This window comes from Protobothrops mucrosquamatus, unplaced genomic scaffold (assembly GCF_001527695.2).
Source record: "Protobothrops mucrosquamatus isolate PMUCROS unplaced genomic scaffold, P.Mucros_1.0 scaffold1440, whole genome shotgun sequence".
Taxonomy (NCBI): domain Eukaryota; kingdom Metazoa; phylum Chordata; class Lepidosauria; order Squamata; family Viperidae; genus Protobothrops; species Protobothrops mucrosquamatus.
Genome location: NW_015387622.1, coordinates 231208 through 297691, shown reverse-complemented (window position 1 = coordinate 297691; position 66484 = coordinate 231208). Strand labels below are relative to the sequence as shown.

At 41.0% G+C, this 66484-nt stretch overlaps 6 protein-coding genes across 6 annotated transcripts in view; 4 read left to right on the top strand and 2 right to left on the bottom strand.

Annotated features, from left to right (window-relative positions):
* LOC107292849 (zinc finger protein 850-like) overlaps window positions 1-12998 on the top strand; it is a 75498-nt gene extending 62500 nt beyond the window's left edge. The window contains exon 4 of the mRNA XM_029285234.1: window positions 12279-12998. Coding sequence (XP_029141067.1) covers window positions 12279-12998 — 720 coding nt within the window. The remainder of the gene's footprint in view (window positions 1-12278) is intronic.
* On the bottom strand, window positions 1614-6113 carry LOC107292857 (zinc finger protein 501-like). Its single transcript, XM_015821984.1, has 2 exons — window positions 5807-6113; window positions 1614-2951 (listed from the first exon to the last, which is right to left on the bottom strand). Exon 2 carries the CDS (start codon window positions 2941-2943, stop codon window positions 1789-1791), a length of 1155 nt encoding a protein of 384 aa, XP_015677470.1. The 5' UTR covers window positions 2944-2951; window positions 5807-6113; the 3' UTR covers window positions 1614-1788.
* Window positions 12999-19180: 6182 nt separating the features above from the next.
* On the top strand, window positions 19181-20089 carry LOC107292845 (zinc finger protein 239-like). The gene has a single exon (XM_015821972.1). The coding sequence runs from the start codon at window positions 19181-19183 to the stop codon at window positions 20087-20089; it is 909 nt and encodes a 302-aa protein (XP_015677458.1).
* Window positions 20090-30693: 10604 nt separating this feature from the next.
* Window positions 30694-31725, top strand: LOC107292844 (zinc finger protein 239-like). Its single transcript, XM_015821971.1, has 3 exons — window positions 30694-30756; window positions 30985-31429; window positions 31532-31725. Exons 1-3 carry the CDS (start codon window positions 30694-30696, stop codon window positions 31723-31725), a joined length of 702 nt encoding a protein of 233 aa, XP_015677457.1.
* A 7972-nt stretch (window positions 31726-39697) lies between these two features.
* Window positions 39698-41760, bottom strand: LOC114922963. Its single transcript, XM_029285232.1, has 2 exons — window positions 40974-41760; window positions 39698-40209 (listed from the first exon to the last, which is right to left on the bottom strand). Exons 1-2 carry the CDS (start codon window positions 41620-41622, stop codon window positions 39698-39700), a joined length of 1161 nt encoding a protein of 386 aa, XP_029141065.1. The 5' UTR covers window positions 41623-41760.
* A 3229-nt stretch (window positions 41761-44989) lies between these two features.
* On the top strand, window positions 44990-62259 carry HDAC11 (histone deacetylase 11). The gene is made up of 10 exons (XM_015821987.1): window positions 44990-45081; window positions 46979-47127; window positions 49500-49600; window positions 52091-52207; window positions 54569-54611; window positions 55399-55475; window positions 56831-56893; window positions 57936-58032; window positions 59230-59408; window positions 60338-62259. Coding segments are annotated over exons 1-10 (1065 nt in total). The 5' UTR covers window positions 44990-45079; the 3' UTR covers window positions 60575-62259.
* Window positions 62260-66484: the final 4225 nt, after the last annotated feature.

Genomic DNA, 66484 nt, shown 5'->3' with positions numbered 1-66484 from the left:
CCCTTCCAAAAATAGCACCACTTTTCCAGAAAAACATGTACCCTTATTCATTCACCTAGGTTCACACAGTTCATTTAACCATAATGTATAAAAATTGTGGTGGCACAATGGTTAGAATGCAGTATTGCAGGCTCACTCTGCCCACAGTCAGAAGTTCAATCCTGACTGGCTTAAGGTTGACTCAACCTTCCATTCTTCCGAGGTCAGCAAAACGAGGATTCAAATTATTGGGGGCAATAGGCTGACTCTGTAAACCAATCAGAGAATGCTGAAAAGCACCATGGGGCAGTATGTAAGTCTAATTGCTATTGTTATTGCTAGTAAACAGGCCACCATTGTCTGGGTTCACACACCACACTAAGCTAAAAGCAAACAAATGTGAAGACTTGGTGTAATGTATGAACCACATTACAGATAATCCTTGACTTACAACCATTTGTTTAGTGATCAAAGTTAATAGCAGCACTGAAAAAAACTGATTTACGACCAGTTTTCACACTTAAACCATTGCCACATCCCCATGGTCACATGATCAAAATTCAGATACTTGGCAAGTGACAAGTTCACCGTTCCAGGATCATGTGATCACCATTTGAACCTTTCCAGCCAGCTTCCAACTTCGGCGGCCCATGAACTCAATGAAATTAAAGAAAGCTAGGCCTTATTAGGGATTTAGTTGGGGGTCAATTCTTTTTATTTTGCACATCTTCATCTTCCTTGCGGATTAAATAAAAACTGTTAAGGTTCACACGTTGGCCTACACTTTTGGTAGCCAAGTAAAACACTAACTTTATTTATCATATTCTTCCTTTCTGTTTATTCAATACTCAAGCGGGTTACAGCATAGGAGCTACAGTAGAACTGAATCAGACATTTTAAGTTTTAATAGTATTTTGAACTATGCCTCACGATTGACTGGCATTTATCCTAAACAACTGGAATCCCCCAGATGTGTGACTTTGAAAAAGCCCCTCTCCCGTTGTTACCGTTATCTTTCCGCAATTTTCGTATGTTTGGCTGCCACAATATGTTAAAAATTAGGATTTTGCAATAGCAAGTAAGCAAGTAAAAGTATGCAAATATATTTTTTTGTGTTACATTATTCTGGGGAGATGCAAGAAAAGATGCAAGTTTCCTTGCTGCAGAATTTGAACTTAATACATTTTCTTCTTACAAGAGAAAAAATTTAAAAATCAGGGTCCTTTTAATAATGAAATCCTTTCATACAAGACATGGAATACAGGTAGTCCTTGACTTACAACCATTCATTTACTGCCCAAAGTTACAACAGCACTGAAAAAAGTGACTTATGACTATTTTTTACACTATCAACTGTTGCAACTTTCTCGTGGTCACATGATCAAAATTGGATGCTTGGCCACTGGCATGTATTTACGACGGTCGCAAGGTCCTGGGGTCATGTGATCACCTTCGGCGACCTTCTGACAAGCAAAGACAATGGGGAAGCCAGATTCATTTAACAACCAGGTTACCAACTTAACAATTGCAGTGATTCACTAAGAATTGCGGCAAGACAGGTCATAAAATGGGACAAAATTCACTTAACAACTGTCTTGCTTAGCAATGGAAATTTTGGGCTCAATGGTGGTCGTAAGCCGAGGACTACGTCTACATTCTTTGCTATCTTATGTCTGTTTTTACCTTGGCTTTCCTTACTGCAAACATTTGGACTTTCTAGCAAGATTTCCAGAATAAGCCCTATATTTATCTTTTTTTTTTTTTTTAAGCATCTTGAGTAGCTACTCAGGATCCCATCCACTACATTTCCTACTGAGAATAGTTTAAGGATGTCTCTCTTTCGTGGATTTTCCGATGCTTGGTAAGATTTGAACTTACACTAAAATTTCTACCACACTCTGGGCACGTGTAAGGTTTCTCTCCCGAGTGTACTCTGTGATGAGTGATCAGGTGTGAATTGTTACGGAAAGTCTTCCCGCACTCAAGACACGTGTAAGGCTTCTCTCCCGTGTGAAGTCTCTGATGACCCACCAGAACTGAACTGTAAGAAAAGCTCTTCCCACATTCGGGGCATTTGTAGGGTTTTTCTCCTGTGTGGATCCTCTGATGCGTCACCAGATGGGAGTTTGTATTGAATTTCTTGCCGCAGGCGTTGCACTGATAGGGTTTTTCCCCAGTGTGGATTCTCTGGTGTATGATGAGGTCTGCGCTGCGGCAGAAGTTTTTGCCACACTCCAGACACAGGTAGGGCTTCTCGGTCATATGGATTCTCTGATGACTCAGAAGGCCGGACTTCACGCTAAAAGTTTCAGGGCAGTCGGAGCACTTGTAGGGTTTTTCCCCAGTGTGAGTCCGGAGGTGCATGACCAGGGTTGAGCGTCTTCCGAAGCTCTTCCAGCAGTCCTGGCACTTGAAAGGTTTCTCGCCGGTGTGGGTCCTCTGGTGAGTCACCAGGGTTGAACTCCGACTGAAGCTGTTCCCACAGTCAAAGCATTTGTAGGGCCGTTCTCCTGTGTGAGTCCTCTGGTGCATGATCAGGTTCGAGCTACGGCTGAAGGTTTTCCCACAGTCGGAACATTTGAAAGGGGGTTCCTGAGAGTGAGTCCTCTGGTGCCTGTTGAAGTTCAAGATCTGATTAAAGCTCCTCCCACAGTGAGGACAATAGTAGGGCTTTTCTCTGGTGTGGCTCTTCTGATGGGCAATGAGGTGGGTGCTCTGGACGAATCCTTTCCCACACTTGGTGCAGGTGAAGGGCCTGTCTCCCGAGTGGAGTTTCTGGTGTCGGACAAGATCTGAGCGGCGGCAAAAATTCTTTCCACAGATGGAACAGTTGTGTTTCTTCTGGACCGCATGCTCCTCAGATGTGTTCTGCACTTCTCTAAAGTCCTTCAAGTGGGGATTGTGCTGCTGTATCTTCTCCTCTTCTTCCTGTTTAAAGGTCTTCTTGATCTCCTGGGTCAACATTTTAACAGCTGAAGATAAAATAGATGAAAGATGTTATTCTGTGCTAGGAACCACCACAGTGTGATCTCTCCAATCCCACATTTCCTGATTTCAAAGGATCTTGAACATATTTATGCTTTTACAACTCTGGAGACTTGTTCTTATCAGGCACATACACTGTTTAGGTGACATGGGATGCGGCCAAAGTAGCAAATGACAATTATTCTCTAATTTAACGTACATGAAAGTCAAGGTGGATTTCAGCTGTTGGAAATACAAGAGAGCAGAAATCTGTAAGACTTAGAAGAAGGGGCCCATAGGAACTGGTTTATAGATTGGGAATATAACCATAATGGAGTCTGTACATTACAGTTGTAAATCATAACAGTTGTAAAATGGAACGGTCATGAGACTGACCAAATTTTATACTGTTTTTTGTGGCAGTTTTTAAGCGAACTCATTGTTCACTAGGGCTCACTTTTGCCAAAATTGAAGCAAGCATCAATTTTCAGCAAAACCATCATAAAACATGGTCACATGACCACAGGACGCTGCAAATATCCACAGATAGAGCCAGGTTGCCAAGCACCCAATATGCAGTTATGACTGTGCCAGGGAGGCAATCATTTGAACTTAAGTCCCCTTTTTCAGATAGGTAATCATTTTGAAGGGTTGCTATGTGACTGGTCATAACTTGAGGACTACCTGTACTAAGGTATCAGCTATGACAGGAATACTTCTATTCATCCTATAGGTAGTGCTATAATTGCATTTATCTTGGCTAGATTATTGTAATTATTGTTTTGGGCCATCCTGGAAAACACTCAGAAAGTTTTATTAAAGTCTTGAATAGGATAAAATATTGGTTTCATGTAACTGTTTTACTATAACAGTTTTAATGACCGCCAGTTTGTCTGAGAGTGTTGTCAAGCTACAGCAGGGGTGTCAAACTCGCAACGTCACATGACATGTCGTGATGTATCACGACTTTTTTTCCATTGCCGGCCATGGGGTGGGCTCGGTTTTGGCATGATGCATACGGGCTGCGGGCCGGCAGTTTGACACCCCTGAGCTACAGGAAGTGGTATTAATACCCACATGAATCTGGCTGTCTTTAAGACCATCCATTGTGTCCTAATGTCAAAAGGGGCTTTCTCTATGACAGCAATCAATCTGCAGAATTCACTGTCTCAAGACATCACATGATTTCTTCTCTGCTTGCATGTCACCAGCAACCCAAAATGGTTTATTTAAATAACTTGAATACCTTAGGCTTTTGTTGACACTTTACTGCCTGTTGGCCAATTTAATTTACTGCCTGTTGGTCTTGTCTATTTGTATGTTTTGATGCTCCTGTTGTTGTCATGAAAGGCTACAGAATGTGCAACAGGCTTTCATCCACAGTTGATATCAACTCTGGCATAATGCTGTAGAACTTTTGTCACTATTGCATTCATGTGGCTTAACTGATGGCTGGACTGAGCCCATCTCCAGGTTTCCAACCTACACATGAAACAGCTGACATTATCTTGCTAATGATACCTGCTTAATTGAAACATATCTAGGCTGTGGACCAGGCCCAATGAAATGGTTTAGAAATTTTATATCCCTTTCTTCCAAATAAGAAACTGGTGGGTCATTATAATAAATTAATTTAGCACTGGGGCTTTTTATGAAACTCTGGCCTCAACACTGGGCAGTATATTACTTAAACCCTTTAGTCAACTGGACCTATTTTCATCTAATCACACTAAACCAAAATGGGGTTGGAAGATATCTTGTACCCAAGCCTCTCATAATCTCTGACACTCTTTTCTGCGCTCTTTCCAATTCCTCAATTTCTTTGTGATTGTAGTTACCAGAACTAGATACAGTATTCTAGTCTAACCAATGTAGAATAGATCAGAGCTAACCTTTCCCTTGATCTCAACACTGTATCTCGCTTGCTGCAGTCTAATACTGCATCAGCTCTTTTGGCAGCTGCATCATCTTGTTGGCTATGTCTAATCTGTGATCAATGCCCAGATCCTTCTCTTAAGTACTACTGCCAAGCCAGGTACCACTTATCTTGTACTTGGGGATCTGGTTTTTCCTACCTAATGCAAAACTCTACATTTCTTCCCACTTAAAACTGTTCATGTTTCTCAGATGCTATTGAACGCTCAGTCTGTCTTTTCCGGTATTAACTATCCTTTGCAGCTTTGTGTCATCTGCAAATGGGATGAGCATCTAAATGATTTATGAAATGTGGATGAGCTCCAGGCATGCAGCCTGAGGTATTCTACCATTGACTTCTTTGTGACATAGCACAACTGTGGCAATCCAACCCCTGCACTTTTTCAATCGTGATTTATATTTTATTTAATTTATATCCCACTTTTATTATTTTCAGCATACTTAATACTCCTTCCTCCTCCTCTTTTCCCCACAACAATCCTGTGAGGTGAGTTGGGCTGAGAGTGTGAACGATCCAAGGTCAGCCGGGCTTTCATGCCTAAAATCAGGCTCCCAATTCCTAGCTTGGTGCCTTAACCTCTAGAGTAGACCAAACTGGCTCTGGTCTCAAACTCAAACATTGTCCAACAAATCACGGCTTAGGGAGATCAACCTCCTGAAGAGGGCAGAGGGTCAGACTCGATTTAGAGAGGGCTGTAAAGCACTAAGAAGGGATATGTAAGTCTAAGTGCTATTGCTATCTTTAAAATCCCTCCCAATCTTTACATTCAATGATTCTCGGAAACGCGCAACCCCAGAATGTTGATTGCCTCTCTCTATCCAGCCCAGATCAGATTGGGAAAGCGGTCTATGTTTATTTATAATTCTCCCTCGGCTTTCTCCCCATTTCCTGATAAAAACTCCATTTTCTGCCCAGCTGATTCCTTACCTCTTGATCGTTTTGGGTGTTCGACAGCCGCAGTCCGTCTACACAACGGCGCAGGAAGAATTTAATGGCTGCCGCGGCCCGTGCCCAGTTTTTTCACTCCGGTCGGGGGAGGCGACGCCGCGGGACTCCGAACCGGCCTGCTCGGCTGGGGCGTAGGACTGCAGCAGTTGCCGCGTACCTCCCTCCGAGGTTTCCGTGCAGCGTTCCCAAATTCTTGCCCGAAAAGCTCAGCTCAGCCGCCGATCCTTTGGGAACACAGCGAAGGAAGGGGCGCCTGGACTCCGTTCGCCTCCTTCTCGGTAGAAGCCGAGCCCTCTGCTGGCCGCTGGCCGTCTGCACAACTTGACACTCACGGCTGAGCTTCCAGATCCAGGGGGCGAGTCCGTTCCGCTAATGCAGTGTTTCTCAACCTTGACAATTTTAAGGCATGTGGACTTCAACTCCCAGAATTCCACAGCCAGCATTGCTGGCTGTGGAATTCTGGGAGTTGAAGTCCACATGCCTTAAAATTGTCAAGGTTGAGAAACACTGCGCTAATGGAAAGGCAGGCCCGATTAATTGTCGGACGGATGCAGAAAGACGCCTGCCCTAATGCGGCACGGAGCGTGTGAAGCGCAGCTCGACGCTTGTATGATCTGCAGCGACAAGACTTCAAACGCCCAACCTCATTCCCACCATCTAAAATCGCAAGGTCTTTTGATGCCCGAAGTTTGATTATTTTTTATTTTTCGGGAGTTGTTTTACACTTCTCAATCGTACCTGCAGACTTTTGATCATCCAAGTACTAATCAGATTTGACCATAATCAAACCTTATCAAGAGCAGCCAAAATTGACCAAAGGCTAACAAGCCGTTTCAGCTTGTAGGAATACAATCCTTAACCTCCCAGAAAGTTTCCATGAGACCAGGTGTACTTTTGACCCTGTATACCATACTGCACCAGTTACCTATCTCCAAAAGAGTCTTAAACTAGAAATTTCTTCTTTTCCAACAGAATAAGCAATGCTTCTTTCTTTTCAATAGTTTTATTTTTAAATCCTAACTTTCTAGCAAAAGATTTTCTAGGTCTTTTATAATTTGGTTCAAAACTATAGAGCATTATTAAATCTGTATTAATTAAAAGACACCAATACAGAAAAATGCAAGAGCCCTGTCAGACCAGAAACTAACATCCAAAGGGTGTTCTTTCCCATCCTAGCCAAAAAAAATGTTTCTGTGAAGCTCAGTGTGCTTTTGCATACTCATCTCCTCTACAACTGATATTCAAATAGCCCTTTCTTCCACAAACTTGTCTAATTCCCAGCTAAAGCTGTATGAATGAGGGACTGTATCACCACATGCCTTTGTTATGTTTTGTGAGAAATATTTCTCTTTGCCTGCATTGTCATGCGAGGTTAAATGTCTTCAAGTTATACATTTGTACAGGGAAAAAGAAAAAATGATGTGTTTGCTTTCTCCAACCCATGGATCATTGGGCATGCATTCACATTTGTTTTGTTTTTTTCAAACTGAAAACTTTGGCTGCCTTTTTTTGCACTAAGGACCCCTTTCAAGATTTAACAGTAGCGTGTTATGGATCTGTATAACTGTGTTAAGAATTTGGTGGCATAGTTTCATTTTTCAAATCCTTTCCTAAGGAAGTTTAGCGGAATTCATCTTTTGCACACCATCAATGTTGCAGTTACATCTTAAATGGACTCCAGAAGATGGTAAGGGACAGGAAGACCTGGAGGAACGTTGTCCATGGGGTCGCGATGGGTCAGACACAACTTCGCAACTAACAACAAAAGAATCTTTTTCCTGCCCAATCATGGACATCCTAGAGCTATCGCTGTTTAAGTGAAGTTTGGGATTTGGGGACAAGGATATGTTGCTCTATATTAATATCCTTAATCACCGTAAATTGCAATTGCCAGTTACTCTCCATCACAGATTAGTAAGACTCGTTTGAACCTTTTCGCGATTCCTATTAGTTACACTTAGTTAAGAAATGGGCCCTCAAACAAATTTTCAGCTACTCTTAAAGAGTTTCTGATTTTATCCGCAAACTTTTCCGCTGTCAATCCTAAAAATAGCGCTGTTTGGGGAACCGTGCTGGTGCCAAGGTGCCCATTAGCACGGAAGCTTTTAGCCCTTCATAGAGATTCGCATTAAGCCTCTCTCGTCCCTTGCTTTCCATCGGGACAGGATCCGTTGAAGCCAGCAGAGAGCAGTGTGAGGCCGCACAGAGGAGCAAAACCTATTCCGCTTCCGGAGAATTTGCACGGGCGGCGTTTCTTCGCGCGCCTTCCGCGGGGAAGGGAATTCTCGCGCGAGGCTCGCCGCCCTTCTTCTGACGTCACACTGCTTGCAGCTGGTAAGAATAGATCGAAATAGATCGAATAGGGCGAAAGGAGATTCGCTTGAGGGCAGCCGCGATCCCAAACACGAGGCTTTCTAGGAACAAGGAGGCGCTGAGGGACGTGTGGGTCAGTGCAAGCGAGCCCGTTGGCGGACAAATGGGGAGGTTGGAAGAAACAGAGCGGCTTGAAATAACTTTCCACCCATCCTGCATCCCGAGGAACAGTTTCCTCCAGACTGATGCCGTCAAAATGCACTGGATTTATATTGTTTAATCACCCAGCTGGGGAAATCTGCCTTAGATGTTACAAAAAAAATCCTTTAGCGATCTGGAGATAGGGCCCTCCAGTCAGTGCGCTCTGCCTGAAAGCTAAATTATACTGTTAAGTGTTTTAGGGACGAGGTGATAGAGCAATGTGTAACGCGGTGAAGTAAAAGATCTGGCGAATGCATTTGCCCGATTTGTTAAACTTTATTGTATGAACCACGGTTACTTCACAGTTAGGTGTTAGTGGCACCCAGCTGACTGGGGCTGATGTCTGAATGGGTAGGGAACTCTTAGGGAATTCCCAGACTAGTTGGCTAGATGTGAAAGTTGGAAAACGAAGAAAGTGAAGTTCACTGTCACAGCATTGTCAAGACAGTTGTGTGGAAGAGATCACCAGGGGTCAGGTTTGATTGGAGGAGATTTATTGTACCAACCCAATCCATTTGTTTAATTCATTTTGTATTTTGTAAACCCAGAAAATGGGTTAATTCAATAACCAAGTTAGTAAGTTGTGTCAACATAGCCACTAAGTCCCATGCATGCTGTTGATGCCACATTCGGATGACTTGGCAGAATGGGGTTAAGCCCAACTGGGAAGCTTTATCCTAGGTCTAGGAAAAGGAGTAAATATGTACAACTCTGCTCATAAGGCAGCCCGCTTTTGAAGTTGGTAGAGCCTCAATGAGTCCTCGACTTATGACTATTCATTTAATGATAGTTTGAAATTACAATGGCACCAAAAAAGTGACTTACAATCAGTCTTCACACTCACAGTGTATGACAGGTTGTAGTGCCCTGGGGTCATGCAATTGCCATTTCTGACCCTCCCAGCCAGCTTCCAACAAGCAAAATCAATGCGGGAGGCTGAAGCCACTTAACGACGATGTGATTCACTTAACAACTGCAGTAATTCATTTAACAGTGGCAAAAAGGGTCATAAAATAAGGTGTGACTTGTTTAACAACTGTCTTGCCTAGCAATAGAAATGCTGATTTCAATTACAGATAGTCCTTGACTCACAACAGTTCGTTTAGTGAATGTTCAAAGTTACAATGGCACAGAAAAAAGCGACTTATGACTATTTTTCACACTTGTGGCAGCATCTCCATAGTCCAGGGGTCTTCAAACTTGACCCTTTTATGACTTGTGGACTTCAACTCCCAGAATTCCTCACCCAGGCACGCTGGCTGCATCTCCATAGTCCAGGGGTCTTCAAACTTGGCCCTTTTATGACTTGTGGACTTCAACTCCCAGAATTCCTCACCCAGGCACGCTGGCTGAGGAATTCTGGGAGTTGAAGTCCACAAGTCATAAAAGGGCCAAGGTTGAAGACCCCTGCCATAGTCCCTTGATTTACGTTTGGATGCTTGACAACTGATTCATATTTATGACGGTTGTAGTGTCCTGGGTCATGCGATCACCTTTTGCGATCTTCTGACAAGCAAAGTCAATGGGGAAGCCAGATTCACTTAACAGCCGTGTTACTAATTTAACAACTTCAGTGATTCTCTTAACAAATGTGGCAAGAAAAGTCATAAAATGGGGCAAAACTCACTTAACAAATTTCTCACTTAACAACATAAATTTTGGGCTCAGTTGTGATCATAAGTTGAGGACTACTTTAATAATCAATAGAGGACAACTGTAAGGGTATCCTTAGCAGAGGGGCTTGCTTTTCCCTCCACACAGAATTAGGGGTAGAGAAGATTGATCCACCAAAAAGCATACAGACAAAAGTTAATACATGCATATTTACATATATGGGCTGCACTTATACAAACATAAAAGAGATGACAAGTCCCACAAAAGATATGGGGTTGATTAATTTGTTATAACGTGGATGTTAGAATGATTCTAACTTCCTTTAAATTCTTTGTTGGAATGCTTGCCCGTGATTAAAAAAAAAAACCCTAAATTATCCCCACATTTCTCTACTGTGCTTGCTTTATACTAGGACAGAAATCTTACTCTGAAGAGTCTTCAGAAATTGTGATTCTCCCACTATTTATTCTGCATTCAGAATTGCAGGACAGAATTCTATAAACCAGTCCCACGTACTTTTCACAACCGGCATGTAAGGTAGGTAGGTCTCTAATTAGGACTACCAATACAATTATGCATTAGTTAATACAGTATTCTTTATTACAACCATGATATGCCCCCATATGCATTAAAAACATTTCTTCCAATTCCCCTAGAAAATTGTCATTCTAGATGATTCTACAAAAACACCTGCTAAATAGGATGATGAGCATATTTTATATTCAGAAGCTTATTATTATTATTATTATTATTATTATTATTATTATTATTATTATTATTATTATTATTATTATTATTATTATTATTATTATTTGCAAGATCCCAAGAATGAGGGAGACTAGATCTCACGGTGATTTCCCCTTTTCTTTTTTTTTCCACTTCAAATCTCTTTTTCAGATGGCCAAAAGCCTTAGAGATCCATCTGAAAAACAATTCTATTTTTGTACGGTCACAAGTGGTGGGGCTGAGGAGACTCATATGTGTTACAGCTGGAGTTGAAGCAGATAATTTTGCACCGTAACTCTAGCATCAAGTCTCTGCTCTGGAGGATCCATGGATCTAGAAACAAATGTTAGGAAATATATAGTGGCACATCTGGGAGACTTTGTTTCTGTAGGATTGTCACCAATCGAATTTAGCTCTATGGAGGGTAGACAGTGTTGAGATGTAGGTCAGGGGTTCTCCCTCTGGTTGTTTGCTTTTCATTTAGTATAAGATTTTGTTTTTGATCACTTTAAATCTACTCTTAATTCTAGGCAGTTGAGTGAGAGAAAGGTGACAGAACTATGCTAGTAATAGGTTTATAGCAGGGGTGTCAAACTGCCGGCCCACGGGCCGGACGCGTCATCGCAAAACCGTGCCCACCCCATTGCCGGCAATGGCAAAAAAGTTCCGATACGTAGCACGACGTCACATGACATCGCGAGTTTGACATGTCTGGTTTATAGAAAAAAAATGGAGAGGTTAAAGAGAGAGTAATGTTAAGATGTGACCTGGATGTTGAACAGTAAAATCCAAGATTGGTATCTGGAAATTAAATTTCCTGAAATATATCCCTATAGTCATTAGAAGTTAAGCTTGCTTCAAAGAAAATGTTAATCTATATCTCTACACCGGCTTATTCACAATTGGGTAGAGCAGAGGTAATCGTAGCCTAATACAAACTATATATTTTGGACGTAATTCCCTCAGTCCCTTGTTCTTGACCTTGCTGGATGAAGCTGACAGGACTAAATCTGATTGCCTGAATATGGGAACTAAGGGAATGTGGCAATGTATTTCAAACTAAATTGACTTTCTGAATCTTTGCCAATAAAGTCCTTTATCTGAATTCTCTATCTTGGCAGGAGATCACAGAGGAAGGCATATTTTCATCTTCTGCCTTTCTGGCAATGTCTAAAGGAGCGAGAGAAGATTTAATGACCTTGAATGAAAGCTAATCAAAGAAAGAAATACTTTGGTCATTCTAGCCAAAAACATCATCTTATTATTCTTTGGAAAACAAAGCCATATTTTACTGATCCTTTTTTTTTTAATTTCACGCAACCCTTCTGCAAACACTTAATTTTTGTTCCACTTTTTTTAAAAAAAAAATCCAATGTAGAGGGGAGTGGCTTTTTAGCCATTTTTGGTACTTAGAATTACTTAACGATTGGTGAAGAAATTCACAAGGGATCCCCCAATGGGAGAAAAACGCTTGAGGTGCCCCAATCTTGGGGAAAACCTTTTGGGCAAGTCAGATCATTCTGAACCTCAGCAAGTCAGCACCACAGATAAGCTGTATAAATGCCTGGAATGTGGGAAATGTTTCACTCACAGTAAGAACTTCAGCACCCATCAAAGGATCCACACCGGCGAAAAACCTTACAAATGCCCTGAATGCGGCAAAAGGTACGGGGCCAGCTCAACTCTGAGTAGACATCGGAAAATCCACATGGAAGAAAAGCCTTACAAATGCCCAGACTGCGACAAAAGTTTCAGTTACAAAGCAGATCTCATCAAGCATCACCGTGTTCACACGGGGGAGAAACCTTATGTGTGTGCCGAGTGTGGGAAAAGTTTTAGTCAAAGCTCCAATTTTGTTACTCACCAGAGAAGCCACACGGGGGAGAAACCTTATGAATGTCCTGACTGCGGAAAAAGTTTTACTGTGAGCTCGAGCCTTATCGAGCACCAGCGGGTCCACACAGCTGAAAAGCCCTTCTTGTGCCTGGAGTGTGGGAAAAGTTTTAATCGCAGCTCCCATCTCAGTGTGCACCAGAGGATTCACACAGGGGAAAGGCCTTTTCAGTGCCCCGATTGTGGGAAAGGCTTCACCATTCTCTCCACTCTCAGTAAACACCAGAGAATCCACACAGGAGAGAAACCTTATAAATGCCCCAAATGTGAGCGGAGTTTTCGGGTGAGCTCCATCCTGACTCAACATATTAGGACCCACACGGGAGAGAAGCCGTATGTTTGCTCCGAGTGTGGGAGGAGCTTCAGTCAAAAATCGCCTCTTATTGCTCACCAGAAGCTTCACGGTCGTCAGAAAACCCGATAGGTGAGGGTGAGTCAAGGACTGGACCAGGTTTTGAGTGACCGTGCTACAGAAAAGGAAGGCTGGGAGAGCTGACCAGTTTTATGGAATGAAATTGGTAACTTAAGCCACTGTAGGCCTTAAGGTTTCCATTTTGCCTCTTCATCTCCCGAACCCCCAGAGCATTCAGAACAGAGGAAGGTAGGATTGGCCCCATCTCATCACAAAAATAGTTCTCGTGGTCTGATGTAGCCCATGGCTGTACTTTTTGCCTGCAACCCAGTAACCTGCGGGCCAAATTAATCCTTAAAGACAGGGGTAGTCAACCTTGACTCTTTTATGACTCGTGGACTTCAATTCCCAGAATTCCTTAGCCAGCTTAGCTGGCTCAGGAATTCTGGGAATTGAAGTCCACGAGTCATAAAAGAGCCAAGGTTGACTACCCCGGCTTAAAGACAAGAGTGAGAAGGATTGAAGGCAACAAAATTGCTCATCCAACTCCTACTGGGCTCTAACCTTCATGGGGCGGGGGGAGGGGAGAGGGAGAAGGAGAGAAAAGAAGTTGTGGTTCTTAAATTTCCTTAACTTTCCCTTTGGTGATGGCCTCTTGCCGAACCCATGGGAGACAGGGGATGGATGTTAACTCTGCAGCCAGTGTGCATCTCCCTTGTGTTTCTGAGAATGGAAGATCCTCCACCATCTCCAGACATGTATAGAGCTACAGAGGCCCCAAAGGTTTCTCCAGAGGGTGGAAAGTATCGCCTGGCATTAGATTTCCTCCTCTGAAGGTCAACGTACTTTTCTGCTCTTGGAGGTGGTCAGAATTACAACTGGGCCACCTGGAATCCTCTCTCATTGAACTCCAGAACTTCAAGCTAAGGAATGGTTGATTGTGGTAATAACAGTTTGGGAAATGGAAAATTGTAATCTGCTTTTCTTTTTGTCCTACAGAGAAGTGTTGCTTGGCTAAAAATGGCGTCCTTTCTTATTGTTTTAAAGCACATTTACGATCCAGCTGCTGTGTTCTTGACTGAGTCCTTGGGATATTAGAAATCCAAATCCATTATGCCATGACAACCCGTGATGAGTAGGATAGGAAGTAGGAAAAATACACTGTACATAGATTCTGATACTAATAAACATTTTTTTTTTTTTAAAGTTGTCTTCTAGACCAGACATGTCAAACACAAGGCCCGGGGGCCGGATGCACCCCGCGAAGTGATTTCATGTGGCCCGCGAAGCCATCCTGGAAACAGTGAGGGAACGGTCCCCGCTGCCTTGGCCTTGGCCCAGGCCAGCCAGGAGCCAATGTACAATTTTGTGGTGGCCATCTTGGCACTTGCCCCAGTCCCACCCCCTTCTGTCAGAGACCCTCAGATCTATCCCACTCCTGCCCAGGCCCCCACAGGCACCCTTGATGCGAATGATGTAGAATTGGCCACGCCCACCCAGTAGGCCACACCCACCCCATCCACGCCCACCCAGTAGGCTGCACCCACTCTGGCCACACCCACCCGGCTCCCCAAGGACAATCGCAATGCTGATGCGGCCCTCAGTGAAATTGAGTTTGACACCCCTGTTCTAGACCAACTCAGAAATTAATTAGTGCCTTTACTGGATAGTTTGTCTAGCAAGATCTATCCCTTTCTCCTTCTCCTCATTCCCGCTTCCGTTTGTCTCCTCCTTTCCTAATTCTCTTTCATTGGACAGCAAGTAGTTCTTGCCATACTGTGTTGGATCCTACTCTAAGATTTTCCAGCTTGGTACTCTCAGGTATTTTAGGATACAACTCCCATCATGCAAGGTTGGGAAGGCAGAATGGGAGTCATAATACAATTTATTTGAAAGAGATCAGGCAAGGAAAAATTTAAATTTAAATGGGTTCACAGATCATTTCTACATCAAACAGGTGTGGCCAATTAAGCATGTGTGAATATATATGTACATATAGAAGTACAGGTCCTTTACAAAGTCTTTGGAAAAGCATTCACGGAGATAGAACACATTTTAAACAGATTTATTTATAACTGATGAAAGTATCACAGTTTTCAAGAATGTAGAATGAAAATGTCCCAAGTATATAAATTAGTACAAAATTTGTCAGATTCCAAAGTGGTAATTGTGTTGTCATAAAGAGAAGATTACATGGCATACAATTGCTCTTAAAGAGCAACACATCAAAACTAGCATAGGCTTCTGTGGAATACAATTCACTTTGTAGGATAATTACAGAAAGGTAAACAGTAGAATCCAAATACTTCGGATTGCCTTCACTTCCAGTCTTTAATCTGTCTTTATGTGGATTTGACTTCCAGCTTGTCAATATGAAGGTGCGCTTGCTATGCCCTGATGTTCTCTGGAATAAGAGAAAATAGTTAAATACGATCATACAGTTGAGCATTTATCAGCCCTTACTGAGCTGTCTAGTCCTGCCAAAAGCATGTGAATTATTTCAGCCACATATAGGCCTCAGCTTATGACTGGTTGCTTATCAACTGAAGTTATGACCAGCCCAGAAAAGGGGACTTATGATCCAGTTTCAAAGTTATGACAGTTGTTCCTGTGAAAACTTGATGAGGGTAGAGGGGGCTGAATATGGGAAGAGTTGGGGAAGAGGAGAAGGGCAACATTCAGCCCCATTGATGTCTCTTTTGTTTTTGCTCATGAAGCACAATCAAGGACAGGTTGGCTGTTGTGAAATAAGGCCGCTGCCGCCCTGCGTGGTCCTAACTTGGATATTATTGGACATCAGAGAGCCTCTCCCATACTCAGTGTGTTTCCTGGACATTACAGTTCCTTATCAGAAAAATATAGGGTGATCATAGAGGTTCTATATAACTATTCCACCCTCCAAATTTGATCTCTTACATTTGTAATCCTGTTTCCTCACCAATACTTTAATTTTTTTCCTCGACATTTAAATTCACTCTTTTTGGGGAGGTGGGGAAAATAATATAATTAGTATTAACATGATTACTGTAATGACTATGAAACACCATTAATTCATTTTAGGCCCATATTAATATTTCTTTTTAACTTCATTTTTAAACTTTGTATATTGTATTGATTGTTTTGTTTTAAACTGGCTGTAAGCCACCCTGAGTCCACCAGGAGAAGGGCGGGGTATAAATGTAATAAATAAATAAAAATAAATAAATAAATAGTCTTTGTATGATGATAGTGGATATTTATATTGCGCTGAAAACTTCAGTGGACTATAAAAATCCAAAATTAAAAGTACAGAGTCATCTTATAAGGGGGATGGTTGGCATAACAAATAAAAATGTAAAAAAATAATAAAAAGAATTATCAGTTGAATCTGAAGACTGTATACAAAAATCAAGGCAGGTCTAACTATGATGCAAGAGTAGAACATCAAACAGATAAATGCTTCTCGCAGTCAAAAGAATACAAATAAACTAGACCTTTATTAAACCTGAAAGGATGCCCAGAGGAAAAGAAGGTTAATGCCTCGAAGAGTCTTTTGGTTTTATTTTATTTTTTAAATACACGCATAAATAAATAAATAAATAAATAAATAAATAAATAAATAATTCCCTTGGTACGTTTGGGGGTTGTTTTTCGTTTTAATAATATAATATTCTATTCTGGCAAAGTCCTGCAAACGGGCATGAGTACACGCTTCCACTTCTTGCTCAGTCCGCGCCTCCCGGCTCTCCATCGGGCCCTCGCCGATCTCTTCGGTCGCAGATCTACCACGAGAGGGATTTCGATCTGCGGGACCTCAGCTTCAGCGGGACTTTCGGCAGTCTCTCTCTCTCTCTCTGCCTTTAACGCGGCAAAGGGGCTTTCGGCCGTTCGCTTGTTTTCCTCGTCAACCTAATCTTGCTCTCCCCGTGGCCAAAGCGAACAAAAATAAATAAAACATTCCGGTGTTGAAAATTGTGTTGGCCGCCAGAGGCCTCTCGATTTCAGCTAGGAAAAGCAAGAGGAAGTCGCTCCCCTCTTCCTCTCTGCTGAGGAACATCCTGACTTGGCCAGAGAGCGAGCCGCGTCAGCGTCGCCTTGGAGGTCTGTTTCTCTTCGGCGGAGGCTGGGAGTACTGGAGCTTTTTCTTTGACCGACCGAAGTGGGGACCGAGATCTTTCGCAAGCTGGGCTCGGTTAAACGCCTGCGGTTTCTCCCTGACTTAGGGACAACAGCCTTTGGGGAAATGAAAAAAGGGTTGAAGGGAACGGTCTCACAGATCTGTGGTGGTGGAGAAGAAGGAAATGCTTTTGGAAGATAATGAAACTGGAGAATTAACGAGGATCGGTGTGTATAAAGGGAAAAGGAAAGAACATAGGGAATTGTTTTGACAGGTGGAGGGTCCCGTAGAGGAATAGATTCTATTCTATTCTATTCTATTCTATTCTATTCTCAGACGAGTAGACAGTCAGATCTGATTCTTTTTATTTGCTACATTTGTAGATGTGTCAGAGGAAACACATTAAACCTGGAAGGACGCTTGTTCAAAATCTCTAAGGAACAGGAAGCTTAGTCGGGGAGTGGAAGGGCAACAGCTATGATTCAATAAATCTATATTGGGAGGAGGAGTTATAAATCAATTGTCCTTTCTTGGTAGAAACACGCTTAGTTTATTCTTGCAATTTTTTGCATGAGTGCTGAAGCATGTGAGGATTGTTACCCTCCTGTCAAAATAATAGCAAGCCTTGTAACATCTTAAAGACTAATTTATTACAAATGTTTTTTGTGAACTGTAGTCCATCAGATGTCATTCCATCCATGTAATTTATTTGCATTGGTAAGGTTGAAATCATAATCCGTCATGAACATTTTTGCATGTACAGTAGAAGGTTCTGGGTGTAATTTCTCATATTTCCACTTAAAAGGGGTCTGTGGGTACCAGCTAACCCAGAGGGCTTCCTGCCCAAGACAAGATTATAACTCTTGGTCTCCTGGTCTCTGACCTGGTACTTTTAAAGTTAAGAAACATGGCCTTGAATGGTCAGGGGATATGACACAAGCCAAAAGAGCATCTGTAGTCCAAAGACAATCCCACTACTGTACACAGGGACCTAACAGCACAGTCACTGCAAAGAAAGCACTTCAACCCATTTAAACAGGGAAAAAATGATGGCACTAAATCCACCCTCACATTTTGCCTAGATTTGAAGCCAGTTTTATTTTACAGTTGTTAGCTGATGTTTGCAGTACAAGCCTTTTGAAAGACATCTGGTACAAAACCCTCAGTGATTCTTTAGTATAGAAGGAGGGAGTTGGTAAAAACATTCTGACTTTTTGTCCTATAACAATAACAACAATAAGCGATTGTTCCGGCTGCAAAACATTCAAGGTGAGTATTCAAGTGATAAGATATGCTAATTTAATCCAGAGTGGAGAGTCTTGCTGAGTCACAAGGTATAAAGTCTACCTTTATTGGCTGAGCTGGTTGGGGTTGCACAAGGTTATAATTCAGCAAAAGAGCCTTTTTACTTTTATCTTTAAATTGACCTTTTTTTTCAGAACTAACTATGTCATTTCAGTTCCATTCCCCTGCATGATACCTGGTTTTTTTTAATCAAAGGTGTCTTGCCTGTAATACTTTATTTAATGAGTTGGATAGGGGAAACCTATCTGTTAAAATTGTTCTCTTTTTATTGTCATTGATCACTTTGCTTTTACCCATTCCATTTCCTACAAGAATGGCTTGATTATGGTGGATCTAATGAAATGTAGTACTGTATTTAAAGTTAGAAGGCTGCAAACCACTCAGTTCGTCTCTTAGTTAAACTATGAACTTGTCAGTTACCATACCTAACTCTGGGTAATACTTAAATTGAGTCTGACCTGTTAGTATTTGGCTGGGAGACTTCTGGGGGATCTTAAAGCTATAAGAAAGACTGGGGTATGTGGGAGGGGGGTGTTGTTTATTTGTTTGCTTTTTGCAGAAGGTGGCAAAGACAAATCATTTCCAATGTACAGGTTGTCCTCAAGAATCGAATTTAGTTCATGAGTTCATTTTGTACTGTGTTTTGGATTCAGCAGGAAGGTGTGGAGGAGGCAATAAAGGTGACCTATTTTACAGGTTTGCTTGAAAGAATGACCTCTGGAATGTTGCATATAGTCCTCCAAGTTCAAGAAGATGCTTCCTAGATACCATTTATCATTTGCTTTTTCCCTAGGTTTGTGATACGATGTCAAAACTATTTATTTTTGTTTCCATTCCAGCCACTGAACAGAAAATGGAAAACATTTCCAAGGAGAAGAATCCAGAACAGATACAACTACACAGGAAAGTGGGAGGGATACCCCAAAAGAATAATTCCCAGGAAGAAGAAGCTTCTAAAAACCAGAAGAGAACGGGGAAACAAAATGCCAAAAACTCTGGATCCAGAAGAATAAAGTCCATCGTGCCGCAAGGAAACTCCAAGGAACAGCCAATTCAGCAAAGAAAGCGAGTGTCCAAGAAACAGCATCCGTGTCCTGATTGTGGGAAAATCTTCAACAGAACCTCTGCTCTCAGCGCCCATCAGAGAGTCCACACAGGCGAAAAGCCCTACAAGTGCACTGAATGTGAGAAGAACTTCAGCAAGAGTTCACACCTCATCGCTCACCAGAGAATCCACACAGGAGAAAGACCCTACACTTGTTTGACTTGTGGGAAAAGTTTCAATCACTCTTCCCATGTGATTATCCACCAGAGAACTCATACAGGGGAGAAACATTACAAGTGTTTAGAATGTGGGAAAAACTTCCGATACAGTTCTGATCTCATCAGGCACCAGATTGAACATGCAGGCGAAAAACCCTTCCGGTGTTCGGACTGTGGGAAATGTTTCAATCGGACCTCCAACCTCCTTATCCATCAGCGGATACACACAAAAGAGAAACCCTACAAATGCCTTGAATGTGGGAGAAACTTCAGTTACAGCTCAGTCCTTATCAGGCACCAAAGAGTGCATACCTCTGAGAAGCCTTTTAAATGCCCTGACTGTGGGGAAGGTTTCCATGTGAACACAAGCCTTCTTACACACCAGAGAATACATACAGGAGAGAAACACTATTCATGCTCGGAGTGTGGGAAAAGCTTCAGGTGGATATCACATTTAAATAGGCATCAGAAGATCCACACTGTAGAAAAGTCTATATAAATTTGAACATTAGGAATTCACCTATGAGTTCCAATTTAAGATGCACTCTCTTTTTGGATGCTATATTCTTCTTTATTCCTCTAACCAAGATAAAATACATTATTTTTATCTAATGTTTAGATTATAAGCAACCTATGTACAAGAGCATTCTTTTATAAAGTAAAGTTAATAAGCCTATCATTTCCCTGCTCAACCCGATTTTTTAAAAAGATTATTTTAATTAAAGAGAAACTAATAGGAAGCTGATAAAAGAAACTAATGGAAAGCTGATATTTTTTATTTTAATTAAAAAGAAACTAATGGAAAGCTGATATTTTTCAAAGCACCAACTGCTAGTAATGTTCTTATTTGATGGAATGCTGTGGGTCTTATAAAAACTGTGAGAATTCTTAGAAAATAAATATACTGAGAGGTTGTAACCTAATGTTTTGCCTGGACATGGGCTCAATCACTTCTCTTCCACCCTCAGTCAAACATGCTAAATTGTGATGTCCCGTAGAATATCTTGGGGGTTAAAATATAGTCTTTCTAGAAATGGATATTCCATGAAGGTCCATATTTACCATGGGAATTTAGAATTGTAAGCGCCCAGATTCATTTGGTTGAGTTGGGTGGCTATAGAAATTGAATGAATGAATGAATGAATGAATATGTTTTTATAATTTCAAATGGACATACTGGATTGAAATCTAATGAACTCTATGCACTAGGCCAGTGACGGCGAACCTTTTAGAGACCGAGTGCCCAAACTGCAACCCAAAACCTACTTATGCATCGTTGGGTGCCAGGTGGGTGTGGCCCATTGGCTGGGCGTGGCTGCGGTGGTAATGGCAGACTGGGTGGGATTAAAAAGTTCAATCAATCAATTCCAATTTTGCAAGATCTTTTTTTTCCCCGCGAGAAGTTGAAATTGACTGATTGATTGAACCTTTTTTTTTTGTACACAGTGGCGGAGGCCTAAAGTGAAAAGGTTTTATAAAACCCAGCTGAAGGCCTAGGACTGGGGTGACAGCACGCGTGCCCACAGAGAGGGGTCTGAGTGCCGTCTGTGGCACCCGTGCCATAGGTTCGCCACCACTGCACTAGGCAATTTATCAATTTACCTAGAGTGTTTGATAATTTACTGAATATTTAGTTACCGTACATACATATTGATACATATTTATGCAATTTCCTTATCTGCACTTTTCTGTCTGAGGGCAAAATATAAAGTGTAAGAAATAGTAAGGGAAATAAATGAGAAGGACACAAAAGAAAAGCTAACTAAACTTCATTTATACCTCTTCATAGCTTCCTATCTTTGCAAGCTGATGGTTAATCCTGAAAGGCAGAAGCTATCCACCACCTCAGTATCTTAATGAATTCTAGAACGGTTGCTGTATCTTATCATTCATTTAGTCTTTGAATTTGATTCCAGTCCCAGTTTTTTTCTTGATTTTTATTACTAGAGCTTGCAGATCATTTGCACTTTCAGCTGTCAGAGAAGTGTTATCAATATAGTCAGAGCATTAATGCCCCTTCCTCCAATTTTGAATTTTAGCTTCAGAAAAACTCAAATATTTCAAGGTTGATGTAGACATGCCAACTCTTTTAGTAGAATTAGTGGGACTAAGCTCTCCTGCAAGTCCCCTGGACTGCAAGGCGATCAAACCGGTCAGTCCTAGAGGAGATCAACCCTGACTGCTCTTTAGAAGGCCAGATCCTGAAGTTGAAACTCAAGTACTTTGGCCACCTAATGAGAAGGAAGGACTCGCTGGAGAAGGGCCTAATGCTGGGAAAGATGGAGGGCAATAGAAGAAGGGGACGACAGAGAATGAGGTGGCTGGATGGAGTCATTGAAGCAGTAGGCGTGAACTTAAATGGACTCCAGAAGATGGTAGAGGACAGGAAGGCCTGGAGGAACGTTGTCCATGAGGTCCCGATGGGTCGGACATGACTTTGCAACTAACAACAACTACGACAACAACAAAGTTCTCAGAACAGAATATCAATTTTCAGTTTTAAGTTATTTTACTTACCCAGACTCAGACTGCCATTGAACTAGTTTCTGCCTCCAAACATAAGGAAGTATTGGGATGGGAAACATGCCAAGGAACCTCCAAGAATTTACTGCATTGCTTCCAAGATAGAGAAGTCATTGTAAACACAGTCCTTTGCACCTGCCTTGCTCTGGAAAACACAAATTGCTGAGGGAATGTAGAATCCCCAATTTCAGGAAAAAAAATCCTAAGAATCCCAGCTATACATCTCTCAGCAAATAGTGTAATATGCAAAGTCCAAGCCATCCAGGAGCCTTAGATTAACAAACATTACTCAGATACCAGTGCATTTTAATACAGGTAGAAATCTGTCTCCTAGCCACTATTGGGAGATAAAAGATAGGATCAGAGAGTGCCTAAACAATCAATATAAAAATTAAACTGGAGATTCATGTCTCTGTCTCTCCCTTCCTCTTTTTTTTGAAAAGTTCAAGATGTTCAACAAATCCTTAGACAGGTATTTTCATACAGGGACAAATGAGTGAAAAAATATGATTTATTATGGAAACTTCCAATGTCCATCATAATGTTTTCCTTGGAATACAGTATTCCTTGGAATACTGTTTGGAAATCAACAAAAGCAGCAAAAGTGCTGATATGTAGCATATTATTCAGCCAAATGATATAAAATGAAACATTGGCCATCTATGACACTTGGAATACTACATCCAGTTTTGGTCACCAGAATGTAAAAAAGATGTTGAGACTCTAGAAAGAGTACAGAGAAGAGCAACAAAGATGATTAGGGGACTGGAGGCTAAAACATATAAGGAACTGCTGGAATTGGGTATGTCTAGTTTAACGAAGAGAAGGACGAGGGGGGACATGATAGCAGTGTTTCAATATCTCAGGGGCTGCCACAAAGAAGAGGGAGTCAAGCTATTCTCCAAAGCGCCTGAAGGCAGGACAAGAAGCAAGGGATGGAAACTAACCAAAGAGAGAAGCAACCTAGAACTAAGGAGAAACTTCCTGACAGTTTGAACTATTAACCAGTGGAACAACCTGCCTCCAGAAGCTGTGAATGCTCCAACACTGGAAGTTTTTAAGAAGAGACTGGACAGCCATTTGTCCAAAATGGTATAGGGTTTCCTGCCTGAGCAGGGGGTTGGACTAGATGACCTCCAAAGTCCCTTCCAACTTTTACTTTTACTATTACTATTATTATTATTATTATTATTATTATTATTATTATTATTATTATTATTATTATTATTATTATTATTATTATTATTATTATTATTAATTGGCTCATCCACCTGCATAAAGTTTGCAAATTCCATTTACTTATCTGACTGGATGGTAATTTGACAATTGCCTTTCTTCCTTTTTTAATATTTTTATGTGGTTAAGGTGCTGACCTAGAAATCAGGAGACTGACTGGGTAACTTTGGGAAGGTCACTCTCGGTCCAGCCCACCTCACAGGGTTTTTGTTGCAGGGAAATAGGAGGTAGGAGTATATATGCTTGCTGTTTTGAGTTATATATTAAAATGGCAGGATAAAAATATAATAATATAGGGATAATAAGTGCAAGGCATCAGACACCAACAATCTTTGATATGCTGAGATTTTTATTTTACCACAGGGATGCTTCCCAAAATAGCTCCTTCTAGTGTGGATGGAAACTTCCTTATAATTCTGTCACTTTTTAACATCCTAGATAATACATATATAAAATATATTTTATGCTATATATACTATGTTTATAATATTAATATATCTATATAGTAATACAATATTATTTTATAATATAATACAATAATCCCTTTTCACCCTTATGGGTGGTCTGTGTCTTCCTCAAACTTGGATCGTCTACCAGAGACATGGAAGTTTGAAGGTTCTGCTTAGAATTTTAACTGTTCCTAGCACTGCACTCTTTTGGACAGAGAGCTCTGAGGTTGTTCCTGGAATCCGTTGGATCCACTCCCCCAACTTAGGAGTCATCACCTCAGGTGCTCCTACCACCATTGGGACCACTTTGTTCTCCCTTCTCATTAGGTCTGCTGTTGTAATAGCACCCATCAGTTCCAGGTTCTCTTGTCTTCTCCATATATGGTTTTGTTCCAGTAGCCTAACTGTCAGATTCTCCTGGTTCCTCACACACACGTAATATTCAGCAGACTGGATAGTATTTAGTAAATAGAACTTATAGTCCAATGAAAAAATAATGTGGATTTCTGAATAATCAGCATAATTTTAGAGAAGCCATGGCGGAAATTATGTTTTTGAATGTAGTAGTACCCTGCCAGTAAATAGCAATAAAGCTCCCTGCAAATTAAAAACAATCATTGTAACGTGGAACTGGCAAAACAATTTATCTTGTCGTGCTAGCTTTTTATAGTACTTGCCAGGATGTGTTTTTGTTTTTTTTTACTCCTAGCTTTGAAGAAAAAGGCGTTGGTAACTTAAAAACCTTCTCCTGGGCGGCACCTAAAATAAGTGTTTTTCGGCGTAGAAGCAGCCTCTTTTCCATCTTGCCAGGAGAGGGCTCTGCTTACTGTTTCCTAGGAAGTATCTGGGCTTTTCCATTTCGCTCCGCTAAGCCTGGAGGATGAACTTCCTGTAGTAAATAGATTTGCCGCCATCGCGAACGCTGCGAGATAGACAGGACCAAGATAAGTGGCCCGGCGGACATCAAATCAGCACTTCATCACTCGACCAGAGTGAAGACTTATAATCAATTCCGAGATAACTCCGAATAAACTGGCAGCGGGTCAGGTAAAAGAAAGACTGTAAGGTGGAATGTAGTGAAGAAATACTCATCGCAGAAAAACCTTTTATGCTAGGGTCCCCACCGGGGTCGACTTGTATCCGGGATTTTTCAACCTGCCGTTCTGCTTAGGCCAATCTGCGATTGGAACTTGCACTCTATAAAATTATTTTTTTTATTGATATTAATGAATTAACCTGAAGCACAGAGTTCTATTTAATGGCGCGAATTGAAAGATGAGCCCTTCTTTTCATTTGTCAGGTTGGGGGTTGCTTGGGAAATACAGTGTTGTTTTGAAAGAGCCCTGTGGGCAAAATCTGCTTCATCTGGCATTCCAGCCCAGACAATGGCCAGCCAGTTGATTGTAGGCTTTGAGAGATGCCTACAAGCAGAAGAATGAAATAGCAGGTGCTGACTGTTCCTGCTTCCCTATGGATGATGCTATCAAAGGATAGGCAGTCGGTGGTTCACTTAACACATCATCATGCAGACCTTGTCTGACCTTGTCTGGATTTGGAAGCTAAGCAGGGTTAGGTGTGAGAAATACTCCAGAAAATACTCTGGAAAATTGAAAAGCATCCCAGGAAAGGCACAGTCAAATTACCTCCATGTTGTGGCTACGAAAACTCGATCAAGAGTTGAGCTCTATTTGACAGATTTTACTTTCTCTAGGTCAGTGTAACTAAGCAATTAAGGTCAAGGGCTTTTGCTTTGGTTTTGCTGGTGTGCTTATCTCCTTCTTGAATTTGTATAATGTGTTTTCAGCAACTGCATGAAGGGTCGGTCCTTGGTGCTCTCTGAGCTTGCTTGTTTTCTTGCAGATGTTTCATTACCCAAACTAACATCATCAGGGTAATGAAACATCTATTGCACTTGTGTGTGGTTTGCCAACTGTACAGTAGCAGACAGGAAAGCGCTCCAGAGGGTCAATGCCATCGCCAAGAGGATTATTGGCTGCCCTCTCCTCCCCTCCCCCAGATGAACTGTACAGTTCCCGCTGTCTTAGGAAAGCTGAAAATATTCTTAAAGACTCATCTCATCCCGGACATTCTTTTTTTGAACTATTACCATCTGGCAGACAGTACAGGATAATAAAAACAAAGACAAATAGGCTGAAAATTAGTTTTTATCCCAGAGCTGTAACCATATTAAATACTACTGTATAGTGCAACATTGAAGTGCAATATTAGGGGCAGCGCAATGGTGAATACAATGTGAAGGATGTGTGTATATGTATGTTTTTTATTTGTGGTTCTTACGTGTGTAATATGCACTGTGGACAGCACTTAATTTCGTTGTGAGATACACAATGACAGTAAAGATATTCTATGCTATCTGCAAGAAAACAAGCAAGCTCAGAGAGCACGAAGGACCCCTCATGTCAACCCTGAGCTACAAATATTCTCCTTTGTTAGTATCAGCAACTGCAGTTGATGGGCATGAGGGTACTATTCTAGAGAGTAATACTTTAAGCATGCAAAATATTGCTTCCATCAATTAGTTTCATGGAATAATAATGAATTCTGATATTGTATGAAACCAGTACATGGTTTTAGATATATTGCATTTCCTCGTACTTCCTTTTCCAAAGAAAAGAAGCTCTAGATCAGTGTTTCTCAACCTTGACAATTTTAAGACATGTGGACTTCAACTCCCAGAATTCCACAGCCAGCATTGAAGTCCACATGCCTTAAAATTGTCAAGGTTGAGAAACACTGCTCTAGATTATGTAAATTTACTCATAGAGAAAATAAATCCTGAATAAATAATCCATAATTATTTTGATTAAGCTTTCAGCTCTTCGGAATGATAAATGGAATTGCTCGGAAAGTGGCCTCTAGTCCCACATGGATCACCATTTTATTTATATGTTTAATTAATTGATGGTGCTGAACTTTATTTATGATATACAATATTTAAACAATTTGAGACAAAACAATATGAAACAGTACTGTAATTTATTCTCTATCATCAGTCCGCAACAGAGGTGAGATCTCAGTCGGAAAAAGAAATAGGATTATCTCAACATTATTGACAATGATCTGATGGATATTCCAGGATCAGCCTTTTTTAATTTGATTTGAAATGGTGAAATATTTAAAAAGACTGCATAACAGAAGCTTTAGTGTTTATTCAGTGAAAAAAAGATAAATCTGTTATAGTGATTAAAATAAACTAAGTGTGACAAAAAGAAGAAAAAGGTAACAGAAAAATCCATATAATATAAATAAACATAAAAATTAATCCAGAGAAGAGGGAGTCAAGCTATTTTCCAAAGCGCCTGAAGGCAGGACAAGAAGCAACGGATGGAAACTAATCAAGGAGAGAAGCAACCTAGAACTAAGGAGAAACTTCCTGACAGTTAGAACAATTAGTCAGTGGAACAACCTGCCTCCAGAAGCGGTGAATGCTCCAACACTGGAAGTTTTTAAGAAGAAACTGGACAGCCATTTGTCTGAAATGGTATAGGGTTACCTGCCTGAGCAGGGGGTTGGACTTGATGACCTCCAAGGTCCCTTCCAACTTTTATTATTATTATTATTATTATTATTATTATTATTATTATTATTATTATTATTAGTATTAGTATTATTAGTATTATTAGTATTATTAGTATTATTAGTATTATTAGTATTATTATTAGTATTATTATTAGTATTATTATTACTACTACTACTACTACTATTAAATATAGACCATATCACAACATATGCTCATCTTACTTTTAGAACATAAGAGGCTTTTCAAAAACAGGTAATTCATATTCCGAATCCTTTCCTTAAAATCAGGAAAGTATGCTTTTATCCAATTATTTAAAAGTTATCTTTCTTCCCTTACCTCAAGCTCAAAAGTCTTAATGAGATGACAAATCCCATTTTAAGGATATAATTCAGTATCACTTTGAGATTCTTAATACTTCTTCTCACTATTACATAAACATACTTTGATAACTCTAAACACAAATAAGGCTGTGACAGAACAAGACCAAATCATATGGGTTAAAGGGCCTTCAAACATCAAGGAACATAACGTCTGTCCTTTTTAAAACATTAATTGAGCAGTCCAGTAAACACCAAATAACGTTTTCTGATGATTATGTTTTATTTATGAATCATAAGATGTATATTTTACATTTTTAATACCTGAACCAATTGATTTTCCAAAACTGGATATTCCAATTTTTCATTCCAGGCTTCAAATATTTAATTAATTTTGACTTTCATTTCACTTTTTGGGTTCAAACACTGCATCTTATAATGAAGCTAAAATTACAGGTACCTCAGAGATTGCTAAAACATTTGAGCCAAGCTGATTGATTAATATATGTTTCAGCTGTATATATCATATTGCACATAGGCAGACAAGTCAATCTCAAAATAGTAAAAACCATTAGGAATCAACTGATTTAAAGATCTTCTCTTTTATTTTCAAATTTGAGGTAAACAGTAATGTCAATTTCTTGGACAGATTACCATTCAAGAAACAGGAAGTTCAGACAATTTTTGGATTCCTTCACCTTAAAGAATTCATTAATAAATGAGTGTTAGAGTTTGGCGTATATAGTTTCTATAATGGCATATTAACTTCTTAGTTCCTTGGCAATAAACTTAACTAATTATGATCTTTCTTTTGGAATACTACTCTGCTATTATATGCATGTGTATCAGTCTATCGCTAACGATATTGCAGATATGTGCTACAGCAGTTGTGGCGAACCTATGGCACGGTGCCAGAGGTGGCACTCAGAGCCCTCTCTGTGGGCACGCACGCCGTAGCCCCAGCCCCACCACCACCCCGTGGCCCCCTCCTCACCAGCAGCCTCCCCGGAGGAGAGTCGTCATGGGCGCAGCCTGTGCAGAGCAGTGCAGCCAAGGACATGGCAGCTGGGCAGCAGGGACAAGACTCCGCCCTCGCGCCCCATTGTGTATAGATGATGCTGTGGGGCGCGGACAGAGGGCGTAGCCACCATGACGCTGCTGAGCCGCTTGGGCAATCTGCTGTGGTGGGCCATGGAGGTGGTGGATGGCCCTGCGGGCAGGAGACACAGGGACGGGGCAGTTTTTGGGCACTCGGTCTCTAAAAGGTTCGCCATCACTGTGCTAGAGACACTCATTTGCAAACTGCTGCTGAGCTTTCACCAAATGGCTGGAGATTTATATGATTCCTTGTGTTATATGTTTATCACAAATAAATGCTAAAAGCTCCAGTTTATATGTGATATTGCTGGAAATATGAATGGTCTACATGTCTGATGGTTCTATGGGGCACAAGCTTTTAGTGATGCCTGATTTTGGCAAGAAGGCTACGTGTTTTGTCCAGTGACAGTGTACCATTGAATATTAATTTGTAGAGTACTGTGGCAAGAAACAGTTGCTGCTTTGAAGCATTTGCTTATGGGCTTTTCAGAGGCATTTTTCATACTGCCTCCTAGAATGAATTTTCAAAGGAAAATAGTGCAGATGGGGAGAGAATTTCAGCTTTCCTTCCACATGCTACACACATCGTCCTCATCAAGTTGTTTCCTTTGTGGTGCAGAATTGAAACTGGATCACCTTGTGTCCTATTTTCCATTTGTAGTCTGTTCCTATTATGTACTTAAAGGAATTAAAGCTGCAATAAGCAAAGGCCACTCCCTTGGGGACTTATGCTAATTACCCTCAGCATAATTTCTGTGACTTATGCTAATTACCCTCAGCATAATTTCTGTGACTGTGACCTTTTGATATATAGCTAAAACATACAGATACAGGTAGTCCTTGCTTAATGACCGTTCTTCTAGTGATTGAAGTTGACGAATGTACTGAAAAAAGTAGCTTACAACTGATCTTGGCACTGAAGACTGTCACAGTATTCCCATGGTCATGTGATTGTGATTCAGGCACTTGGCATCTGTCATGTAACTATGACACTTGCAACATCAAGGCAAAATGAGGGAGGGAACCAGTAGGTAGTCGCAAGTCATGGTCATGTGATGTCTTGCTTAAAGACTGCTGATGATTCACTTAATGACTGTGGCAAAAAGTGTCATAAAAATTGGATACAGTCACATGAAGATTTGTTTAATGACTACACTCCTGAATAACAAATTTTCCAGTCCCTATTGTGGTCATAAGTTGAGAAATATCTGTAATGTAAATTCTTGTTTGAGTCCCTCCCAGCATTTGCCTAATTTTGATCCAGGTTTTGCCAGTTAACTGTATGTGATATTTGCTGATGCTTAATAATTCCAAGTTATATTTTTTCTAGCTGAACTGAATGGTACATATTCTTGCTTTGATGTGGATATAGAGGTTGATTGAGCATGTTCTGGGTATAAACTAAACTGGAAATTACCAATGTTTTCCAACACCACAGAATTGCAGCCCAAGCAAAATTTACTTCCATTTCCCATGGATTATTTTAAATCTGATACTTGGAGTATGAAATTATGTGTACAGTAGTTTGTTTAGAAGATCCTGCCAGTTTCTGAATCTGAAATCTTAGATAAGCAAACATTCTCTAACAGAGTGCTTATTTTGGTTATTGTTTTAAAAGATAAATACAACTCTTTGTCTAATCATCCTTCAGCACGTATCAATGGAGTAAAATGGAAAGATGCTGTTGGCTTTCCATACGTCAGCTTTATCTTCCTCAACTTATAATTGTGCATTTGGAATTTCTACTAACTGACATTGTTTTTGCTGTAATATAATTTTGGAGTTTATTCTTGGGTTACATTCAAGGAATAATGTCACTTGAAACTTTTAATGGATTCTCTTTTTCATTCCTATGTTATTATTGTTTAACATTATGGGTGGAAAAGATTGGAAGCCATCTTTTTTGTTTAAAATCTGGTTTACTTCAACAGGTGATGGGATGGCAACCAAGACTGAGAAGCAGACATCCGTAAAAGAAGAACCAGAGCATGTAGAAATGCAGGTGATGTTTAGAGGAGGATCTAAAGAGACTGGCTCTCAAAGATGTAAACAGGAAAGGGGGACTGAAATTCACTACAATCTACTGCCAGAGAGAAGAGAAAAAGCTGCTTCTGATAAAACGCAAGGCAAAGCTGGTCAGTGCAAGGAGGGGAATTTAAAACGCCTTGACCAAATAGTAATCCAGCAACTGATCCACATTGGAGAAAATAAAATTGCCCCTAACAAACAGGAAAACAGCTTCTGCCAGAATGTAGGCCTCAATAGGCCTCAAATTGTCCATTTAGGAGAGAAGCCGTATCTCTGCATTATTTGTGAGAAAACTTTCCGCAATCACTCAGGACTCATGGTCCATCAGAGAATCCACACAGGAGAGAAGCCGTATAAATGCCCTGATTGTGACAAGAGCTTCAACCAGCGATCCCATCTCACCTCTCACCATGGGACCCACACAGGTGAGAAGCCATTTAAATGCTTTGACTGTGGGAAGAGCTTCAGTTACAACTCTGGGCTCATAATACACCAGCGAATTCACACCGGGGAGAAACCGTATAAATGCTCCAACTGTGAGAAAAGCTTCAGCCAAAAATCTCATCTCCTTTCGCATCAGAGGACCCATATGGGAGAGAAATCCTTCAAATGCCCTGACTGTGGAAAAAGCTTCAGTTACAACTCTGGTCTCATAATACATCAACGGATTCACACTGGGGAGAAACCATATAAATGTTCTGACTGTGGAAAGAGCTTCAATCAGAGATCACATCTTATTTCGCATCAAGGCATTCACACAGGGCAGAAACCATATACATGCCAGGATTGTGGAAAGAGTTTTAGCTTCAATTCTGGGCTTGTTATTCATCAACGGCTTCATACTGGAGAGAAACCGTATAAATGTCCCAACTGTGGGAAGAATTTCAATCAGAAATCGCACCTTATTTCTCACCAGAGAATCCATATTGGGCAGAAAACTTAATTTCTAAAGACAATTCTGAATAGGCTATTAATATTAGCATCATCTTTGCTCTCTAAATAGTAGCTTTTGAAGAACAATGTGTGTCGTCATCTCTGTGTCCAGAAGCAGTGGACCTATTTTAGGATTTTGAAGTTCTAGTTGTACTTACATGTCCGATATTTCAAGATGTGTAGCAAAAAGAGAAGTGACAGCCAAGAGCAGTGGATAGAACAAGAGGACTGAAATTAGGGGTTAATAAGGCTACAGTAACTATAAAAATGCCAGAGAGCTAAGACTTAATGTACTTTAATATTCATTTTTCAATTTTATGAGAAAATAATACTGTAGTTTGAAATGTAAAAGATGTATAGTAACTATAGGAAAATGCTTAAAAATTCTTAATGTGTTGATAAAGATTCTTAGCCTGAATGAAATATATAGCCCTCTTTCCAAAGTCCCACCAAGGCATAGAGAGAAAGAGGGAAGTTGAACCTCCACCGCAGAATACGTCCTTGATGCTTTGTTCCCTTTTGGCTTGAGAGTTTGCTATGTTTAGATTTGTAAGGGAAATCTTATATTTCTACAAACAAAAAAAGTTATATCACATGGAATGCTAGAATAAAGATGTGATATAGAGGTAGGGCCATAGGGCAATCCTTGTTCCTCTACAAATCCTAGACCAGGGGTAGGCAACCTTGGCTCTTTTATGACTCGTGGACTTCAACTCCCAGAATTCCTGAGCCTGCCATGCTGAGGGGAAAGAGAGAGGTTTCCAAGCTGAGCCATGCTGGCTCAGGAATTCTGGGAGTTGAAGTCCACGAGTCATAAAAGAGCCAAGGTTGCCTACCCCTGTCCTAGACTATGTATGGAGGCAACTTTGGAATTTCAGAGTGTAGTAAATCAAGAATTCACCCTTATTAATGTACAATCCCTAGATTTTCTCTAACGCTTTCTATATGAGGTTGCCTCTGCAAACTTCAGTAGATAGTGAATGCATCGAGATTACAAATGCAAGTTGAAGTATGCTTTGTTTAAATTAATATATAGCTGCAGTTTTGTTCAACGTAATTGGTTAGACTTGCTTCTGAGCACCATCCAAAGTACTGCTTATTGTCTACATTATTCAAAAGACTGTCCCCAGCTGTGCTCCTCAGGAACCTTGTTATTTGCCCTTGTGTGACACCAATTTGTGGAATTCCCTGCTCCAAGTGACCTGTTGACCCTTCCTTTAATAGTGCTCAAAACTGGTATTTTTAAAAGAAGCATTTTGTTCTACCTCTCTTTCCATGCCTTTTGTGATTTTATTTTAATTTTTGAATATTTGATCTAGGTTCCAGGTTGTTTTTAAGATTGTTGTTATTACTATAATGGATCCAGACTTAGTCATACTTTAAAAAAACCCCACTGAAATCAGAGAAACCTAAGGTAACTGTAACTAACCTGTACCATTGATTTGAATGTGCTTATGTGTAACCATGATAGTGTATGGCTTTCTTCACTGTTATTGAGTTCCAGTGTTCAACAGCATTTGGCATTATGGCCACCAGTGAGAGATGGTGGAAATTGCAGATTAACAACATCTGGAAGGTCATTGGTTATCCAGTGTTGGACTACTGTAGTATTGGATGCTGTCTGCTGCCCTAAGACCAAGGGACTGAAAATATTAAATGTAAATATTAAGCCAATTGTAAATATTAAGTCAGGGGTCTTCAAACTTGGCCCTTTTATCACTTGTGGACTTCAACTCCCAGAATTCCTCAGCCAGCGTGCCTGACTGAGGAATTCTGGGAGTTGAAGTCCACAAGTCATAAAAGGGCCAAAGTCAATCAGTATTACATTTTTAAGCATTACTCATTGCAGCAACTCTTCTATACATACCGGTAACATTGATTATTAGAATGTTCTATATAGTAGTTTTAAAGTACTTGCAATAAGTTGGAGAGTGTACAATGCTAAAATACATTTTTAAAAGATATTCTGATACTGGTCGTTTGCTTGGATTTTTACTTTTTACCATTTTCTCTTCCGCCTGTTAGGCTAAGCCCAAGATTGACATAGAACAATTCAGTCAGAGTTCAGTTCTTTATTTGCTTACACCCAATAGACCGGAGTCCTCAAACTTGACGACTTTAAGACTTGTGGCTGGCTGGGGAATTCTGGGAGTTGAAGTCCACAAGTCTTAAAGTGGCCAAGTTTGAGGACCCTTGCAACAGACAGAAGCTTGCCAGACTAAACCGTTACTACTCTCACCTTAACAGATGTACCCGCAGAGATCCTACGGAGTGGCTATCCTCCACTCTCTCCTCAAAACCAAATGTAGCCATTTACAACGCTAATTTACAAAGAATTTACCTGTTTGAATTAACTTTTTAACTACACAAGGGAAACAATTATAATTTTAAAAAAAACCCTGGAACCATGCAGGAGAAGGCACTTTTCATGTACCAGATGGTTGAAACTTTGACAGCAGTGCATCTTCTGAACAGCTTTTCCTGCTAATCTGAACAGTCAAGTTCGTAGCAAGAGAGGTGATCCCCTAGACAAGGGGTTCCCAACCCCCGGGCCGTGGACCGGTACCGGGCTGCGGCATGCCAGCAACCAGGCCGCACAAACAAGCAAAGCCCCATCCGCGGGATGCAGTCATCAGACAAAACCATGCCCCCTCCGGTCTGCAGAAAAACCTCTCCCCATGTAATCGGTCCCTGGTGCCCAAAAGGTTGCGACCTCTGCCATAGACTATGAAGCCCTAAGCCAGTGGTGGCGAACCTATGGCACGGGTGCCAGAGGCGGCACTCAGAGCCCTCTTTGTGGGCACGCGCGCCATCGCCCCAGTCCTAGGCCTTCAGCTGGGTTTTATAAAACCTTTTCGCTTTAGGCCTCCGCCGCCGTGTACAAAAAAAAAAAGGTTCAATCAATCAGTCAATTTCAACTTCTCGCGGGAAAAAAAAAGATCTCGCAAAGTTGGAATTGATTGATTGAACTTTTTAATCCCACCCAGTCTGCTGTTACCACTGCAGCCACGCCCACCCAATGGGCCACGCCCACCCAATGGGCCACACCCACCCGGCACCCGACGATGCATAAGTGGGTTTTGGGTTGCAGTTTGGGCACTCGGTCTCTAAAAGGTTCGCCACCACTGCCCTAAGCTGTGAGAAAGTACCCCCCTTGAATTATTCCTTTGTTATAATTTTTATTTAAAAAAATTTAGAATACCTTGAATTATTCCCAGAAAATACCAGCAATTGATGATCTTTATTACAAGAATCATATGATTTCTGACACTATAGCGGTCAGCAGCCTAGCTGCCCTGCTTGGTAGTGTTTGCAATTTCTAGACCCTTTTTAAGCATAGCCTCACATGCATCACATTTAAGGCAGATGGTCAACTTTGTCACAGTCCACCTGGCTCGGGAAGAGTTGTAATTGATGCAGTGGCTTGTCACTGTGCAAATGTTTTTCTTGGCAAAGTCGCCATCTGGCAAGTCCCGTGACAGATGGAGATCGAGCGGCACTTCCAGATCCCAACCTGCTCCTGGGGGTTGCAACCCTCTGCAGGACAAGCTTCTCTCCGATCCCAGAGTCCTTCTTTTTCCATACGAACAGCAGCTTTGATTTTGTCTGGATTTAACTTCAACTTGTTTTCTCTCATCCAGCCTACGATCAGGTTAAGCAACATTTGGGGTTACCAATTCTTTCCTTGAAAACTGGGTACAGTAGAGCAGGATTTCCTCAACATGTGGGTGGCACCTAATTTGAAGACTCTGGATGAATTCCCCCAATAAGTTCGTGTAAAGATCTTAGTGATAGGTCATTGTTTGATGTTGAAATCTATTTTCAATCTATTTGTGTGTGCGCGCGCATGAAGCTGAGGACAAGAAGTGTATTGTTGCCCACTGAGTGCTAATAATCCATCTCAGTCTTTCTTTACTCCAGTGATGGCGAAGCTTTTAGAGACCGAGTGCCCAAAAACTGGACCCGCCCCTGCTCTACCCCCCGCCCCGCTCCTACCCCGCCTGCCCGCAGGGCCACTCACCACCTCCAGGGCCCACCGCAGATCACCCAGGCAGCCCGGCAGCGCCATGATGGCCACGCCCTCTGCCTGCGCCCCGCAGCATCAACTGTGTGCGATTGGGCATGAGGGCAGAGTCTTGTCTATGCTGCCTGGCTGCCATGTCCTTGGCTGCGCTGCTCTGTGTGGGCCACACTCGGGGGCGACTCTCCTCTGAGGGGCTGCTGGTGAGGAGGGGGTCGTGGGGGGAGGTGAGGCTGGGGCAACGGCACATGTGCCTACAGAGAGGGCTCCGAGTGCCGCCTTTGGCACGCGTGCCATAAGTTCGCCACCACTGCTTTACTCAGTGTCATTTAAATGGCTGGTGGAATATGGGAGTTATAATTGAGCACATCTGGAGAATACCAGATAGGAGACAGCAGACTAGTAAATATTTCATGACCTAGCATTTTAGGGGCCATACTAATTGTCCTATAAAAGAATTAAAGGAATGCCAATAGAAATAAACATCTGGGAAGAGAATGTGGTTTCTTTTTAGCGTTTGTTTTTAATTCTTCAGTGCATGCTTATCAATTTTAGGAGTCAACCATGTGTAGCAATGAGGCAAGAGTCCAAATTGCTTTGACATTTATAAATAGATATCCTCAATTTACCACCACAGTTGAAACTGGAATTTTTGTCATAAATTGGGTGGTGGTAAATCAAGTCATGACACGAGTGGACCTAATTTTATGACCATTTTTTATCACAGTCGTTAAGCGAATCCAGCTTTCCCAGTTGATGTTTTTCTCAGGAATCAGCTGGGAAGGTCGCAAATTGGGATCCCATGACTGCAGATTCCTGCAACTTGTCATAAATGTGGGGGTAATGCAATGGTCATAAGTGCAAAATCACTTTTTTCCTCAAGGTTGTCTTAAATTGAAACCATCTCTAAATGAATGGATTGTAAGTACAACCATTCACCTTAGAAAGATACTAAAATATTACTGACTACATTATTCTGACTATAAAAATGTAAATCCTTGGAAAATTAATACTAATTTAAATGGTCTTTTCACTGTGTCTTGTCAAATGCAATGTCTTGGATATCTTGCTCAATAAAAATATAATTTCTTTTTACAGTGTTGGATTTCTGTGGCTTTTGTCTCCATTAGGGCATACCCAATAGCGCTCTAAGTAAAGAACTTGGTTTTGAACAAAGAATGGTCTTCTTGGAAGAAGCTAATGAAGCTCAATGTCCTGTATTGTACTATATCAAAAGCAGAAAGGCTTTTCCCTACAGATGTAATCTGAGTGATGCTGGTTGGGTGATACTGGGTGTACTCTAGTTTTCAGAACAGCTAGATGGGGCTTCAGAAATCATAACCTATTGTTTCCTGCACACACATGCTCCCCAATAGATTAACTAACTCTAGCTGACACACCAGAGTAGGCTAAAATGAAGTTAAATATGTGTGATCCAGTAGGGTGTGGAAACTGAGCCATATTTATTTATTTAAGAAAATTTATATGGCTGCCCAGCTCACTCTCAGTGACTCTGGAGAGCTCACAAGGGTTAAAGCCCAATACAGAAACAATAAAAAGCAATAATTCCCACCCCCACCCCCAATCAGCAACAATCACGTGAGCCATTTGATGGGCTCCATTGCACTCTGGGGTGCACAAACGCATTGGCAAACCAGGACTTAAGGGCCTTGTGAAAGAGTGTTAAAAGTGGGGGCGAGTGGGCGATCTTATCATCTGTGGGATGATGTTCCACAGGGAAGCAGCCCTCACAGAGAAGGCCCTGCTTTTTGGTCCCACTAGAGATGGACCTCCTTAGGAGAGGAGACCCATAACATTCCCTTAGCCCCCGATCTGATTGGTTGGGTAGGTATGACCGTCCTTCAAATAACCTGATCCCAAGCCATGTAGGGCTTTAAAGGTAACAACTTGACTTGGACCTGGAAGCAAGTTGACAGCCAATGCAGTTCCTGCAGGAGAGATGACACATAAGCCTGTACAGAACCATGTGGGCCAGCCCATTTTGAACGAATTGAAGCTTCCAGATACTTTTCAAGGGCAGCCTACGAAGAACACATCGCAATAGTCAAGACAGAAGGTGACTAAGGCATGGATAACTATGAGCAGGAATTGTTGGTTCAGGTAAGGGCATAACTGGCACACAGCCCATAGTGGCACAGAGGGCTTCCTGGCTACAACTACCACCTGCTCCTTGAGCAGGGATCATGAGTTCAGGAGAACCTCCAAATTATGCACCAGGTCTGTCTGGGGCAGTGGTACCTCATCCAAGACCAAAGATGGCAATTCTCTATGAACCAAGAGCCATTCCATCTAGCCAGGGTTCAGCTTCAGCTCGTTGCTCCCCATCCAGCCCTTAACAGTCTCCAAGCAATGCAAGAAGGTCACAGAATTGCTTAATTCACCATACGCTGAGACATATAGCTGGGTGTCATCAACAAATTGCTATCTCATCCCAGGGCGGCAGATGATCTCACCCAGTGGTTTCATATAGATGTTACCAGGGGTCTTCAAACTTGGCCCTTTTATGACTTGTGGACTTCAACTCCCAGAATTCCTCAGCCAGGCATGCTGGCTGAGGAATTCTGGGAGTTGAAGTCCATAAGTCATAAAAGGGCCAAGTTTGAAGATCCCTGTGTTAAACAGAAGTAGAGAAACTACTGAGCCTTACAAGATCCCACAAAGCAGGGAACAAGGGCAAAACTTCTCGCTTCCTATCAACACCAATTGAGAGCGACCACAGAGGAAGTGGACCATATTCTGTGAAATGGGCCATCAGATTAAAAACATCATATGGTTCACTGGAGCACAGCCGGTTATATGAATACAGCAATTGTGGCTTCTTCTTTTTTTAACCTAGCTTTGGATTCACTGTGAACTCAGCCCATGAGGACTCTAAGAGAGCCATGTTCAATGCTTACATATATGAGGGAGACTTGGAAGGAGAAGCTAAATCAGATGAAGGCTTCTTCCAGCCCAGCACTTGGTTTGGGAAGCAGCCACTTACGGTAGTTGCTTCGGGGAAGGTTACCAGTGCATGTGAAGGCAGCAACTCTTCTCTATTGATTGTCTCCACTAACTGGTAGAAAAATGAAGCCTGCCCGTGAGGATTTGGAAAGGAAACGCTGTGAGTGATGCATACCTAGCATATACAAACACATATAGCTAGTCCTCAACTTAAGACCACAACTGAGCTCAACATTTCCACTGCTAAGCAAGACAATTGTTAAAGTGAATTCTGCCCTATTTTACCACCTGTCTTGCAACAGTTAAGTGAATCACTGCAATTGTTATATTAATAACACAGGTTGTTAAGTAAATCTTGCTTGCCCATTGACTTTGCTTGTCGGAAGGTCACAAAAGGTGATCACATGACCCTGGGACACTGCAAAGTATGAGTCAGTTGCCAGGCGTCTGAATTTTGATCACATGACCATGGAGATGCTGCGACAGTTGTGTGAAAAACAGTCATAAATCATTTTTTTTCCAGTGCCGTGGTAACTTCGAACAGTCGCTAAACAAACTGCTGTAAGTCGAGGACTACCTGTACAAACAATACACCCTTGTGAAAAATATGCAAGCATTTTGCTTTCTAAAGCCTGCGTTCGGATAAAGTCTCTCTAGAAGGAGCCCCCAATAAGCAGTCAGCTGGATTGGGTTGTAAGAAAAAAGAAGGCTCTTATCAATAAGCTACTGTAATATCTTTTCTAAAGTTTTTTTTTCTTTTCTTTCCCAAACCAAACCATCTAGATGTACATTATCTCTCTATTCCACAGGATGGGCAAACTGAGAGAGCAGGTAAACCTGGCTCAACTGGGCTCAACTGGGCAAGATAAAAATACCATTTAAAAAATCCCCTGATTTTTGCACTTTAGAAAGCACTGGTTTTTTTTTTCTCCCTTCATGTCCTGCTAGCCTTCTTTCCCGTTCAAGATAACAGTTTTATAGCTGAAAGAGACAGAAATTACTTGATTTCCTTTGATTCCAAAAAGACTCCACCCCTCGCTTGCTGTGCGGGCTGTGACGGCGGCAATATCCTGCTAGCCATACGCAAGGCCTCTGCCATAGATGCCACAGCATCAACCATCGGATGGAGGATGTCCCTGGTGCGCTGAAGCTCGGCTTCAATCATACTGAGCTCCTTAATCCTAATCTCTCTCTCCAGCTGGTTGTCCCTAGACCTGGCCTCTCTATCCAACTGGGCCTCCCTTGTCCGGGATTCACGATCTAGATGGGCCTCCCGTGTCCGAGCCTGTCTGTCCAGAAGCATTTCCCTCAGCACTGCTTCACGGAAGTCCCCAGCGTTGTTTTCACTCCTCTCGTGAAGAGCCTCCATGGTCTCCCAGGTCCTCCTGTAGTCGGTCATGATCTCATGCATCATCTCCTCATGAGACCGCCTCTTCCTCTCCCGCATAGATGCCATCCTTTCTGCTGTTGTCAGGGGATGACCAAAGGACTTATCTCGCCTGCCTCTACCTGTAAGGGAGAAATGGGTTAGGCATCTGGACAATACTATCTACTGCCCCATGAATCCATCCGGTTAGCTGCTCCAACAACAGGGCAGCAAAGGTGAGGTAGCCTGAGATTGCTGGATTCTCTTATTTTCCAGGAACAGGGATTGAGGGCAGTCTACAACCTGATTTGGTTTGAGTAAGTTGGAAAACTTCTTCCTCCTTCTCTTTTCCCCACTTCCTCCTTTTTTTGTCTCCCACTACAACAACCCTAGGAGGTGGGTTGGGCTGAAAGGGAATGACTAGCCCAAAGTCACCCAGTTGGCTTTCATGTCTAAAATGGGACTAGAACTCACAGTCTCCTGGTTTCTAGGCCAGCATTTTATCCACTACATCAAACTGGCTCTCAATGTATCTACCGTTATCACACAGACAATCATTTTGACAAAGTGGAACTGAGACTACAGGGGAAACAGCTGATTGGTTGCTAGAATGAAAATCTAACTTACCTCCTTACCAAATACCTCTTACCTTTTTTGGTCAAATGGCTCTCATCCTCCTTTCTTCTACTTTTTAAAATAAAACATAGCACATCACAAAAACCACAAGTACATTTGACTCTGTTGGCAAACTGAGGTGGGAATGCACAACACTTATTTTCAGCCTGGCTCCTTCTTTGAACTTAAATCTCAGACTGTGCTTGTCTCCCCACCTGTAACTAACTTAAACCCAAGGGTACGAGATGGCTGAAAAACAAAATGCCACTGAAGAAAAATGGCTTTTGCTCACCAATAGCAGTGTGGTGCCCATCTTCACTGCAGCGTGGAATGGGTTGCCCACACAAGGGCACCGCCTTCTCTTCAGGACCTTCCTCAACTATTGTGGTTTCAATCACATTGGGATCTATCACTGTCACTAACTCTCGTGGGATCCCCACGTTCGGTTCGGTTTCCGTGTCTGTGTCTGCATCCATACTTGAGAGAGTGTTTGGGGGTGTCATTTGGTTGCTCTCTTCCTCGGAGGCCTGGGCCTCCATGTCTTTTGCGTCTTCTCTTTTTATCACCACCCGCATGGATCCATCCATGCTGACCAAGCTCCGGTTGGTGACACTATCCATTTCACCTCCAAACATCTGATCCAACTCTCGGAAATAACGGCAAGACACGGGTTCTGCTCCAGCACAGATCTGGGCATCTTTGGCTCTCCGATAACTTCGCTTCAGATCCCGGGCTCGGTTCCTACACTGCGAAGCGTTGCGCTCGTGACCCCTGGCTATCATCTGGGCTGAGAGATCCTCATAGATGTCACTGTTTGGTGGCCGGTTTTCAATCCACCTCAAAATCAGCAGTTCACCCCAGAGGGCAAGGAAGTCTCGAGTTTCCGTCTCTGACCAAACTGGAGCTCGAGGCTGCAACCGTTGGCGAGGGGTATGTGGCATTTCTGCTTGAGCCTGATTAATGCAAACTCCACAGTGCCCAGATGCTCTATAATTGCCCCCAAAGTGCCAGATTTCCCCCAGAAGACTTAGAACCTGTCTTTGGAGAGATAATAAACAAAGGTGGCATAGAAGAGCAGGACCCAAAAAGAAAGCCAAGATGGAACCTTCTGCACAAGCGAGTGTTCACATGAACAGTTGATAGTCAGGAGTAACTTCGTGGGCGGAGCTTCGATCCGGACTTGGAAGGGTCTCTTTCAGACACTCGGAAGAGCCAACCCCCGCTTGCCACGTCACAGCCACCGATCATTGAATGGATTCTTTCAGGGAAGGGTGGAAGCAGCCACGCCGTGAACCAATAGGCAAAGCGGGGAAGTGGAGAGCGCTGCTTCTGCAAACAGGAAGGGGAAAGCGTCGCGGCCAGCGCTTCCCAAGCAGATGTGTCCGCGCGTGGGGTAAATGATCAGACCTGCGAGATGAATCGGATCTTTCATGCGGTGGGGCTGCCTGGAGAGTTTATCTCCCGCCGCTCCCATTTTTCTACACTTCCTGGTCTCTACTGGGCTTTCTCCAGCGTGGAAAAGAAGATGATTGTGATTTCGAATTATTACCGAATTTCGATTTTCGAAAACTCTATAAGAAAGTTCGTGCGTGGAATCCGTCTTTGCTTCTGCAAATGATATTAACAGCAGGGTTGCTGAGAGTTTTAAAATCGCGATGCATGGTGAAAGGCGTGCATATTTTTGTTTCACCACCATTTGTTGGAGGGATTTAAGAAAAACATTATCTGGGGAGTGTGAGAAAGAATGAAGGCGAATGGAGAAAGGAGATGCTGCTTTAGAACTACATGGAAATATATTAATGCATGCGAACGCGCTGTTCCTGCTCAACTCTTTCAGACTTTTCTTGACTAATTTTGGCTGTTGATACTGCGACTGTTGCCAGATTACTTCTGTAGTCGCACTTTGGGGTTCTCTTAAAGGGCCACGGGGAGGGGGGGAGAGGGGAATTAGATGCCAACTAAAAAAAACTACAATTTCTGATGGAGTTTCCAAAACAAACCTTTTTTTTTTGAGAGTAACTTTTTCTTCTTCCAAATTTTATCAAAGTTGTTAATTCAGAAAAATATGCCTAACAAAGAAGAGCATGTCACCATCTGTGTGAGTCTTTAAATATAAGATTTTTTGCAAGAACAGATGATTCTGAAATGCTAAGTGGGGAGCAAGGTCCAGACCTGGCTAGTATTTGGTTGGGAGAGTACTAAGTAATCCCATAGCTTTAGGCTAGACCTGAAAGTTGAAAAAGCCAAACAAAACACCATCCTATATTACTATATATTTTTATTCTGCCTTTTAAATGTATAACTTAGGGTAGCAAACATTTATCTACTTTATATAGCAGCCCATCTCACCAAGTTTGAGTCTGGACAGTGTACATGTGTCTAATACTACACATAATGCTCCTTCCTCCTCTTTTCCCTACAACAACCTTGTGAAGTAGGTTGTGCTTGAGAGAGTGACTGGCCCAAAGTCACCCAATTTTCATGCCTAAGGCAAGCCTAGGTGAGCGCCACACTAACTGGTTCTCTAGAAGGCAGTGGCCTGCCTATTCCAGCAAGTTTCCTTCAAAGACAGTCCTGCTATCAATGCTAATAGCAAAAGCACTTTACAGCCCTCTAAGCGGTTTATGGGTTTACGGAGTCAGCATATTGCCCCCAACAATCCGAGTCCTCATTTTACTGACCTTGGAAGGATGGAAGGCAGAGTCTAATGCAGATAGTCCTCCCAATAAAGGAGAATAGGTCTCTACTTCTGATTGTAATGGAATATGAAATTTCCATTATAAGTGATGACACAATTCTACACTGAAATCCCCATGTAATAGGATTAGATTTTTATGACTTTTTTTGCAGTGGTCATTAAGCAAACAACACAGGTGTTAAGTGAACATGGCAATCATTAAGCGAATCATTGTATTCCCATCAGTGTTTTTGCCAGTTTCTGACAAAAAATAATAATCATAAATTGTGGTCACATGACAAATGCTGCATTTAATGCTGTTTTCATAAACTTTATTGTCTTTGTTAATTTTGTGCTTTTAAAGAAAATATGACCACAGTAGATCAGCCTATCATACCATTCTATCCAGCAATCTGATAGTGTGGCCTGTTAGATGTATTTTCAAGCTTACAAGCCTATAGGGGAATAATTTCTTTCCCAGCAGTTAGTATTATTGAAGGCAGCTGTGATTCACAAGAGAGTAAATAGTGATCAATACTGGAAGTTATCAATATATCAAAATATAACTATCAATAACCATCAATACTGGGAGTCATTGATAGCCTGATCATTCATAAAATCCTAACTGACCACCATTATCATAACTGCCTATAGCTAATTCCACAATTTAACTATATGTTGTGGAAAGATGTTCCCTTTTTTTGGAGGTGGGGGATGGGGGTTGCTTTACATCTGATGGATGACTTTGTTGAGTTCTAATATTGGGCATGACAGAGAAGAAACCTTAAATGTTCTCTATGTTTTACATTACTTCAAATATTTTTTTATCATGTTTCCTCTTATGTTCTCTTGTTCCAACCTAGAAATTCAGTTGCTGTTTACAGTATATAAATCTTTGTTTATATGAATGCTACTCCAACCCATTAATATTTTGGTTGGGGTGTTTTTTTGTTTTGTTTTTTTGCATTTTTTGTACCTCTCTAATAGTTTTCAAAACAGCAGTGATTAGAAATGAGTTAAGTATAGGCTCACCTTTGGTCAGTATGATAAGTGCAATTCCATTTTTGGTCCCCACCTGTATACTAATTGCACCCTGATGAATCTGAACAATAACAGAATACCAGCGTTGGAAGGCACCTTGGAGGTCTTCTAGTTCAACCCCTTGCTCAAGCAGACCTGGCCTCTACCATTTCACATATGGATGCCGATTTAAACAGAAACTAGCAAAAAATTAATCCTGTTATAATTCAGAGATTCCAGGTTGTACTAAAATGAGAGGAAAGGGCAGAACAGTCTGTGGATAACGGGAAGTTGCCCTCGAGGATGTTTGAAATTTTTGATTTATTTAAAGCGAGTGTAACCCGGAGAAATTCTGTGCAGTCGCTAGAAGAAGTCGAAAAAGACTTGATAGCACATAATTAGCGTGTTACTACGTAAATAAGCCAATTTTCACAGTGCCAGTTATCCAACTTAAGTCGAATTTGGCTGATTCAGTGAACAATAACTCTGGGTTCACACAACCTGCCAACTACGCCACAACGGAACGTCATATCCCGCCTGTGTTTAAGAACGCCGAGGGCAGGGCAAGCAAGATTCAGATAAGGGCAAGTGGCCTCGTTGGAAGAGTCTGAGCGTGCTCAAGGACAACCGGGCATGCTCAGTAGCACCCGGGCAGGACTTTGACACTTCGGGGGCTCGGACGGAGCTTCGCTTAGGGCAGCATGTGAGTTGCAAGGGGGGGGGGGGGGGTTGACGCAGGACTTCCCCGGCGAGGAGCTGTTTCTCCCGGGGGAAACGGCGGCTGCGGCAGAGCTGCGCCGCCCGGGGGGACCAGACCGGGAAGGGGGGCAATGCCAAAGCAGGAGCGCCTTTAAAGCTGCGATGTTGCGGGAGGTGGGAGGAAAGAGAACAGCCCTGAGCGGCGGAGTCCTGGGTCCTCCCGGCGTCGTTCCTCGGAGCGGTTGCTGGGACGGATTTGTGTGCTCTCACAATGGCTGGGTGCGGACGACATGTCGCCCCTGAGGTCGGGTTGCAACTTGAGTCCTGGGCTTGATCGAAACCCATTTACCACCCGGGCTGCAGTTTATACAACATGCTAGTCTTGAGAAGCCAGACGCCTTGGAGGTAGTTGTTGGGATGTCTTGGCTCAAGAATGTTTATAAAAATGGCGATAGAGACAGTCTTATCGTCTCACAACTTTCATGGGTTAGGCGTGCACCTGTGTACGTACCTACGCGTGCACACACGGAAACCCGCGGTAGAGCGAAAAATGGGAAAGTGAACTGTTCTGATGAGCATAATATTGCAGAATACATAATAATAATAATAATAATAATAATAATAATAATAATAATAATAATAATAATAATAATATAAAGTTGGAAGGGACCTTGGAGGTCATCTAGTCCAACCCCCTTGGATGTCTTATAATATAATATTTCCGGCAAATGGTTGTCCGGTCTCTTCTTTAAAACCTCCAGTGATGGAGCATCCACGACTTCTAAAGACAAGCCATTTCACTAGTTAATTTTTCTCACTGTCAGGAATTTTCTCCTTAGTTTTAGGTTGGATCTTTCCTTGACCTGATTCCATTCATTGCTTCTTGTCCTGCCCCCCAAGTGCTTTGGAGAATAGGTTGACCCCCCCTCTTCTCTGTGACAGCCCCTCAAATATTGGAATACCACTATCATGTCAGCCCTAGTCCTTCTCTTCGTCAAACTAGACATCCCCAGTTCCTGCAACTGTTCATTGTGTGTAAAATGTTTACTCCATAGCAATTGAAATAAAATATACTATTTGATGCAAACAATTTTCTCATATTAATATATAAGAAATTATATATCCTTGACTTACAACCACAATTGAGCCCAAAATTTCCATTGCTAAGCAAGACAGTTGTTAAATGAACCATGCCCAATTTTATGACATTTTTGTTACAGTTGCTAAGTGAATCATGCAGTTGTTAAATGAGTTCCCCGATTGATTTTGCTTTTTGGAAGCCACCTGGGAAGGTTGTAAATGGCAAATACATGACGCTGGGATACTGCAACCATCATAAATATATCCCAAGAGCAATTTTGATCACATGACTGTGGGTATGTTGTGACAGTTGCAAGTGCAAGGATCTGTCATAAGTCATTTAGTGCCGTTGTAACTTCAAATGGTCATTAAACAAATGGCCATAAATTGAGAACTACCTGTATTTATGCTTGCCATTTTAGAGCAGTCACTTAATTGAAGCGGTATATGTCTAAATGCTATTGCTATCCTAACTTTTAGACACTAGTGAATTAAAATTCAGTAATTTATTGTTTGGATTTTAATAATTGGTAATTTAATAATTGTAGAAATGCTGTAAAACAATTCTGTATATTTTTGATTTTTAAAATCAGAGCTCCTGAACATAATAAAATTAATTTAATGCATTTAATTATTTTGGCTCATTGTTTCCTGCAATTTGAATAACACTGCTGACTTCTAAAGGAAATTAATGTGATAAATATGAATGACATTCTTAATAAATTTATCAAAAGGGTTATGTAATTCAGAAGTATATGTGTAAAATGTGGTTTATTCTCATCAGTATTTTGAATGTCTAATGTTATATTTATTTCTTCAAGGCCTCATAGTACAGAACTATATCAAGATACTCCATCCACATGCTGGCCTATTGTATATTCACCAGATTACAACATTTCCTTTCTTGGCCTGGAGAAACTACATCCATTTGATGCTGGAAAATGGGGGAAAGTAATAAATTTCTTGAAAGGTAAGAAAAACAAAACAGTGATATAAATGAAATTAAACTAGTCCTCTGTTAGAGAAGTCAGCTTGCAAAAAAGCAAACAGAAAAATAATTTTTACATCGGATATTTTCAAATAAGAAAATAGGTTTTCTTCATATCTAGATTGTATGATATACAGATAGTCCTTGACTTACAACCGTGCATTTAGTGACCAAAGTTACCTGAAAAAGGTAATTTATGACTGTTTTCACACTTAAGACAGTGGCAGCATCCTCGTGATCACAGGATCAAAATTTGGGTAACTGGTACCGGTACATGTTTTTGACGGTTGAAGTGACCCAGGGGTCACATGATCCCTTTTTGGGACCTTCTGACAAGCAAAGTCAGTGGGGAAGCCAGATTCACCTAACAACCATGTTACTAACTTAACAACTGCAGTGAGTCACTTAACAGCGGTGGAAAGAAAGGTTGTAAAAATGGGGCAAAACTCACTCAATTGTCTCACTTAGCAACAGAAATTTTGGGCTCAGCTGCAATCATAAGTCAAGGACTACTTCTAAGGACATGGAAATTTCATCCTCTCTCCGGTATAGAAATCCACTCCTACAACATTTCCAACAGATGGCCATTGTGTTTAAATACTCCAAAAATAGTTAGGTTTGCATTTGTTTAGTATTTAGAATGTCAGGCCACTTCAATTGTACAATAGTTACATAATTATGAGCTCAGAAAGTGGTGCAAAAAAAAAAGGTAGGGAATATATATTTGCAGGCTGTGCACATATTTTTGTTTGCTTCTGTGGCATTCATAAGGGAAAGTAGAGCAGGAGGAACAATAGGAACTTTCTGAGGCTGCGTTTGAGTGGCATTCCTCTGATTTACTGTGAAGGAATGATATATTCATTATAACCATGATGTGCAGCAAGTTGCTTTTCAGCCAGTCCAGTTTATAAACGCTGGGCTGATCAAAAGACTGGATTCTGGAACCTTGATACTCACCACCAAGAATCTGGCTAGGTATTCACAACACACTAGGCTAGGTAGACTAAACGGAATTGGGAGATTGTGATGTAGGGTGTTACGGGAATGCAGATGTTGCTTTAAGTAACCCAATCACATTAAATCATAATGTGGTTTATTTATTTGGGATTAGAGTATCATGTGAACACAGCAACTATATTTTATATGAACACAGTCTTTAAATAAGAGAAGGAAACCTGGTCCATAAATTAGCTTGTTAGTCAACTTAGTTGCCAATATAGCAGTGAACAGAAATTGTACGAAGGGCTGAGACTGAAATTGTTCCAGTAAATCCTAAAAGTGAACTTCATACTTCCCTAAATTTTTTTCTATTGTTCCATGACCTCCCAAATAAGTTAGACTACTGCTTCTTTCTTCCCTAGTCAGCTGTAGGCATCATCTGGGATAAAAAATGTTTCGATGTTTGTTGAGATATTTGTCTGGGGAAATCTGTGGTATGCATTTGAATTATGATATTTAGGAACCACCATAGGATTCATTAGAGATCTTCTTCTCTTGGCAGAATCTCAGAGCTGCCCTTGGAGAAGGATCTCGAACCTCATAAACGTTCTCTGGGAAGCTGCAGAAAAATGTCCTGCCAGGAGAATTTCAGCATTAGAATAGCCAAAAAGGAGCTGGCAGGACACTGGAGTCATTGAATTTGTAGGATCTTCAGTTTTTCTGGCATGAAGGTCAACCCGTGCTAGTAGATGACCTCATTTTCTCCCATAGACTCAGTGGGAAAGGGCTGTAGGGAAAAACACACCCCACAAGCACTTAAGTTGTAGATTGATCTATTGATTTGTACTGCCAAGTTCAAAATGACTCTTGGTGATTCACAGCCATGAAGGTATAAAAGCATAGCATCATAAAATCATCATGAATTAAAAAGACATTAGCTAATTAAATACATTCAAATAGCCCAATCCTCCAAGGATAGCATGCAAGCCACGTAAGACCCTAAGAATCATCCTTCCTGAATAATTATAGGTAGGAGCTATAGGGATCTTTGGAAGGGGAGTGTTCAAGAGGCAATCAATGTGAACATCTACCTTTGGTCCCTCTCTCCCCAAAACTAATGGGGAGGATCTGAAGCATCCCCTTCATGAGAAAAATGCATGTCACACACATTCCATGTGGGAGAGATAGTCCTTAAAAGTCTCTGGGAATCGAGTAATAATGAGCTTTAAAGGATAAAATCAGCTTTTTGAATAGCACATGGAAATCTAAAATACTGGTAGCATCCAAGGTTGGACAGGCTTTTCATCTTACCTAAAATGAAAAAAAAATATAACGGCTTGGCTTTTAAAGTGCTGAAAAGTGAATCTTACTTGTGTATCATTTATTATCCCTCCCCCATTTTTTTTTTAATTCAGAAGCAAAGCTAATTACAGATGACTTGATTGTACAGGCTCGAGAGGCCACTGAGGAGGACCTTTTAGTTGTTCACACAAGACATTACTTGAATCGATTAAAGGTACGGTAGCTTCTTCTTCAATGAAACCTTTTGAAAATCTCTCCTCCCTGACATATATTCATTTATTGCATCTCTCTCTCTCTCTCTCTCTCTCTCTCTCTCCTCTCTCCTCTCTCCTCTCTCTCTCTCTCTCTCTCTCTCTCCTCTCTCTCTCTCTCTCTCTCTCTCTCTCTCCTCTCTCTCTCTCTCTCTCCCCCTCTCCCTCTCCCTCTCCCTCTCCCTCTCCTAACTCTCTGATCTTCTTAGGGCAGTGGTAGGCCACCTTGGCTCTTTTATGACTCGTGGACTTCAACTCCCAGAATTCCTGAGCCAGCATGGCTCAGCTTGGAAACCTCTCCCTTTCTCCTCAGCATGGCTGGCTCAGGAATTCTGGGAGTTGAAGTCCACGAGTCATAAAAGAGCCAAGGTTGCCTACCCCTGTCTTAGGGGCTAGAAACAGAAATATAGCAAGTAACATGCATGTACTACCCCTCTTAAAACTCTTGATAAATTGTAGATTAGCATGCAATTTCAAAACATTTTTACAGAGCAGAATTGGCAAGAAACCTATGAAGGCAGCACTGCAGGCAGCAATATATGGCACAATTTGCAGATTAATTTTGGCTACACGTTATGCAAGATGTTTGAGTATTGGTTAACTTTTTTTGTATTGCTTACAGAAGCATGTATATCGGAATGTTTTAAAAAGGTATTCTACAATCTAGATCACATTGTGCTTTTGCCCTACAGTGGAAAGTGTCATATCTTTTAAATGCAGCTTAGTTATTTGTTGCCTTGTCCTTTCAGTTGTGCTGTTTGCTAAATTAGCTCCATCCAACAGTTGAAATCATTGTCATTATTCATTGCTACTCAGTACTTTTGCCTTTGCAGAACGCTCTTGCTGTTAAAGTTTTACTTCATCTTTTTTGAAAAAAATATTATTAAATTCAGTGCTTAAATTATCTGATCGCAGTTGGGCATAAGGACACTGTGGCTATTAAAGCGAACAGTGTTCTAAGCTCAATAGTCTACATGGAAAAATATTACATAATATAGTCATGGGCAGATGATTGAATAAGCAGAAGGCAGCTGGTCCTATGGTTTCCCCCCCCTCTTATTCTCTTCTTGTGTGGCTTTTTGGATGCTTACCTGCTCATTGTGTCTCTAGATCAGAGGTCCCCAACCTTTTGGGCACCAGGGACCGGTTCTGTGGAGAGAGACTTTTCCATGGTTTTGTGTGCTGTCTACATCCCACAGATGGGGCTTTGCTTGTTTGTGCAGACCGGTACTGGGATGCCACAGCCCGGTACCGGTCCACGGACCAGGGGTTGGGGACCCTTGCTCTAGATCAGCGGTTCTCAACCTATGGGTCGTGACCCCATTTGGGGTCGATCGACCATTTCACGGGGGTCGTCAAGCAAGGCTGTCCGCCATTTTTTTTCCCCTTTTCCGGCGGGTGCCTTACCTCCCTTGAGTTGGGCCAGCTGGTGGTTGGCCTGCTCCGTCTCTGCCGCTTGCCAGCTACGCCTCGGCCGGTGCAGGGGGCGGAACCACGCATGCGCAGTGCTCCCGGGCAGAGAAAGTCCTCGACTTACGACCGGTTGGGTAGTCCTCGACTTACGACCAGTTTAGTCCTCAACTTACGACCGGTTGGGGGTCGCGGTATTAAAAAGGTTGAGAACCACTGCTCTAGATGATAAGGCGGCTCTTTGGAACAAGGGGTGGATGCAGGAAAAAAGGGAAAATTATCTCAAATCAGAGGAGGATTTTAAGGCAGAAACTACTACAGGTAGCCCTCCAGTTACAACTGTAAATGGATCCCTCCATTATGGTTGTTTGTTGTTACAGTCGTAAGAGAGGTTGGTCACATGATCATGGGATATTACTTTTTTGCAGCAGTTGTTAAGTGAACACAGCATTCATTAAGCAAATGCAATGGTCATAAGTGTAAACCCATTGTCCACTGTGGGTGTGATTTTGCTGAAAAGGTGGGGGGGGTTAAGTTCCCTTTTTCAGATAGGATGTAACTTAGTGACCGGTCGTAAGTCAAGGACTTCCCTTATAAAGGGAAGGATGGCTGAGAAAAATCAGGAACATAAGTCATCTTCTCAGGTAGCTCTAGAATCCAACCTTAATCTGCTCTTCTTGTTTGCTCATCAATGTTTAACATCTCTGTAAGAGTTCATGGATGCTTTTTGTGGCTATCTCCTTCATTGAAATAAAATAAATGCTTTTCCTTTGCATATAGCTATAGTAATAATGTTACATTTGAATTACTACCCATTCTTATTGCGTTAGCCCAGTTTGACTTGATTGGACTTACTTCGGAGTCAGTACGTTTAAATTATGTTGTAAAGGGATTATGTATGCAGGCTGTCATCCTACGAATGCTGATTGGGGATAAATCCCATTGAATTGAATAAGTGGGACTTAGACGTGCATAAATGTATTGACAAAAATTTATCTTCAGTCAGATCTGAATGTATATTTTTCCTCCTTCTCTTCTTCTAGTGGTCCTTTGCAGTGGCTACAATTACAGAAATCCCTCCAGTCCTTTTTATGCCAAATTTCCTTGTTCAGAGGAAAGTGCTCAGGCCTCTGAGAACCCAAACAGGAGGAACAATAATGGTAAGCATGTCTTGCTTGGTTTCTAAAGCTGAATAAATCTGCACATTGGTCTAAGGAACCAATAAGAAGGAACTGATCGACTTGATGAAATAAGCTCTTAAACTCAGATCTTGTCCAATCTCAGCTGATACTGCATTCACATGGCAGAGTGACCCATCAGTAACTTTATCATTGCTTTCTCAACTTAATCCAACTTTCCTGAGCTTGCAAGACCCATTGAACCAGAAGTCAACAATAGTTGAATTTGATATGAATTGTTTTATGATTCATTGCATCATGTAAATTTTAACTATCTGATTGCTAATGGTTCTCCAAATTTGATCTACTACCTTATCTTTTTTTTTTTATAGCAGATGCTAGATTTGTCACATTATTTGGTAGTGTTTCTCTCATAGTTTCTGCAGGTTTGATATTGCGAGAGTCCAAATTGCTATGTAGTTCTAAATAAGATAGAAATATTTGGTAATCCTTCCAAGATAAGAGCATGGAGATAGCCATAATTCACAAGGAAACTAAATGAACATAGGATTACAGTTGGATTAGAGAACCAATTTATATCAGATCAGATTAATTAGTTCAGGTTAGAAAGGCAAGCTGTGGGTAGCAGCAGCTAAGGACCTGCCTTTGGTGAGTCCCCGTAGACATGCCTTCTCTGCTGTGACACTTGCCTTATGGAACAGCCTTCCCCTCCAAAATTAGATTAGCTCCATCCCTTTTGACATTTGGGAAGGCCCTCAAGACCTGTTTATGTTATCAAGCCTGGAACTCCCAGTGAACTGGAGTCATACTTAGATGGTTCCATTGCTGAGCTGGCTATTCTTATCCTCTCTTCACCTAGGGTTTGTATCTGTTTTTTAATAATATTTACTTTTTAAAGTGATATTTATGTTTGTTTGTTGTTTTGTATATGTGGTTTTATCTGTTTGCTATGTACCATCCAGAGTCGCCTTTGGTGAAATGGGAGACTATATAAATTTGATAAATTAATTTTGGTATCGTGATAAGGTATCATCTTAAAAACTGGGAGACTGACAGACCTGTCACCACTTAAACTTCTAAATAGAAATGATCCTGGGCTCCATTTGCTGAGAAAGATATAGTTTTATTAGAAGTTAAGTGTATTGCAGTAGTGCATAGCCAGAACTGAGAATCACGTGCCAAAACCCCAAAGTTCAACTTTTCCCTCCCTTAACTGCCTCCCTTGTTGACCCCCCCCATGACCAATCAGGTTCAAGCAAGATGTTTTGCGATTGGTCAGTTCAGTTGTAGGTTGGTATGCAGCTACTTTCTTTTCCCAACTGGGTGACCTTGAGGCAGCATCTAGAGCAGTGGTTCTCAACCTTTTTAATGCCGCGACCCCAACCGGTCGTAAGTCGAGGACTAAACCGGTCGTAAGTCGAGGACTTTTCTTGCCCGGGAGCGCCGTGCATGCGTGGTTCTGCCCCCTGCGCCGGCCGAGGCGTAGCTGGCAAGCGGCAGAGACAGACAGAGCAGGCCGACCACCAGCTGGCCCAGCCCAAGGGAGGTAAGGCACCCGCCGGAAAAGGGGAAAAAAATGGCGGACAAAAAAAATGGCGGACAGCCTTGCTTGGCGACCCCCGTGAAATGGTCGATCGACCCCAAATGGGGTCCCGACCCACGGGTTCAGAACCACTGATCTAGAGGAAATACAGAAGCTACTTTCGTTTTCCCCCAAGCATTCCCCCTCCCAACTACCCTCCCCAGTGTTCATGGCAGACTGTCACCGCATGGTAGCGAGGCACAAGCAAATGTAAGGTAGCAACTGATAGAGATCATGAGTTCTAGTCCTCCTTTAAGCTTGAAGCCAGCTGGGTGAGGTTGGCCCAGTGTTTCTCTCTTAATCCCAGGAAGCAGGAGGAGGCAAGAGCAAACCACTTCCAGAAACCTTGTCAAGAAAACTGCAGGGCCTTTCTAGGCAGTTGCCAGGAGTCAAAATTGAGTCAAAGGTGTGAGCATATAGGATTAGATTTAATATTAAGGCATCAAAGAAGTGTGAAAAGAATACCTGTTATGGCCCTCAGAGCTTCGTCCAGTGGGGATGTCCAAAAAATATTGTCTCCTTTTTAATATTTGGAGGTGTTTGGGGATGGTTTTATTAAATGAAATGGCACCTTAAATCTTGTAAAAGCTTAAGGCACCCATTGAATCCCTTAAAAAGCTCTCGGTTTCTTCCAAAGAAAGCAGATTAATAGAAATTTCACTTTGAAGTTCAAAGCCCCTTGTGTTCTGATTGAGTAAATAGCAAGGGTTTAATTTCACAATGGTGCTTAAATGTTTGCAGAATTCTTTGGGGGTCTACTTTTCACAAGCCAATTCCTATTTTTTCCTCTTTATCTTAAGGCAGGGAAACTGGCCATTGAGCGAGGATGGGCAGTTAATGTTGGTAAGTAGGAGCAGATTTACTTCCTTTATTTACAGACCAATTCTAGACTACAATCTCATTGCCACTTAACTTGCTTACAGCCATCTGGAGTGTGTTTGTGTGTATTTATATGCAGTGCTTTTTTTGGAAGAAAAAAGGTGCTGGAACTCACATCTTGTTAATCTTTTATTTAAAAAAAATTATATATTCAGTTCTTAACATAAATTTAATTTATTGTATTTAAGGCAAATGTTCATAGTAAATTTTACACTAAAAATTAAAAAAAGATTTTCAATTCACTAATGATTTTTTAAAATAAAGAAATTATTTGCCATTCGCACATAGTCAATCACTGTACACACACCCACGTGAATTGTGTAACAAAACATAACGGTCGCCGCCCACGGCACGCGACCGCAGCACGTGACCACACGACCAATCACAAGCTGAGCAGTGCCACAAGCCGAGCAGTGCCATCACAACCAGCGCGGAGGAAGTACGCATGCATCAGACTCGACACACCAGTAGCCCGCATGCACCGTTTTAATGATTTGCCACCAACCTGCTACGCTCGGCAGGGAGATTCAAGTCCACGTAGACCAAACATCAAATTTTCAAAAGTTACTTTTAAAACTTGGAAAATCCGTCGAAAAAAGGTGCCAGAACTCCATTCCGGTGCGTTCTATGACAAAAAAAAGCACTGTTTATATGTATGTATATATACATACATGCATACATACATACATACATACATACATACATACATACATACATACATATACTTCAAATTTGCTACTTCTTTTTCCAGGTGGTGGCTTCCATCACTGTTCAAGTGATAGGGGTGGAGGCTTCTGTGCATATGCTGATATCACATTGACTATAAAGGTAAACAAAAAAATTGATTCTTGATAGAAACTGCAAAATTATGTCTGTCTTAATTTTGTTCTTAGTAATTCAAATAATGAAAATAATTACGGAATTTTCCTCCTTTCATGGAGATCAGGAAATAATCCTCCTCCAAAGGATGTACGTTTCCCGAAGGATTAAATTAACTTTTATATACTTCATTTCTTCCTGCAATATTATCTGATACAACTATGACATATTTATTTGAGTGTGTTCACAGATCCTGGCTTGTTTTGGTTAGCATAACCGTGAACTCAGTAATTGTAGTATAAAACCTGTTTTTGATTTAGAATTATGTATGAATTAAGCCAGCATAACTTGATCAACAGATGTGGTGGAAACCAAATTTTGCAACATGGGTTAAGTTTTTGAGTGTGCTTATGATTAAGACTGAATGGTTTTATTAGTAAGTGAAGGAGCCAGAGATAGTAACACAAAAGTTCCCCTCCCAAATCCTGTACAGAATCCAACAAAAAAGCCCACACAGCTCAGCAGGGATGATTGAGGCAGTACCCATGACCAAACCTGCTCGGTTAAGGTCATGCCTGTTTCTCTTTTGTTGTTCAGTTGCTAAGTCATGTCCAACTCTTCGCGACCCCACAGCACACCAGGCCTCCTTTGGCCTCCACTGTTTCCCAGAGTTTGCCCGAAATCATGTTCATTCTGTCAGTGACTCTGTCTAACCATCTCCTCCTCCTCCACCGTCCCCTTCTCCTTTTGCCTTCAATCTTTCCCAACATCAGAGTCTTTTTCAGTGAGTCCTCTCTTCTCATTTGGTGGCCAAAGTAGTTGAGCTTCAGCTTCAGCATCTGTCCTTCCAAAGAACAGACAGGGTTGATTTCCTTTAGGATGTTTCTCTTTAGCTTTTTACAAAGAATTGGGAATTGGGTAAAGAGATGAGAAGAAACACTTATATTTATAGAGTTTACACAAAACATTGTTCATGTATTTAGAGTATTTGGAATTTAACACAGTATATCGAAAGAAAGGAGCTGCAGCTTATAAACCATCATTGAAAGATTAATGCAACAAACTAAGCTTATCAATGTTAGCTTAGCAGGATGTGTGAACTAGATTCTTGACTAGATGATTAGGATGTTGCTTTTTCCCTGTGTGGGTGTTTTATGGATGAAAAGAAGTAAATTTCAGTGTAAACTCTTTGAAAAGTTGGGAGTGTTTTCAAATGGATATTCTGCATTATGGTGTTAAAATAATGGCCCATGATATATGCCTTATATGACATAGTTCTTTAAAAGGTTCATAGCTTGTGCAAAATGTATGTTTTCATTTTGAAATTTCTTTCCTATTTTGATTTATTTTGCTCTATTTCTCAGTTTTTATTTGAAAGAGTAGAAGGCGTTTCAAGGGCAACAATTATAGACTTGGATGCACATCAGGTGAGTGATGAAATTAAAATGTTCTGAGACATACTACCATAAAGAAACTAATTGCTTTTTCAGGATATTTTTACAAAGCAAAACTTAACAAGCAGCCTTTAATGCAATATGGGTAGTCCTCAGTTAACTAGGCCAGAGGTCCCCAACCTTTTGGGCACCAGGGACCAGTTCCGTGGAGAAAGGTTTTTCCATGGACTAGAGAGTGTGTGGTTTTGTGTGCTACCTGCATCCCACAGATGGGGCTTTGCTTGTTTGTGTGGCCCGGTTGCTGGCATGCCACGCCTGGTACCGGTCCACGGATCAGGGGTTGGAGACCCCTGAACTAGGCAGTTGGGACCAGAATTAGAGTTGCTAAGCAATGCTATGATAAAATACAATGTCATGTGATAGGTTTTTTAGTGATGGCTATTCTGGCACTCCCAGCTGCCATCATTAAGCAAATTACCACTAGTTGTGAAGCAAGGACATCCCATGGTTGCCGTGGACAACCTTCTGCAAGCTTCCCCATTGATTTTGCTTGTCAGAAACTGGTAAAGGTTGCAGATGGTGGTCGTGTGCCCCCGGGATGCTGTGATGGCTGGAACGCCAAGGTCACAAATTTGAAGAGTTGCTGAGTGAGTTGTCATTAAGTGAAAATCACCTATAATTGTCATCTTCATGAAACTTAAAAACTGCATACATTGAGTAAAAATGATCTTATAAAAGGGTGAGAAGAAGAAATCCAAGATGGAAGAGCAGTAGTTCTCTATGCTTTGCCAGATACATATTTGGAAAAAGCGCTATATGTGACTACAGGCCTGCACATAGAAGCTGAACTAATATTGCCTAACAATTCAAAATTATTAGAGTTAAGAGTTCAAAGGAATCTTATAATTGCTGCTTACTGTAATTGATCTTGCTATCAGTAGCATGCCTACACAATCACATTCTGTTATATCACGATAAATTGCTGTGAAGTTGTTTTAACCCATATATTAAAAAAAAGAATCAAAGAGGAAATGATTTGGCCTAATTAATGGGTTTTTATTATTTTTACTTTTAGGGAAATGGACATGAAAGAGACTTCTTGGAAGACAGAAGAGTATATATTATGGATGTTTACAACAGGTATATTTATCCAGGAGATGGACTTGCTAAACGTAAGTAGACAGTGTTTTTGAAATTAATGTGATCTAATTAGTACAATCTAATTTGTAATCATGAAATTATTACACTCAGAATTTAATATTGCTCCCTGAGGAATGAAAACCAGCATTATAATTTAAGACTGCAAGCCTAGTAAAGTTTACTGCAATTGGTGAGGATTACTTCTAAGTAAATTCTGTAGGATTACACGGTAAATGTTTAGAAACCTATACCATAATATATCTGAATAAAACCCAAAATCCCATTCAAAGAATAAACCATTAATGTTTACTTGTAAGAAAAGAAGAATTAGGGGAAACATGATAGCAGTGTTCCAGTATCTGACGGGCTGCCACAAGGCAGAGGGGGTCAGGTTGTTCACCACAGCACCAGAGGGAAGGACGAGAAACAATGGTTGGAAACTGATCAAGAAGAAAAGCAACCTAGAATTAAGGAGAAACTTCCTGACAGTGAGGACAATCAACCAGTGGAAAGACTTGCCTCCAGAAATCGTGGGTACTCCATCACTGGAGATTTTTAAGAAGAGACTAGACAATCACCTGTCTGAGATGGTATAGGTTTTCCTGCTTGAGCAGGGGGCTGGATTAGAAGACCTCCAAGGTCTATTCCAGTGGTGGCGAACCTATGGCACGGGTGCCAGAGGCGGCACTCAGAGCCCTCTTTGTGGGCACGCGCGCCGTCGCCCCAGTCCTAGGCCTTCAGCTGGGTTTTATAAAACCTTTTCGCTTTAGGCCTCCGCCGCCGTGTACAAAAAAAAAAAGATTCAATCAATCAGTCAATTTCAACTTCTCGCGGGGAAAAAAAAGATCTCGCAAAGTTGGAATTGATTGATTGAACTTTTTAATCCCACCCAGTCTGCCGTTACCACTGCAGCCACGCCCACCCAATGGGCCACGCCCACCCAATGGGCCACACCCACCCGGCACCCAACGATGCATAAGTGGGTTTTGGGTTGCAGTTTGGGCACTCGGTCTCTAAAAGGTTCGCCACCACTGGTCTATTCTATTCTATTCTATTCTATTCTATTCTATTCTATGATTCAAAGAGAGATTATTTGTATTATTTTAAAACAGTTTCCTCCTAGATGTATCTAAATAGATGTGTATCTTAAATATCAAAAGCTGATTTTTCTATCCTTATTTCTCATTTTCCCACCCCTTTTAATTGTATCTAATCCTTGTAATTATTAGGAGCCATAAAACGGAGAGTTGAATTGGACTGGGGTACAGAAGACACTGAATACCTTCAGAAAGTAAAAACTCACGTGGAAGGCGCACTGAATGAAATGAGACCAGACATCATTATCTATAACGCTGGAACTGATATTTTGGATGGTGATCCTCTGGGGGGCTTAGCTATTTCGCCTGAGGTTTGTAGATCACAACATATTTGTTTCCTAAAATACAGTAGGATACGGTACCTTGTCAATATCTGAGCTATGGTGACCAGGTCATTATTTATTCTGATATCCCGGCACAGCCCTACTTCATCTCCTGATTTAATCTCATTTTTATAGTTCCTTTTCTTTGCTTCTGCTCTCAACTCCTGAATGTTTTTATGTTGTGTTATTTACTACATGCCCCATCAGTTATTGACTGAGACTGCTCAAATTTTATTCCAGAAATATTATGAGAGCATGGGAACATAAGCAGGTATATTGTCTGCAACTCTTTAAAGCAGCTATATCTTTTCCCCAGGATCCACACCTATCCTTTGTGGTTAATACACAGTCTTGTGGGAAAATGCAATTGGTTTAAGGAGTTACAGAAAGGCACAAGATTTGTGTTGCTGCATGCTTTAATTTGGATGTTATTCTCAGAATTCTGGTGATTTTCTTACTGCTTTGCTGGAATGGTCCTGGGGGAAAACTTCTCACTGCTAGTATTTGTTATCTGTCAAATATAATTTTTTACAAAGAAGTGAGATCCTGTCTGCTTGATACAGAGAGAATAAAAAAAAATGCTGAACATTTCATGTCAGATCTGATGTGATACATCCTTATTGTCTCAACAATGCACCTCATGTAGCTGCTGAAAGGATGTATTTTGACGCACTGAATACAGCAATTCAAGAATTCATTCTCAACTATTTCCTTGGTTGGCTGTTGATCAGCCCTCAGGGTTTTTTTTAACGGTAAATGGCTCAAAAGTGGTCACAGCTGGTCACTGTAATGTTTAATTCACAAAAGAGTTTGGTGTAAAGTACATGCAATATTGTAAAACTGAGACCTGTACAGTTGATTGACTTTTAGGAAATCCAGCATTTGCTATTTCAACTTTTGCTGTTGCAACTTTCCAGGGCATTATCAAAAGAGACGAAATTGTGTTCAGAGCTGCTCGAAAGCACAGAATCCCTATCCTGATGGTGACATCTGGGGGCTACCAGAAGCGGACTGCACGGATTATTGCTGATTCTCTCCTCAATTTGCACCACCTCGGGTTGATTGACCACGAGCTTGCAGCTTGGGAGGCTGGAACCACTGAGGTAGAACTAATGAGCAAGGACCGTAAGGAAGATCATCTGGCCTCTCAGTAAAGGAGGAGAATTTGGGATCCCTACATAATACACAATTATAATTGTTTAATATTTAAACCATGAGATGAACAATATCCCAAGTTCTCATAGAATTAATATACACTAATAAAGACAGATACTTACTAGTATCCTACTTGCTTTCCAGGGACAACCTCATGAGGGTTGTCACCACAACTTCTTCCAGTTCTTTTAAATGCTGTTTTATGAACTTAACACTGCCCTAACATCTGGAATGGGTTAGACTTGCTCTGGTCTGAGTAAAGAAATGAGCAGTACATTTTCTTACCTCACATAATCTGGCTCTTCAAATAGGATTTGCATTGTTTTAAGAGAGGCAAGGATTTCTGCGAGTGGTTGAAGGAACATTTTTGAAAGCTAGAACAGAATAATGGAAATGTGAACATAATGCAAAGAAAACTGAATGTTTATATATATATATGTCCGTGTGTGCGTGTAGCATTGTAACATCTTCCAATTATTTTTAAATAGAATTCTAGCGGGAAAATGGAAAAAATTAAATTCTTTATCAGAAAGGGAAGCCAGTATGAGTATATTTTTGATCATCTGTAATGTGATTATAATTCAAAACTACAGGCAAGGATAGTGTGGCACTGCTAGATTCAAATCTATTTGTTTTTCCCACTCTTTCCAGAAGTATATAACAGAATAATGATCTGTTTCATATTTTTCACTGAAAGTTTAGGATTATATACACTAAAAATAACACAAGTAAATGTAAGAATTTATCATTGATCTAAAGTGCAATGCTAAGTAATGCATCAATTGTAACAAAATGTACAAACTGACATGACTGAAGTAATTTGCTCCAGATTTAACAGCAAAAAGATAAAACAATTCCTAACACTTTTTCTAAACTGGTGCCTATCAAAATTGCATGACTGAGTTCATACTTGTTTGATAAAATCAAAGTTCAGTGTCATAATATTCAGCTATTATCTTTGATTATAGATCTCATTGATAATAACATTATTTCTTTATAATGGTACCACTTTATGAATTCTGAAGCCTGGGAAAACTATACATGTAAAGTAAGAATTTAAATATTTTTGTGTTCACTCACATTTCTAGAAAGTGTATAGATTTTTTGAGAGGGATAGGACATGCAATAGTTTCTTTTTAATTTGCAGAAAGCTATACTATGTAAACATTTAAGTGCTTTCTTTAAAATGGTGCAACCCTTATCATTCAGAAGTATTTTTTTTTGAAGTAGTAGTTCCTAAGAAGGAAAAACTGGTCTCTAGTCTCAGGAGCTTTTATTACTGGAGACAATGGTCAGAAAATGAGAAGCAATGGGGATTGATTTGTATGTATGTTTACAGGTTCTACAGAACCTAAAGGCTCCTCCTGTGGTACACAAAATAATGCTCTAAATTAATAAAAAAAATTATAGGAAAGGCAGTGGAGTTGCCAAAGGATGTCAATTCTCAGTGTTTGCCAGATTCTATACATCATCACTGAAATTGAAATACAGTAAAAGCAGACATGGTACAGATTCTAATGTATTCCATACTCCAAATAAGCTACATAGGAATTCTTTGTAAATGAAAATTATAGTAATTAGGTGCTTAGTTAAACATGTGCCAGTGTGTCCCTAAGAAAAGGTAAACCTATTACATAACAAAAATCAACCTGCCATAAATTTACTGGGATGGTAAGAGCCATGGTGGCACAGAATGCAGTATTGCCAATTAACTTTGCTGACTGCCAGCAGTTCGATCCCGACCAGCTCAAGGTTGACTTAGCTTTCCATCTTTCCCAGGTGGGTAAAAAGAGGACCCAGGTTGTTGGGGGCCATATGCTGACTCTGTAAACCCACTTAGAGAGGGTTGTAAAGCACTATGAAGCGGTATATAAGTCTAAGTGCTATTGTTATTGCTATCTTGAAGTTGGATTGTGTAATGGGAAACAGGTGTTTTGTGACTGAACATACCACCATAACAGCTATTCTATGAAATTACCTGCAATGCTTTTGAAATTGCTAATAAATCCACTAGCCTCTAAAGATTGCCTGTTCCTGAAATACAAAATCAAATACATCCCGGTGCATTCATTTACTGTAAGCGTCATTATGCTAAATTAGCTGTTTTGTTGAATAAGCAACACTGCAACTGAAATGCATCCTTTGGTAACGAAATAGGCAGGTTCAAGTTCATAGATAACAATGCTTACTTATAGGATGGTAATGTAATGTCAGTATATTTCAAGAGTTAGAATAAATGGCTTGCTGGGTTTGAGAAATAATGTAATAGAACAACTCAAACTGAGTTAATATTAATTCTCAATCAAAGGTACGTTGTTATAGAAAGAACTCAAATGTGCTAGGAATTATTTTAATTTAAGTAATTTTGATGCTCTGGGTTAATATTAAATGGCAATATTATCTTTTAAAAAAGCACTTTCCTCTAGTGTTTAAAACACTTAAATACTGAGATGTATTTTTGACATTGCCTAATGTATTTTAGAATTGTTATATGAAATAATTTTTTACCGTGTTTACATTTGTATTAATTTCAATCACTGTAATATGTACTAAATGTGATCAGTTTAATTTTATTTATGGATAAAATTAAAATATTGTTATTTTTTTCTCATCTTCCTTACTTTTTCAAATATGCACAATAATTGCAGTTTCTATTTAAAATTGTTTTCAAGAGTTTAATACTAATTTTTTGAGCTTTAAGTCTCTGTATGCTTATTAGGATATAAATTCCCATTAAATCTCCAAGGCGTTACTTCTATTGTAAATATATTGTCATTCATGGACGGAGAACTTACTGTCTTCAAATGATTTCGTGTTTTGTGTGTGTGTGTGCTGACAATCCAGCAAATGGCCCTCAAAAAAAAAAATCTCCTAGACTGATTCAGTCACAGGATGATCGTGACAGTTGGGCATTGATGAACATATTTCAATCATATTTCAAACATAAGGCAAAACACCTAGCAGAAGAGTTTTTTCTATTTTTCAGATTGCATAGTAATTTATAGGTAAAAAGTATGTTGAACTGGGACTAAAAATGGATTGAAACAAGTGAAGATGAGTAATACTTATGTTTTGTCCAACTATAGTTAAATCCTTACATTCCGTACTAGCTTAAGTTTCTGAACAGTTTCAATGGCAGGCCCAGGTATTGACATAGTTAAATTTCACAAATGTGAGTCCCTCAACAAGTCTCCAGCTGTCCCTTATGCTTGGAACTGCTTTCCAGAAAGCTTTTGTGTATGTTTTGTCCTTCTATCTGTCTTTAAAACTGTCTTTTTCATGAAATCTTTGGATAATCCCCTTAATTTCTACGCCTCTAACCATGCAATGGGGAATTTCCAGTCCTCACATCTAATTTGGTCTGCTTGTCTTTTCCATCTGGTTAACCAGGGTTTAATTTTCCCTTAAAATAATAACTCCTGGGATTAATCAAATACATATTATCAATATGTTTGTAGAAATATATGTTCCCTTGAACAATAGAACCCAGTGCTTACAGTACATGTAATCCTTAATCTACAACCACAATTGGGACCAGAATTTCTGTTGCTAAGTAAGGCGGGTTTTGAGTCACATTAGATTAAACAATCTTTTTTTACTATGATTGTTAAGTGAATTACTGCAGTTCTTCAGTGAAGTATGTGGTCGTTAAGTGGCTTCTTCCACTGACTTTGCTTGTCAGAAACTGACTGGGAAGGTCGTAAATGGCGATCACAGATCACATGATCTGGTGATGCTGCAACCATCAGGCCATTTGAATTTCGAACACATGACCATGGGGATGCTGTGATGGTCATAAATGCAAGCACTAGTCATAAATTTCATTTTTCAGTGCTGCTGCAACTTTGAGCAGTCACTAAATGAAATGGCTGTAAGTTGAGGACTACCTGTATAGAAATACTCCCGCTGGAAGCTAATTTATTCTGCACCTCTTTCATGGAGCTTAGACAATTAAATCATTTCTTATTTCTATGGAATATGTCCATTATAAGGACACCTCCCACTTCCCATTTGGGGCCACCAGCTACTTAAGGGAAGGCTGCAAGGCAGATATGAATACAATAGCATCTTCCCAAAAGTGGGCCATCACTACTTCAGGAGGCAGTGAGTCTCATAGTTTAAGTGCTTTGCATTGAGAAATGTCTTTTCTTTTTCTTCTGAACCTACCTTCTTTACATTTCCTGGGTCCCACAGTTTCTGTTGTGTTGGGAAAGGTAGAAGAATCTTTGCCAGTTTGTCCCATTTAACATCTTCTACATCTCCATCGCTTTACATAGCACAGGTATACACGCACACTGAAGCATGCAATAGTCAAGCATTGCATGAGTAAAAAGTTTTGTCTTGCAAACAAGTGGACACAATAATACTTTTAAAACATGAAATGTCTGAGATACAAAGAAGGTCAAAACACCTCAACAGGGCCAGCATTCCGTCTGGAAAGCCAAAAGAAAGAAAATGCTTCTGTGTTCTGTATCTATTTGTACATAAATCTGCATAATTGTTTTATGACACATTTGTTGTTTTAGACATAAAAGACCCTTCGACTGAATCTTGCAGCATCTCCACGTAAGAAACCTTGCATCAAGATGGGCTTTGATCTATACAGGAACAGCTGAGAGGACCCCCCCCCCCCAAATACTGCCTTTATCTGACATGTTCCATCAATAAAGTTACTTCTCTTACTCATTTGGCTATGCCCTGCGCCTGGTTCTTAGCACTGACACATTATTTCCCATGCAAGGAAATAAGCAAGTCAACCTGTCTTGTACTTGTCCTAAGGAGTTATTTTTTATATATATACGAAGTATCTGGGGGGGTGCCCTTGAAAAATATCTGGAAGCTTCCATTTGGTTCAAAATATACAGCCCACGTGGTTTTGTGCAAATCTAGATTTGCACGTGTTACATCTCTTCCAGGGGCTGCATTGGTTGCTGACTTGCTTCCAGGTCCACTTCAAGATGCTGGTTGTCATCTTTAAAATCCTAAGTGGTCTGGAGGCAGGTGATTTCAAAGACCATCTTTTCCCATTTACATCTACCAAACACACCCACCAGAGTGGGAAGGCAGGGGATGTTACAGGTCCTCTCTCTTAAGGAGGTCCATCTAGTGCAGGGGTCTTCAAACTTGGCCTTTTTATGACATCATCATCATCATCATCATCATCATCATCATCATCATCAAGTTGGAAGGGACCTTGGACGTCAACGAGTCCAACCCCCTGCTCAGGCAGGAAACCCTATACCATTTTGGACAAATGGCTATCCAGTCTCTTCTTAAAAACCTCCAGTGTTGAAGCATTCACAACTTCTGGAGGCAGGTTGTTCCACTGATTAATTGTTCTAACTTGTCAGGAAGTTTCTCCTTAGTTCTAGGTTGCTTCTCTCCTTGATTAGTTTCCACCCGTTGCTTCTTGTCCTGCCTTCAGGCGCTTTGGAGAATAGCTTGACTCCCTCTTCTTTGTGGCAGTCCCTAAGATATTGGAACACTGCTATCATGTCACCCTTTGTCCTCTTCGTTAAACTAGACATACCCAATTTATTTATTTATTTATTTATTTATTTTGATTTATATCCCGCCCTTCTCCCAACGGGACTCAGGGCGGCTCACAACATATTTAAAAACATAGACATATTTACAACCCCCACCAGATAAAACCAAATTAAACCAATATTTAAAGTTGTGCGATTAAAATTATTCTTAAAAAACCCGCTTTAAAAACCCGATTTAAAATCCTCCCTAGGCCAGGCCCGCTTGCTGGAAAAGCCATGTCTTGAGGGCGCGGCGGAAAGTAAGGAGATCCGGAATCATCCGGATCTCGGGGGGTAGTTCGTTCCAGAGGGTGGGGGCACCCACAGAGAAGGCCCTCCCCCTGGGGGTCGCCAGCCGACACTGCTTGGCCGACGGCACCC

Coding starts and splice junctions, on each gene's coding strand:
- HDAC11 (XM_015821987.1), top strand. Junction 55,476..56,830: donor ATATCACATTGACTATAAAG/GTAAACAAAAAA, acceptor TCTATTTCTCAG/TTTTTATTTGAAAGAGTAGA. Junction 59,409..60,337: donor GCTTAGCTATTTCGCCTGAG/GTTTGTAGATCA, acceptor GCAACTTTCCAG/GGCATTATCAAAAGAGACGA.
- LOC107292845 (XM_015821972.1), top strand. CDS start 19,181: ATGGAAAACATTTCCAAGGAGAAGAATCCAGAACAGATACAACTACAC.
- LOC114922963 (XM_029285232.1), bottom strand. CDS start 41,622: ATGCCACATACCCCTCGCCAACGGTTGCAGCCTCGAGCTCCAGTTTGG. Junction 40,210..40,973: donor TGGGCACCACACTGCTATTG/GTGAGCAAAAGC, acceptor TCTCCCTTACAG/GTAGAGGCAGGCGAGATAAG.
- LOC107292857 (XM_015821984.1), bottom strand. CDS start 2,943: ATGTTGACCCAGGAGATCAAGAAGACCTTTAAACAGGAAGAAGAGGAG.
- LOC107292844 (XM_015821971.1), top strand. CDS start 30,694: ATGGCAACCAAGACTGAGAAGCAGACATCCGTAAAAGAAGAACCAGAG. Junction 30,757..30,984: donor CAGAGCATGTAGAAATGCAG/GTGATGTTTAGA, acceptor CCTAACAAACAG/GAAAACAGCTTCTGCCAGAA. Junction 31,430..31,531: donor AAGCTTCAGTTACAACTCTG/GTCTCATAATAC, acceptor TTTCGCATCAAG/GCATTCACACAGGGCAGAAA.